Here is a 72089-nt window from a genome sequence, read left to right on the forward strand (position 1 = left end):
ATCCTTTGACCGTGTTCGACGATTCACGAACAATTATGTGTATATAGATATGTATATATAATATATAATATTAACTGAAAACATTAACAAAGTATTAGATATATGATACTTTACATGAACGTATTTGTTTCGATATATTTATTGACAGAATTAAGAGATAATATCAAATGATTGAATTATCAGATACATTATGATATAATTACGGGCCTATGTTATGAGGTCCACTGTGATTTAAGAAATCTATTCTTTTTGACCACTCATTACTTAACTAGTATGATAAAATAACGATATTTATATTTTATTTTATCAAATATATATAACGATTTAAATTAATATTTTATATATTTATACGCATATTATACGTACATAGTTTTATACTTTTACTATACTTTAACTTTACCTTTACTTTACTTTTACTTTACTTTAACTTTAATAATTCATACTTTAATAATTCACTTTAATAATTCATACTTTAATAATTTACTTTAATAATTCATACTTTAATAATTCACTTTAATAATTCACTTTAATAATTCATACTTTAATAATTCACTTTAATAATTCAAAAATCTATTATAAATAGAATTCAATAGGTTTTATTATTTCATAGAAACTTGAAAATATATTTCTCTAAACTCTCTCAATCGAATTACACATATATATTTTCTTTGTATTATTTCAAGATATTATTAGTATACATAAATTACTACGACGGAGTTATATTCAGACGATTTTAAAATAAGTTTTCAAACGGGATAGAGCTAAGGAAATTATGGGTTATAGCTATGGAGGTTATGGGTATTGATCGAGGGTATTGCTCGTGAGGTCAACCTAACGTTTATCATTTTCGTTTCGTCTACGTACTTTCCTGCAATATTGAATCTCAATATTGATACGTGAGCACTCATAACTTAACTTTTATATTTCAATAGTGTATCCCTGACTAGTGCTCGAGTATATAGGATTATGCATGCTTGTACATTCGATATTGTCCTTAGATAGGTTTGTTGAATCCTGAATTAGATACATATGCTACTGAGATAGGGTATATGATATGCATGTCATTGGAAAGCTAGCGAAAAATTAAGAACTTTTCATTTAGATATCGAATGGTTTCGATGAACGGATTAGAAGTTATAGTCAACTGAATTTTAGTATTATTGTTAAAATGATTATTATTACTATCGTCGTTATTATTTTAATAGAAATATCATTGTTATTATAAAATATCATTATTACTATTATGTTAGTATTATCATTTTATCATAATAACATTTTTAGTAAATATAAATATTGTTATTTTTTTTATAGAATAATAATAATTATTATTACAAAATAATACAACTTTTACTTATTATTATTATGATCAATATTATTTTATCAAATAAATAGGGGATACAAAGATATTTTTCACCACGCGTAATATAATTACATTAATAATACTTACCACTATAGTTTTACGATATTAAGTGAACTTTATAAATTTTACTACTTAAGATATATAAAAGTATATTTTATCATATATAAACGTTAATATAAATTTTTATTAATAAATGACTTTTATTATTATAAAATCTAATAAATATATTTAAATATATAAAATGACTATAGTTAAGTTATATAATAAACACGTATAAATTTTAGAAGTCATTTTGGGTTAAGTTGACTTTTGTTGACTTTTGCATATTAGTCTCGAGCATTAGGATTGTGGTACACTATGACTTGACCAAAAATTGTTAGACAAATATTGACCAACATATAAATATATATAATTAATATAGGTTCGTGAATCCGAGGCCAACCTTGCACTTGTTAAATGACGTTATATGTATTTTTACTACGAAATACAGTATGGTGAGTTTCATTTGCTCCCTTTTTAATTGCTTTTGCAATATATATTTTTGGGCTGAGAATACATGCGATGTTTTATAAATGTTTTACGAAATAGGCACAAGTACTAAAACTAATTCTATGTGGGTTTAAACCAGAAATATACCCTTAGCTTGGTAACATTAAACTACTTGTCTATGTACGGTAGGCGCGAATCCTAAAGATAGATCTATTGGGCCTGACAAACCCCGTCCTGACTATGGGATGCTTTAGTACTTCGAGGTTATTTTAAACACACCTGATCTGGTGTACTTCAGAGGGTAAAACATGAACGTTAAGGCTTGTTACCGGGTGCCTACAACTTATAGAATACTTTTATACACTCGCGTGTACGGATATTTATAGAAACTGAAATCTTGTGGTCTATTACTATTACGGAAATGATTGATTATGATAAACTAATGAACTCACCAACCTTTTGGTTGACACTTTAAAGCATGTTTATTCTCAGGTATTAAAGAAATCTTCCGCTGTGCATTAGCTCATTTTAAGGATATTACTTGGAGTCATTCATGACATACTTTGAAAGACGTTGCATTCGAGTCGTTGAGTTCATTAAGATTAATATTAAGTCAATTATAGTTGAATGTAATATGAAATGGTATGCATGCCGTCAATTTTTTATGTTAAGAAAGTTTGTCTTTTAAAAACGAATGCAATGTTTGTAAAACGTATCATATAGAGGTCAAATACCTCGCGATGTAATCAACTATTGTGAATCGTTTATAATGTATATGAACGGGTCCTTTCAGTTGGTATCAGAGCGGTGGTCTTAGCGAACCAGGTCTTGCATTAGTGTGTCGAACTGATAGTTGTTAAGATGCATCAGTGAGTCTGGACTTCGACCGTGTCTGCATGTCAAAAGTTTTGCTTATCATTTTTAGTCTGAAATCATCTACTTACCACCCTTAGGAAATTACCTGCTTATCATTCTTAAGTCTAGACGCGTTTTCTTACATTTATTGCATAATATTGTATAGATGAATTCTTATCTTAGCATATCTGTTACTGTGAACTTTGACTGACATCTTTCAAAGATTCCTCCGTAATTTATGGGATTTTGGTATTATATATACATATGTAAATTATGTATTGAAGAATACCAAATCTAAATTCTACAATCTATTTCATACAAAAAATTCTTTCCCTGATCATACAAGATGGATCCCTCAACCAGTTTGAGTTCCTCGGATTCCGACAACTATGCCGATATGGATTTCCACATGAGCTCCGAAAGCAGCGTGACCGGAATGGATCAACCAATTAGCCATCATCTATTCTGGATGAATTGGGGATGAGTTTGTAATCTACTTAACCATTGGAGACAAGAAGAAGGTGATCCCTTTCATCCACCACATTGCCCTCTTGGCAATGAACCTGAAGCACTTACTGGCGAACCTGTCCGAAACACCATTTTCTCTCTCATTTCCAGAGTATCTCGTCATGATTATATACTACACCAAATTCTAGATCTTATTTATCCGCTCGTCCGAACCGACAATCACCCCGGTGTAATAGAAGAAGTCAACGAGCTTCGCGCTCGGGTAGTAGCTTTGGAGAATATGGTGCAAAGGTTACAAACACCAGCAGCAGCACCAGTAGCATAACCAGTACCACCATCAACAACATCAACAGTACCATTACCACCACCAACAACAACCGCATCGCAAACCTCAACTTCACAATCTGTCCCACGAGCATCGACGTCATACGCCATGTAGATACCAAGGAATACCACAACGATTAAGTATTGATTCATAACTTCATTGGGGAAACATTCTACGGCGATTATGTAATTTCTAAAGTTTAGAAATTATCTATCCTAGCCTTAACCATAAATCAAATGAGTTTAATTTAATATTAACTCATTAAATCTATATTACATCTGAAGAAATATACACATATATATTTCCATAAAGACTGTAATAAAATTTTTTTGTACAAAATATTAATTGTGAATTTTTTTTTAACGGGTAGGTAATACCCGAGAGATATATAAATTCACAATTAATATGTTACATTCTTCGAATCTGATTCAGCAAGTCATCTATTATACTCCTTACTTTCACAACAATATACATTCTTTTATAGAAATCAAAACAACCATACTCATTCAAAATCTAATTACATATTCTGATTTTAAAATCTCAGAATTCGATTCAAGATATAACCGAAATCACCACTCTTAGATTCCTACATCTTTCAAAACTATACTTTGACTTCAAAACTGTCCTAGAACCTCATTTCTATTCATGGAACTCACAAAAATATTTGTATCATTCAAAATCTTAGAACATCATATGTATATTAACAATTACAATATGTGTTCAAACACTTCGAAATTCCTAAAGACATGCGAGATGATTATCCAACCACACATTACCCACTGTCATGCACCTGAAAAGCTCTCGAAACCAAAGTTATAGTTTAACATGTATCCATGTCAGATCCTTTGATATTTATTACCAAATATAATTTTTCAATCTCTTTCCAAAATAGACAGTTTTGTCACAGCTCCAGCAAATCACCTTCATTTGTTTATACGAATAAACCCTTCATCATGGTTACCGGGGAACCTTTCATATCTCGTCACATTAGCAGTAAACTTATCAACAACTTCATTAACCTTCGACTTAAGCCTCTCTGAAAATCCACTATACTTATTCATTAAAACCCCATCATGTACTCACCTACATCCTTTAACAATAATTGTCACACCAACTACTGGGAATTAGCAATCAGTATTTTGAATTTCGCGACAATTTTACGTTAAAAGTTATATGTATACATATAACGTCTATCTCCTAGACTTACATACTTCGAATGTGAATTTTCTGAAAAACATCCCAAAATATGAACTAGTTCTCTGAAATTGGAAAAATGCTGATGAAGCAGTAAAAACTGTAAACGACTTTAACAGTCAAAAGTTTGATGATAAAGAATAGTATGGTGGTAAAGCTGAGAAAAAGAGAAGGTTTGAAACTAGAAAATGGATTGAGCAGACCATGAAGGAGGCTGTGGACAAATCACAAAGACTAAACCTGCCTTCAAAGGATCCAAATATTTCAGTGTCTACTGAAATCGTTAGCAAACACCTTACTTCTTATTCTATACCTTCACAGATAAATCTTCTTCATCATCCATCTATGTTAAGAATTCTAAGATATTATCGTATCTTTTATTATAAATATCTTCGATATTCCTGAAGATATTTTCACAACTATTCTTATCCAAAATCTTTTATCTCTTCGCAATATCTGCGTTACAACATAAAAAGAAACTGTGTTAGTTTCTAAATTCTGAAGAAAAAAAAAATTCGAATTTAAAATAGGAATGTTTTTAAAGCAGTGTTGGGAACTGAAACATGAGTTAGTATAATATAATGACACTTGATCAACGTGATTATATTACAGTAAGTCATGCTGAGTTTCTAATAGAACGTGATGATTCATAGAACATACCGTCATCATGTACTATTTACACGACTCTTACATTCTACCCAATTTCCAAACATATTAAGAACATATCATCTTGATAGCTCTATATTTTCAGATATTCTGGTAAGTTGCCAAATTAAGATCGTGCCATTATGATTTTCTTCTTGGAACATTAACTACGTTCATCCAAAAATTCATATCTACGAATTCTGGACCATTATCCGCTTGACTTAAGGCTGGGAAGAGAAAATGAAAGCATGAAGCTCCGAAATATAATGGAGAATATAAATCCCGATAACAACCTCGAAATTACAAACCGTGTATATCAATGTGTATAGCAATATAAAGACACGGGAGAATGAAAAAACAATAACCCCAAGGTAATGGTAGAAGAAAATAACTTCCTCCGGTGGTAGATAAAAAAGAAGAATGACAGATATGAAAGTTAAGAGTATATCAAGAATCAATACTGGATGAAGCATATTAACGAATGCTTTAAAGTATGAATTGGGGAGAAAGACTAGAAGGTGTGAGCTGTGGAAATAAAGAAACGAAGGGGGTGGATTTATAGTAAAATATTAGACAGAGAAATCGAGACAGATTATCGCATTTAATCAAAGAAGGTCATGATTTTCTTAATCGCCGAAGAACCAAATCTTATTGCAAAGATTTTCTATAAATCCAATGAATTCTGGAAATCAATCATAACTATGTCATCGGTTAAAATAAATATACGTTTACTCATTTCACTCTCTTGCGATAGCTTCACTTATACTCTTCGCGTAATCAAATTGTTTTATCTATATTACTCAATGATGATAAAACTCTATTTATCAACTCATATTCGTCATGAAAACATTTTTATAGTTAGCCATGACGACCTCGATCAAATTTCAGGACGAAATTTCTTTAACGGGTAGGTACTGTGACGACCCGAAAATTTCCGACCAAATTTAAACTTAACCTTTATATGTTTCCGACACGATAAGCAGAATTTGTAATGTTGAATCTCAAAAAGTTTGGAACTACATTCATGTAATCAATTATCCTTTGACCGTGTTCGACGATTCACGAACAATTATGTGTATATAGATATGTATATATAATATATAATATTAACTGAAAACATTAACAAAGTATTAGATATATGATACTTTACATGAACATATTTGTTTCGATATATTTATTGACAGAATTAAGAGATAATATCAAATGATTGAATTATCAGATACATTATGATATGATTACGGGCCTATGTTATGAGGTCCACTGTGATTTAAGAAATCTATTCTTTTTGACCACTCATTACTTAACTAGTATGATAAAATAACGATATTTATATTTTATTTTATCAAATATATATAACGATTTAAATTAATATTATATATATTTATACGCATATTATACGTACATAGTTTTATACTTTTACTATACTTTAACTTTACCTTTACTTTACTTTTACTTTACTTTAACTTTAATAATTCATACTTTAATAATTCACTTTAATAATTCATACTTTAATAATTTACTTTAATAATTCATACTTTAATAATTCACTTTAATAATTCACTTTAATAATTCATACTTTAATAATTCACTTTAATAATTCAAAAATCTATTATAAATAGAATTCAATAGGTTTTATTATTTCATAGAAACTTGAAAATATATTTCTCTAAACTCTCTCAATCGAATTACACATATATATTTTCTTTGTATTATTTCAAGATATTATTAGTATACATAAATTACTACGACGGAGTTATATTCAGACGATTTTAAAATAAGTTTTTAAACGGGATAGAGCTAAGGAAATTATGGGTTATAGCTATGGAGGTTATGGGTATTGATCGAGGGTATTGCTCGTGAGGTCAACCTAACGTTTATCATTTTCGTTTCGTCTACGTACTTTCCTGCAATATTGAATCTCAATATTGATACGTGAGCACTCATAATTTAACTTTTATATTTCAATAGTGTATCCCTGACTAGTGCTCGAGTATATAGGATTATGCATGCTTGTACATTCGATATTGTCCTTAGATAGGTTTGTTGAATCCTGAATTAGATACATATGCTACTGAGATAGGGTATATGATATGCATGTCATTGGAAAGCTAGCGAAAAATTAAGAACTTTTCATTTAGATATCGAATGGTTTCGATGAACGGATTAGAAGTTATAGTCAACTGAATTTTAGTATTATTGTTAAAATGATTATTATTACTATCGTCGTTATTATTTTAATAGAAATATCATTGTTATTATAAAATATCATTATTACTATTATGTTAGTATTATCATTTTATCATAATAACATTTTTAGTAAATATAAATATTGTTATTTTTTTATAGAATAATAATAATTATTATTACAAAATAATACAACTTTTACTTATTATTATTATGATCAATATTATTTTATCAAATAAATAGGGGATACAAAGATATTTTTCACCACGCGTAATATAATTACATTAATAATACTTACCACTATAGTTTTACGATATTAAGTGAACTTTATAAATTTTACTACTTAAGATATATAAAAGTATATTTTATCATATATAAACGTTAATATAAATTTTTATTAATAAATGACTTTTATTATTATAAAATCTAATAAATATATTTAAATATATAAAATGACTATAGTTAAGTTATATAATAAACACGTATAAATTTTAGAAGTCATTTTGGGTTAAGTTGACTTTTGTTGACTTTTGCATATTAGTCTCGAGCATTAGGATTGTGGTACACTATGACTTGACCAAAAATTGTTAGAAAAATATTGACCAACATATAAATATATATAATTAATATAGGTTCGTGAATCCGAGGCCAACCTTGCACTTGTTAAATGACGTTATATGTATTTTTACTACGAAATACAGTATGGTGAGTTTCATTTGCTCCCTTTTTAATTGCTTTTGCAATATATATTTTTGGGCTGAGAATACATGCGATGTTTTATAAATGTTTTACGAAATAGGCACAAGTACTAAAACTAATTCTATGTGGGTTTAAACCAGAAATATACCCTTAGCTTGGTAACATTAAACTACTTGTCTATGTACGGTAGGCGCGAATCCTAAAGATAGATCTATTGGGCCTGACAAACCCCATCCTGACGATGGGATGCTTTAGTACTTCGAGGTTATTTTAAACACACCTGATCTGGTGTACTTCAGAGGGTAAAACATGAACGTTAAGGCTTGTTACCGGGTGCCTACAACTTATAGAATACTTTTATACACTCGCGAGTGTACGGATATTTATAGAAACTGAAATCTTGTGGTCTATTACTATTACGGAAATGATTGATTATGATAAACTAATGAACTCACCAACCTTTTGGTTGACACTTTAAAGCATGTTTATTCTCAGGTATTAAAGAAATCTTCCGCTGTGCATTAGCTCATTTTAAGGATATTACTTGGAGTCATTCATGACATACTTTGAAAGACGTTGCATTCGAGTCGTTGAGTTCATCAAGATTAATATTAAGTCAATTATAGTTGAATGTAATATGAAATGGTATGCATGCCGTCAATTTTTGATGTAAAGAAAGTTTGTCTTTTAAAAACGAATGCAATGTTTGTAAAACGTATCATATAGAGGTCAAATACCTCGAGATGTAATCAACTATTGTGAATCGTTTATAATGTATATGAATGCGTCCTTTCACTTAATCTCAGTGACATCATCATTTCTTGGGGTTAAAATTGCGCGTTCACGCAAATAATCTTCGTCGGTTTGTTTTAGGCCGAACTCCGGGAAAATAGCATCAACAATGGATTCAATTGGGCTAGGGGCTGGGGTTAGAAGGAACTCCTATGGAATTTCAATCCATGTTGGTTCGTCCTCACCTTCTTTTGCATGCGCAGGTAGGTTACCATCTCCTATATCTAGGACCCATTTGTTGAACAATTGCTTGCGAGTGTCAATCGTGCCATCACTGGTGTATTCATTCACTCTCATTATCCGTGATAGCGTATGAATTTGACAGAATTTCCATAGGTCAGATCGGTTGATGCAAGCTTGTACTACCTCTTGTCTTTTGCCTTTTGGTATCACGGGTAAAATCTGGCGAAAGTCTCCCCCAAGTAAAATAGGCATACCTCCAAAGAGTTTGCGTCTATTTTCTTCGGCTTTAGCGCCTAGAATATCTCGCAGTGTTTTGTTCAACGCTTCAAAAGCGTACCGCTGAGTCATTGGAGCTTCATCCCATATTATCAGTCTAGCCTCATGGAGTAGTGCCGCCAAATGTGTGTTTTATTTTATACCGCATGTGCTATTTTCCAACAATTCAAGGGGGATCACAAATCTGCTGTGTGCAGTCCTGCCACCTGGTAATAGCAAGGAAGCTATTCCTGTATTTTATAACTGTTATGTTGTGGACGTTTGAAGTATGCAGCAGGTAATGCAAAGATATGTATAGGAAGTAAAAAAAATAATATGGTAACTGATTAGGTAGAGTATGAATACCTGATGAAGCAACGGTAAGTACAATCATTCGTTCTGACCTTAACTTGGTAAGGATGGTGTTGTATAAGAAAGTTTTCCCCGTGCCCCCTGGCCCGTAGACAAAAAACAGGCCACCTGCTTGTGCATTTACGGCTCCAATAACGCTTTGATATACTTTAAGCTGATCAGGGTTCAAAGAGTTGTAAAGGCTATCATGGACGGTTTTTAACTCTTGTATGTTGTAGTTTAGCTCTTCTCGGATTAAACGGTTGTCTAGATGGATTATCAGGGATGGATCTGGTTGGGGCAGGTCTGGAAAATCTGATAATGCCTTGCCGTTTTTGTTTAAAAGCATTTGTATTTCTGCCAAGCAATAATTTTGAATCTGTGCCTCTGTGAGAATCATATCTGGATACCTTAATTGTATTCGTTTTTTATGCAGGATGTCATCCGATAATGCTTCCCAGCTAGTTTCCCATAGTTTGAGTGGTTGGCTAACATTACAAAAAAGTAACATCGTGACAAACAAATCACGAAGTTGAGCCCCTGACGCTCATAGTCTTGCCTCTGTTATTGCTTCTGCCCATTCTTTGTCGTAGTTGATCAGCCCGTATGCGAAGAAGGTGTCTTTAAAGGTGTTGTACACTGTGCCATCGAGTGTGCGAAGTTCCTCAAAAGAGCGGGGCCCTTTAACTACGTTTAACAGCATTCTCAGATAGTACCTTTCTCCAGAGGCAGGGTGTGAATACACGATACAGCCTATGCAACCCCGTTGTTTTCTTGGTTCCCATGTTTTTGTAGTCTGATTCCAAACATAATGTGTAGGTATCTTCACGTATGTCAGTTTTCGTGCATTTGGGTCACGCTTGTTAAGCTCAAACCATTGGGTGAACATCGTTTCTTTGATTCTTTCCATATGCAGTAGTGCAGGGAGGCTCTCCGAATCGTGGAGTGTGATTGTGTGATGGTTTGGTAGATGATAGGATAACTTCAACACTGATGGTTGTGAAAATTGGATGTCGAATGAAAACATCCGCCAGACAGCCTCACATGGAGATATATAACGACAATCCAAGTAATTCTTGATTTCGTCTACCTCAATTACTGTTTCAACGGATGAGTCACCAGTTCGTGTAAGATTCTCCTGGATAACGATGGTTACTCTGTCTGGCCCTTTGTTTAAGTATTTAAATAAGTACTTTATTGCCCTAGATCTGTTGCACCACTCGACATTTATATGGGCATTGTATTTGAGGAGTAGAAACCGATTGTAAGGGACGACGAAACTGTTGTCAAGTGTCGCCTTTCCTTTAATGACTTTCATTCCATTGTTGTGGCATCTATAGTTAGCGTATCCATCTTCAGCTATCGTTTTCTCCCCGTAATATGGTTTGGGGAAATGTTTTGAACACTTCCGATCAAATATGCAAGGTGCATCCATATTATTTCCACCATATGGTCCATGTAACATGTATCCAGTGACCATTTTATAGTCGGCTGGATCTTCTATTTGAGAGGGTATTTCCACGGAAATGAGCTCATCAATATCGGATGGTGATTTACATTTATATTCATGTGTTAACCATATGAGCATATGAACATGAGGTAAACCACGTTTTTGGAATTCGATGATGTATATACCTGGGGAAAAAATATTGATTTTATAATGGTAATATATAGGGAAATGTTAGGATGAATGGATACAATTCGCATACAACGCTAAAAGTAAGTAAATAAAAAATAAAAAATAATTAGGGGGGATAAAAGTTACCTGCTTGGCATTTTCCAAATATGTGTGCTTTCATTATATCGCGCATGAGTTTATCAAGCTTTTATTTAAATAGCCTTGCGAAGATATCGGGGCGGTCGGGCACTTTTTGGCCCTCGATATAGCAGAGCATGCCATCTATTTCTGGCCATCTAGGGTTGGAGGTGAAGGTGATGAACAAATCGAGGTTGTCATATTTCCGAGATAAAGCCATAGCATCTTGATAGTTTTGGATCATATAACGTGGGCTGCCTGTATGCGAAGATGGTAAAACTATTCTTTTTCCAATTGATGAAGCTCTCGTATCTCCTCGTGTAACAGTGTCACAAATGTTATTATATACGTCGATACGCAGGTAATTTTGGTGAGCGCGGACCCATTTTAATCTTTGTTCTTCGACTGCTGTAAAAGCATCCACTAAATATTGTTGGAATAACCGCCCACCTCTAAGGAGGGTGGTGCCCTCATTTTCTCGTTGTTGAATCCTGTAGCAATAGAATTCTCTCATTGTTACATAACCTCGGTTAGTCTGCCTTCTGCCAGTATTATTATGGTATGGTATTTGTTCATGGTAACCAGTTTCTCCATATGGGAATAGAAAAGGATATTGCAATGCCATGTAGAGCATGTGAAGTTCAGATATTCTTTTTGGCTTGTTGTTTTTTTTTTTGCTAACAATGATATCCCGGGTCAAAGAACAGTGGCCTAAATCACCTGTTACCAAAGCAGCAACTTCAGCGACATTAGGTGTGTTATATTGGCGCGAGTTGGTATGGTTACCGATGAGTCAGAGTTGAAAGTATGTTGTTGTGTTGTTGACGCACCAATCCCTGGCCATTCGAAATACTTGAGCAACAGCGCTAAATTCATCCAGAATATTAATGATGTTTGTTGTGATTGTTTGGTCTGGAAGGTCTTTGGAATGAGGATCTAGAAAAGCTGACATGCGATTCCTGGATTCATTATCGGTGTCATAAACGTATAGTTGTGCATATTTTGGTCGGCTGCCTTCTTGGGGTAATAAAGAACCCATTGTATGGTACGCCTGCCCACTTATTCGAAATGTGTATGGCCCTCTTCCACGGTTGATGGAGTGGTCAATTTTAGCACCAAATGATGTGAAGCAAAACATGCCATTGTAAATTCTGATTTGTTCCCTGAATTTTGCGGTTGTCGGGTCAGTGTAGTCTAGGATTTTTTCAACAACGGAGGAGGGTCTCTGAGTTGAGGTAATAGCACTTTACTATTTTGACAAAAAAGTGAGAAGGTTGGTCTGTTTGTTTGCTTCTGCTTGTCACTCCTTTCTTGATACCACATTGTTGCATTGCAATTTGAACATTTGTGTGAGGGTGGACCTTGATCATGGTAAGCCACATGAGCGCCTGAAAATTTCATACAATAATGTCAGAAGTAAGTTGTAATGGTTTGCGTATAATATGGTTAGGTAAAAATAGAAGGAAGGGACCTGATAAGCTTGATGCCCTTTTCATAAAGAGTTTTTTCCCCCGATAGGCTAGGCTGAACAACCTGGTGAAATGCACGCGTCACTGTCAGTGACCAGTTGACTAAAGTAACGAAAACTAAATGTCTGGGAAAAATGTATACAGTAGTAGCATTGGGTAACATCAATTTGCCCCATGCCCCAGTCAAGGTGGCGTTAACTAACGAATAGCCGGGTTTAGTGAAACAGGAGTCAACATGAATAAGCACGTAATTAATTAAAAACCACACGTAGATTTATACCTGTGGTGTCTGCCTGGCCTAGCTGCACCATAAAAGATGATGGACTGCTATTAATTGACAAAGGCTGATCAGAGGCTGTAGGGACTTGGGCATGGAGTAGGGTTTCCTTTTTTTTGGCCATCGAGACTCGTGGTGTAACAGGAGCTTGATTTGATTAGAAGCGTATGTGATTAAGGAAACTTGTTAGCATTGAACTGGGTAAAAACAATACTACACCATGTATCTGGCTTTTTTTTAATTTTTTTTATTTTTTTATTTATTTAGGGTTTTTTTTTTCTTTTAACAGGTTTCAACCTAACGGCCACTTACCCACGTTCGATGCCGTAGTTGGAGTGTTGAGTTTAAGGCCGACTAAAGTCTGCAAGTGATCATTCAGTGGCCTCGTTACTGATTGAATAATGAGTGAATTATGGAGGAGGCTGGTCAGGGATACATCGGAGCCATTCGTACTTGGTAACCCTGTAGGATGTTAAATAATAAGTACCGAGTGACAATATGTTTTATTGTACAGCAAATTTAACTTTACATTTACTGGCGTATCTGGTTGATCTCTTATAGTTCTAGGGAGTTGAGCTACCTCAACATTTACTATCACCCCTGGTAGCGCCCTTGTAGGGTCAGTAATTTCACAATATGACGAACGTTTTCCGTCTTGCATAAGATTTGTTGTTGAATGAATTCTTACTGAGTTGTGAAATTAGTTGGATAGGGGAGAGACTACATTCACATTAAAAAAAAATTTCTCAGTGTTAATCAAAGGTGGAAATCTGCATAGAAGGTTGCCTTGCCTGATACTCGAGACTTTTTATTCTTAATTGGCGGAATGAGTGTTAGTATAGAAGGTTGCCTTACCTAAGGACCGTGGTACGGAGCTTGCTAGACCAAAGTGTCCCCTGGTTGGCTGTGGCTTATCCTGATGAAACCATTGGGGATTTAACATCCTAGCATAAGTCCTGCTGTATATTTTATCGTCTGCCAATCACAGGGATGATATTTAAAAAATGTCAGCATTTATTTAAGATGGTAAACCTAATCTATATTTTCCTCGGATATATGCGTATAATAATAAGCATGTGTACCCCAATCAACAATGATGCATTGTAATTATATAAAAAAATGTAATGTTATTGCACCATTCCCGGTGTGTAGGGTTCGAACTGAAATAGTAAAAGGCAAGTTAGAAAACAGTGTGTTACCTGGACGGGTTCGAGTATCAGGATTTATGGGGTAGCATGGTCCAGCGTTGATGGTCAGGTTCTTCAAAATTTGTACCCCATTCGTTATTTAATTTAAGACCACAATATGAAAGTGTTTTCCCATCACGTGTTGTTGATGTTGAGGTGTACACTGATAAGGGGCCATTCAGGAAATCTGAGAAATGCAGGTAATTTAAGTGGTCTGCAAATTACGGGGGGCGATAGCATAACTTGTCAGTAAGTTTTTACTATTTTAAAAACGGGGTAATTACCTGCTGAATTTGGGGTGCTCTTAATGGGGCGGTTGTTAACACCCATCTTCTGCACGGTTACTGTTCCTGGCAGAGTTAAACGACATTTAGGAAACGATTGATGCTAATATGAGAAGAGGAATAAATTTATTAATAAATATAACGAAGATCTACATAACACATATATATTAACCTAAGGTTTACTACTATGTATTACTTTATTTATTTTCAATATAAAAATAACCAAAAAAGAGCAGTTGTTTGATCTGTAATGTAAAACAACCACTTTGATATGTTACCCAGCCAATTTATTTATGTTACTACAAAAAGATGAAAACTGGAAATTTAAATACATACCATGATATATATATATATATATATATATATATATATATATATATATATATATATATATATATATATATATATATATATATATATATAGGTCCCTATATATACAGGTGTATAAAATTGGGGATGTATAAGAGCTGTGGTAACCACCACTGCTGCTGTAATTTGCAGTAAACTGTCCGTAACCGCAGGTGGGTGAAACAGAAACAGAATCATCAATTCGAAACTGGGGTAATTACCTGATGAATCTGGCGTGTTCTTCATGGGGCGGTTGCTAACACGCATTTTCTGCACGCTTACTGTTCGTGGCAGGTTAAACACATATATATACATATAAACACATATATACATATATATACATATATATATATATACACACACACACATATATATATACATCTACATACATAAATGTGTGTGTATATATATATACAGGTCCCTATATATATATAGCTATATAAATATATGAATAGGCTATAGCCATCCAAAGGAATTGTAGGGTAATGGGTAATCGGAACTTGTAGGCTCAAGCAGCGGTTGCAATTTCCAACAACAGTAAGGGGACTAGCATTTAATCAAACAGGAGGATGTCTTATTGAGCGGAACCCTAAAAGGAGCCGCAAAGTGGCAAGGATTGCGAACCAGCGAAAACCGCTGCACATTAGCAGGTGCACACTGGTGGGAGTACCTCAAGGAAACACACATCAGAACAGTAAAAGAAGCGGGAACGACCACCGCTGTTCGAAGTTGCAGTAACAGGGTCATAACCACGGGGTGGGTGGGGGGTGTAAAACAGAAACAGAATCATGGATTGGAAACCGTGGGAAGTACCTGATGAGTTTGGCGTGTTCTTGATGGGGCGGTTGTTAACACACTGCTTCTTCATGCTAACTGTTCCTGGCAGCATTATACGACTTTGAGGAAATAGTGTCTGCTAATATAACAGGAGAAATATTATGTACGTGGCTGCTTACTTGTTGGTGCACCAGAATTGCTTCGGGTCAAAGTAGGACTGGGCTGAGCTCCTGCAGTGACATTTAGGTTAGTTCTGTTTAGGGAAGTGGCAAAACATGCGGCGCGGGTAATATAAGATTGGTGGAGGGAAACGTATGTGCCTGGTTCATTGCAGAGTGTGTCATTTATTAGGAGGCCACAAAAGGTGTGTGTTTTCCCGTTATTTGTAGTCGTTGTTGATGAGTAAATTGATATAGGACCATTTAGGAAATCCGAGAGCTGCATGCACATGGAACTATCTGCCAATTATAGGGGTCAAACAGTTTTCTATGTATTACAAATGAGAGGGTTACAGGTCAAAGCTAATATATAATACCTTTGGAAATGTTGGTAGAGGTACCAGGAGTTCTAGAGGAAGCCATGTGAGATGAATCAGCCCCATGATGTCCAAACTATACTTATAGGCACCCTAAAGGCAATAGGGTTGAGGGACTCTTCATATGCATTGGGCTTTTAGGCTGCACAACCAATTAAATATTAGAGGGGTTTCTCAATACTTGAGGTTTTGGAATATTAAAAGTTGTAAAACACGGACACACACACACACACACACACACACACACACACACATATATATATATATATATATATATATATATATATATATATATATATATATATATATATATATATATATATATATATATATATATATATATATATATATATATATATATATGTATATACATACAACAGGAAAATGTTACACACAACAGGACCAGGAAATATTAAATTTTTAACTGGCTATATTACCTAATCAAAACATACCTGCTAAATTTTGAGCTTTTGATCGTCCCTTCATAAATGAAACTGAAATTGAATTTACCAACAATCATGACAATTGTTTTCATGTGTGGACATTAAATAAATATATATATCAAAAAATATAATACTTAAATGATTACGTACACGTTGTCTCATCCAGTGTTCAACACTTACACCATGCTGACCTTCAACATAAGCCTGTCCACCTAACTTTGCAGGCTACAACCGAATTGCAGTTTTCAGTTTCTCAGGCCATTTCATAATTTTGTTGTTCCTGAACAAAGTCAAATTTCCAGATACAGGATGCAAAGTTAAGATTGTTACGCATAGCAGGCCTTGGCAATGGAAGCCCTTGATTAAGGTAAGCGAACTTCCTGTCATCTTTCATCTTGTTGCAGATGTGCAGATGGAATATTAAGCACGCTAAGTACATGCACACTATAATATTAAATTATTAATTATTAATATAACCAAGGGGAATTGCCATTCAATGGTGAAGGAAGAACATGTGGGTAGTGAAACTGACTAAATTGTGAATAAATGGGATCCACCAAATCACCCATATACATACAAATGGCAACAATAAATTGGGATCAACATATATCTATCAGAGTATTAATGGGGTCAATCATTAGTCCAAGGGTTTGAAATGCATGCTTTATTTAGGTAACACTAAAATACAAACCCTAAATCAATTAGTCAGTGTCATATGTAGATATATGCAGATACAGATTACCTAAAACACACAAAAGGTTATGACACATTGACACTTAATGATCTTGATTCTGGGTGGTTCCTGTGACTGTCTCCAATATCATGGTAATAAGTGTTTTAAGTGTGTTTTAATACACCATTTATTAACTGGCTGCTTTCAAGTACAATGGGCTGGTGAAACCAAGGACTAAAAGGTACCCAAAGAAACCAAACTGAAGTGGGAAAACAATAGTGAGGGGGTATTTTTTTTTAAAAGAGCTGGCAAAGAATATCATTAAATAAAGCTGGGCGTTGGATGAGCTTATTAGACATTGTTGTAATACATCAGACGCCCATATTATTTGTTGATAGTTCCACTGTTAACATCAATCATTAAAATTTAACTATAGCTAAAGGAAAAAGGGGGAATCGTGTTGTTTAAAACTTTAAGCATAACGGATGTTATTGCAATTACCAGTTTAACCCACATTTTACTATCGTTGCTTTTTAATAATAAAAAAAGTAAAATACAAAAAAAAAAAAATTACTTTAACAATACTTTTACAGAGTCAAATTCAACATTTAGTTTAGCAAATGACAGTAATTATTTGACTGTTGTTGACTATTAACACAGATTTAGCCAAAGTAAAATATCTTAACAAACTTGACTTTTTGTTTCGCTTTCTTTGACTTCTATAACAATGTGTATACCAAAGTCTTAAAGGAAAAAGGGGAAATCGTGTATCCTACCACAGTCTACATAGCCCCATTCAGGTACAGTCAGAGGAAAAAAAAATTATTCAGCCTGCCTGATCCTTAGAAAAGATAATTTTGACTGTTGTTGACTATTAACACAGATTTAGCCAAAGTAAAATATCTTAACAAACTTCACTTTTTGTTGCGCTTTCTTTGACTTCTATAACAATGTATATACCAAAGTCTTAAAGGAAAAAGGGAGAATCATGTACCCTACAGTAGCCTACATAGCCCCATTCAGGGACGATCAGGGGAAAAAAAATATTCAGCCTGCCTGATCCTTAGAAGAGATAATTTTTCCAGCACTTGCAAATGCTATGCAATTTTAGTTAAATTCTTTAAACACCCAGAAAAGGGACGGCGCGAAGGTAATCAGAATTAACATACTTTATGCATAGTTTTGTGTGAAATTGTAGCAGTAGCAGACCATAGACCATATTACGCATGTTGCTATAATTTGACACTATCTATTTTTTATCTGACTGCTTTTGACCGTTGACAAATTTGTTACCAATTTCTTGTTAAATGGTATCGTTTGACCTTGGTTGACTAAACATACATTTTAAGTTATATTTCTTGTAATTCGACATACGTTAACTATTATTTGACTGTTGTTGACTATTAACACAGATTTAGCCAAAGTTAAATAATTTAGGAAACTTGACTTTTTGTTTGGCTTTTTTTGACTTCTATAACAATGCATATATCAAAGTCTTGTTAAATGACAGAGGTTGACTTCAGTTTACTAAACACACACATATGTTAAGTAACAGTAACTGGCTAATGCTGACTTTGAGTACTGCTTTGTTTTCCACTGTTAACATCAATCTTTAAAATTCAATGATAGCTAAAGGGAAAAGGGGGAATCGTACACCCTACCGCAGCCTACATAGCCCCATCCAGGTATAGCCAGGGAAAAAAAAAATTCAGACTGCCTGATCTGTAGAAAATGTAATAATGATTACAATCAGAAGTTATGAGAAAAGGGACGGCACGAATGGGGATATCAACTGGGATCGAGGTTGACATGCTGCTAACACATCAGCAACACGTGGGATACAAAGTGAATTGCAACAACCAATGAAACACTCGGGAAAAAGCCTTTAAAAAGGGAAAGCACAATTTATATTATTATTATTAATTAGCGTAGCTACAAACGCTGAACAGAAAAATGACAAAAAGGCCTAACAGTGCCCGAAATTCCAAAACATCACACAACAGGTGGTTTTATTTATTTATATACATAGGCACTTGTAGTTGGCGTGGCGCAAAGGCTGGTGTAGTTACTCGGTTCCGGGGCTTGGTGTGGTATCCTCAGAGTCAGAGCTTTCAACAACAAACCTAAAGAAAGAGGAAAATAGTGAGTGAGAAAATTAGTTGGAGGGTACGTGTATATATATATATATATATATATATATATATATATATATATATATATATATATATATATATATATATATATATATATATATATATATATATATATGTATATATATGTACATAAATATGTGTATATGTATATGGATACAGAGGGAGGGGTAAGAAAGGGGCACATGCATAGATATGTAGAGAGTAGGATGAACATTATTTGCGACGGTTTGGGCGGTCTGATTCCTTGGCGGGAGTAGTGACGGCTAATTCCCGTTTTTTCCCTGTGGGTGTAGAGACATATGGGTCGACGGTTGGAGGCTGGGCTTTATTGCATGTGACAGGAAGTACGCTCGCTTTGGGGGTGGAATTCAACACGCGCAGACAGTTGAAGCTTTCATGTGACCCGTGCTCATAGTGTGTTCCCACTTTCAACAGAAGAGTCTGAGTTGTGTTGATGAGGTTCGCTATCGGGTTAGGTAAGACGTGGCTCGGGGAGTCCTAATCAAAAGAGAAAATGGGAATACATGAGAAAGCAATGTTAATGGTTTATGCAAACCTAGGGGGCAAGCCTGCTGGACACGTTTAAACTGATATTAGAGTACTAAGTTAAGAAAACAGAGGGTAAGTTAAGAAATAACCTCATCAACCTCTGCTACCAGAGATTTAGCAGTTGCTTTCACCAACTTTTCTGCCGTTTCGTCAAACAAAACGACAACAGCCTCGCTTGTCCCGTCCGTCACTTCGAGTTGGATTTTGAACCTGGTGGGAAGAGTAACAATACTGTGACGACCCGAAAATTTCCGACCAAATTTAAACCTAACCTTTATATGTTTCCGACACGATAAGCAGAATTTGTAATGTTGAATCTCAAAAAGTTTGGAACTACATTCATGTAATCAATTACCCTTTGACCGTGTTCGACGATTCACGAACAATTATGTGTATATAGATATGCATATATAATATATAATATTAACTGAAAACATTAACAAAGTATTAGATATATGATACTTTACATGAACGTATTTGTTTCGATATATTTATCGAAATAATTAAGAGATAATATCAAATGATTGAATTATCAGATACATTATGATATGATTACGAGCCAATGTTATGAGGTCTACTGTGATTTAAGAAATCTATTCTTTTTGACAATATTCGGAAAATGGTAAAGTGATATATAAGTAAGAACGTGGAGTGTAAATAACTTAGATGTTGGATATCGACAAGTTAAGTAACTCCACATTTTTCATTAAGATGATTTCATACGTCTATTAAACCTTTGGACTTTATCCCATGCTTCACTAACAGACTGTAATTTAAAAACTTGAAACCTATTATGAATATATATAATTCTACTTTTCTAAAATATTTTATGATATAACGATTTAAATTAATATTAAATATATTTATACGCGTATTATACGTACATAGTTTTATACTTTTACTATACTTTAACTTTACCTTTACTTTACTTTTACTTTACTTTAACTTTAATAATTCACTTTAATAATTCATACTTTAATAATTCACTTTAATAATTCACTTTAATAATTCATACTTTAATAATTCACTTTAATAATTCATACTTTAATAATTCACTTTAATAATTCAAAAATCTATTATAAATAGAATTCAATAGGTTTCATTATTTCATAGAAACTTGAAAATATATTTCTCTAAACTCTCTCAATCGAATTACATATATATATTTACTTAGTATTATTTCAAGATATTATTAGTATACATAAAATACTACGACGGAGTTATATTCAGACGATTTCAAAATAAGTTTTCAAACGGGATAGAGCTAAGGAAATTATGGGTTATAGCTATGGAGGTTATGGGTATTGTTCGAGGGTATTGCTCGTGAGGTCAACCTAACGTTTATCATTTTCGTTGCATCTACGTACTTTCCTGCAATATTGAATCACAATATTGATACGAGAACATTCATATCTTATCTTTTATATATTAATAGTGTATCCCTGACTAGTGCTCGAGTATATATGATTATGGATGTTTGTATGCTTAGTTTCGTCGTTAAATAGTTTATGATAAATCTCGAATTTGATACATATGCTACTGAGATAACGTATATGATATGCATGTCGTTGAAAAGCTAAAGAAAAATTAATAACTTTTCATTTAGAAATCGTGTGGGTTCGATGAACGGGGTCAACTGAATTATTATTATTTTTAATATTATTATTAAAACGATTATTATAATTGTTATCAGTTGATGTTATTACTAAAATTATCTTTATTACTAAAAATTAATATTTTTATTGAAACTATCATTCTATTATTTTTATCATTATTATTATTATCAATATTATTTTATAAAATAAATATGCGTACAAAGATATTTTTACCACACGTAATATAATTACATTAATAATACATACCACTATATTTTTTATGATATTAAGTGAATTTTATAAATTTTATTACTTGAGATATATAAAAGTATATTTTTATCATATATGAATTTAAATATAAATTTTTATTTATTAATAAATGACTTGTATTATTTAGTATAATAAGATCTGATAAATATATTTAAATATATAAAACGACTATATATAAGTTATATAATAAACATGTATAGATTTTGGAAGTCATTTTGGGTCAAGTTGACTTTTATTGACTTTTGCATGTCGGTCTCGAGCATTAGGATTGTGATACACTACGACTTGACCTAAATTGTTAGACAGATATTGACCAACATATAAATATATATACTTAATATAGGTTCGTGAATCCGAGACAAACCCTGCACTTGTTCAGTGCCGTCATATACATAATTGCTACGAAATACAGTATTGTGAGTTTCATTACTCCCTTTTTATATATATTTTTGGGCTGAGAATACATGCACTATTTTATAACTGTTTTACGAAATGGACACAAGTACTAAAAACGTATTCTACGTTGAGTTGTACCACTTTGCATATTTTTCCCTAATAGCTTGGTAACTACCATTTACATGCGGTATTGTAAACGCAAATCCTGTTGATAGATCTATCGGGCCTGACAACCCCAACCGGACTGGATGACCAGTATTCAACGGTTGCACAGTACTTCATTTCAGTGACTACACTTGGTACAGTGTAGTGAGATTTCATAATAAAGGGAATATGCGACGTTGATTAAATGTTAAGTATGGTTACCAAGTGCTCAACCACTTAGAATATTTTTATTAAAACGTTTATGTATATGAAATCTTGTGGTCTATTACTATTACGGAAATGGTTGATTATGATAAACTAATGAACTCACCAACCTTTTGGTTGACACTTTAAAGCATGTTTATTCTCATGTATTAAAGAAATCTTCCGCTGTGCATTAGCTCATTTTAAGGATATTACTTGGAGTCATTCATGACATACTTTGAAAGACGTTGCATTCGAGTCGTTGAGTTCATCAAGATTAATATTAAGTCAATTATAGTTGGATGTAATATGAAATGGTATGCATGCCGTCAATTTTAGATGTAAAGAAAGTTTGTCTTTTAAAAATAAATGCAATGTTTGTAAAACGTATCATATAGAGGTCAAATACCTCGCGATGTAATCAACTATTGTGAATCATTTATAATGTATATGAACGGGTCCTTTCAGTTGGTATCAGAGCAGTGGTCTTAGCGAACCAGGTCTTGCATTAGTGTGTCTAACTGATAGTTGTTAAGATGCATTAGTGAGTCTGGACTTCGACCGTGTCTGCATGTCAAAAAGTTTGATTATCAATTATAGTTGGAAATCATCTACTTATCATCCTTAGGAAATTACCTGCTTATCATCTTAAGTCTAGACGCGTTTTCTTGCATTTATTGAATAATAGTGTATAGACGGATTCTTATTTTAGCACATCTATTACTGTGAACTTTGGCTGACATCTTTTCAAAGATTCTCCGTAATTTACGGAATTTTGGTATTATATATACATATGCAAATTATGTAATTGAAGAATACCAAATCTAAATTCTACAATCTATTTCATACCAAAAATTCTTTCCCTGATCCTACGAGATGGATCCCTCAACTAGTTCGAATTCCTCAGATTCCGACAGCTATTCCGATATGGATATCTACCTGAGCACCGAAAGTAGCATCACCGGAATGGATCAACCAATTTCCCATCATCTATTTTGGATGAATTAGGGTTGGGTCTGTAGTCAACTCAACCATTGGAGACAAGAAGAAGGTAATCCCTTCCATCCACCACATTGCCCTCTTGGCGATGAATCTGAAGCACTTACCGGCGAACCTGTTCGAGACACTATTTTCTCACTCATTGCTAGAGTATCTCGCCATGATTATATACTATCCCATATTGTGAATCTTATTCATCCACTCGTTCCAACCGCCAATCATCCCGGTGTACTAGCAGAAATTAACGAACTTCGCGCCCGAGTAGTGGATTTGGAACACATGGTGCAAGGATTACAAACACCATCAGTAGCACCAGCAGCATAACCAATACCGCCAGTAACATCCACATCGCAAGCCTCAATACCACAAGCTTCAGCAGCATCACCAGCAGTTACCGGCATTATCATCAGCATTAACAATATCGTCAGCACCACCATCACCGTCAGTACTGTCAGCATCATCAGCACTAGCAGCACCTATAACATCACAAGTTCCGTCAGTTCAAGAATCGCCGTGGACATCATCATTGATCAACAACGAGTATTTTGTATCAACGAGTTATGAAGTATTAACTCATTCTTCTGAAGAAATTATATATATATATATATTTTATATATATGAATGCTGAAACTATAAAAATCTTTCGTACTAAGCTATTGAATATGAATTGAAAAAGGGTAGATACTACTCAATTAAATTCATATTACTAATAAGCTATGATGTACATCCTTCGTTAACAACCTAACCATCGTAACTACAATCTTTGATTCAATTAAATGAATTCGGTTTCATAATAAACCAAGTGTATCATTCAATAACATGTTTGATTTTACACTTTCATCTTCAATGTACTCGAAACTTACTGGAAAACAACATTCGTATCTTGTGAAGTTAGCATGAGTTCTATGAGCATCAGCATAATTTACTAAGGAAATATCTATAAGAATAAATATTGAAGTATTGATTACATTAGTGAAATACTCCTCGAAGATTATGTAATCTCTAATGTTTTAGAGATTATTCTTTACTAATCCAAGCCGAAAATCAAATGAGCTTAATATGATATTAACTCATTAAATCTGTATTACATCTGAAGAAAATATACATACATATATTTTCATAAAGACTGTAATGAAAAATTCTTGTTCAAAATATTATTTGTGACATTTTTTTTAACGGGTAGGTAATACCCGAGAGATATATAAATGCACAATTAATATATTACATTCTTCGATTCTAATTCAGTAAATCATCAACTATACTCCCTATTTTCACAACAGTATACCTTCTTTTATAAGAAATCAAAACAACCATACTCATTCAAATTCAATCACCTATTCTAATTTTTGAAATCTCAGAATGCAACTCGAGATATAAGCAAAACCATCACTCTTATATCCTTATATTTTTTCAAAGCTATACTTTGACTTCAAAACTGTGATAGAACATCACTTTTAATTGTAACACTCAAAAGGATACGAGAATCAATCGAGATTTACGACGAATTTATCCTTTGGATATTGACAATGACAAGCTGCATTTAAAACGCTTCAAAATTTCGGAAGACACTTTAAATAAGGAACAATCGAGATGATGATCCAATCACACATTACCCGAAGTCTTGTACCTGAAAAACTCTCAAACCCAAAGTCATAGTTTAACACGTACCCGTGTTGAATTCTTTAGCATTTATTAGCAAAAACAACCTTACGATTCTTTTCAAAGTAGCCAGTTTTGTCACAGCTCCAACAAGTCAACTTCGACTTTTCAGTAAAACTAATTTTATTATAACTTCGATAGATACGCTGCCCTTTCACCATCGTTACTGGGGAACCTTTCATATCTCACCACATTAGCAGTAAACTTATCAACAACTTCATTAACCTTCGACTTAAACCTCTCCGAAAAGTCACTATACTTATTCATTGAAACTCCATCTCTTACTCATCTGCATCTTGCAACAAGAATTGCTATACCAATTACTGAAAATCAGCAATCAGTATTTTGAAATCTCGCAGCGTTTCTACTTCAATAGTAATATATACATATAACGTCTATCTCCTAAACTTACACACTTCGAATGTAAAGTTTCTGAAAAACATCTCAAACTGTGAATTAGTTCTCGAAATGCTAATGAAGCAGCAGAAACTGTAAACGACTTTAATAGTCAAAAGTTTGATGACAAAGAATAATGTGTTGGTAAAGCCCAGAAAAAGAGAAGAGTTGGTACTGAACAATGGATTGAGCAGACCGTGAAGGAGACCAAGGATAAATACAAGGACCAAAGTCTGTATTTAAAGAATCTTGATGATTCTGTTTCTGACGAAGTCATTAACGAATACCTTGCTCCTGACTCTAAAACTTTGCGGACCTTATTCTTCATCATCATCTTATCTTAAATATTATAAGATATCTTCGTATCTCTCATTATACATATTCTCCATATTTCTGGAGATATTTTCACAACTATTCTTATCTGAGATCATTTATCTCTCCATAATATCTGCAACATAAAAGAAATTGTGTTGGTTTCTAAATTCTGAAAAAAATTCAAATATGAATGTTTTGAAGTAGTGACGGGAACTGAAGCATGAGTTAGTATAATATAATGACACTTGATCAACGTGATTATATTACAGTAATTCATGCTGAGTTTCTAATGGAACGTGATGATTCACAGAACATACCGTCATCATGTGCCATTTACACGACTCTTACATACTACCAAATCTCCAAACATATTAAGAACATATCTTCTTGATAGTTCTATCTTTTCAGATATTCTGGTAATTTGCCAAATCAAGATCGTACCATTACGATTTCCTTCTTAGAAGATTAACTATGTTCATCCAAAACTTCATGCCTACTAATTCTGGACCATTATTCGCTTGACTTAAAGTCGGGAAGAGACAACAAAAGTATGAAACTCCGAAATGTAAGGGAGAATATAAAGTCCAATAATAACACATAAATTACAAACCGTGTATATCAATGTTTATCGCAACATAAAGACACGGGAGAATTAAAAACACTATAACCCTAAGGGCGAAGTAGAAGAAAACAGATTCCTCCGGTGGAAGTTGGAAAAGGAGAATGATTGTTGCGATAGTAAGGATAAGGACAAGGATTAGAACTGGATTAAGCATTTTCGTAATCTTTTGAAATTGAAATTGAGTATAGAAGTGGTAAAAACTAATGGAATGGAAAAGGTAAATATATAAGGGAAATATCAGACGTAGTAATCGGGACAGATCATCGTATTTAATTAAAGAGATCCAAATTTCCTTAAATCTCGAAGAAAAAGATCTTATAGATTTCCAAGATTTTTTTTTTTGAATCCCTTGAATTCCGAAATTCAACCATGACTACGTCAAAAATTATGACGAAACTTATTTTCCTCATTCCACTATTTTGTGATAGCTTCACTCATACGCTTCGAGTAATCGGATCATTTTATCCATATTACTCTATGGTAATAAAATCCTATCTATCAACACATATCCGTCATGAAAACTTTTTTATGGTTAGCCATGACGACCTCGATCAAATTTCGGGACGAAATTTCTTTAACGGGTAGGTACTGTGACGACCCGAAAATTTCTGACCAAATTTAAACCTAACCTTTATATGTTTCCGACACGATAAGCAGAATTTGTAATGTTGAATCTCAAAAAGTTTGGAACTACATTCATGTAATCAATTACCCTTTGACCGTGTTCGACGATTCACGAACAATTATGTGTATATAGATATGTATATATAATATATAATATTAACTGAAAACATTAACAAAGTATTAGATATATGATACTTTACATGAACGTATTTGTTTCGATATATTTATCGACAAAATTAAGAGATAATATCAAATGACTGAATTATCAGATACATTATGATATAATTACGAGCCAATGTTATGAGGTCCACTGTGATTTAAGAAATCTATTCTTTTTGACAAATTTCGGAAAATGGTAAAGTGATCTATAAGTAAGAATGTGGAGTGTAAATAACTTAGATGTTGGATATCGACAAGTTAAGTAACTCGACATTTTTCATTAAGATGATTTCATACGTCTATTATACCTTTGGACTTTATCCCATGCTTCACCAACAGACTGTAATTTAAAAACTTGAAACCTATTATGAATATATATAATTCTACTTTTCTAAAATATTTTATGATATAACGATTTAAATTAATATTAAATATATTTATACGCGTATTATATGTACACAGTTTTATACTTTTACTATAATTTAACTTTACCTTTACTTTACTTTTACTTTACTTTAACTTTAATAATTCACTTTAATAATTCATACTTTAATAATTTACTTTAATAATTCATACTTTAATAATTCACTTTAATAATTCATACTTTAATAATTCACTTTAATAATTCATACTTTAATAATTCACTTTAATATATCAAAAATATATTATAAATAGAATTCAATAGGTTTCATTATTTCATAGAAACTTGAAAATATATTTCTCTAAACTCTCTCAATCGAATTACATATATATATTTACTTAGTATTATTTTAAGATATTATTAGTATACATAAAATACTACGACGGAGTTATATTCAGATGATTTCAAAATAAGTTTTCAAATGGGATAGAGCTAAGGAAATTATGGGTTATAGCTATGGAGGTTATGGGTATTGTTCGAGGGTATTGCTCGTGAGGTCAACCTAACGTTTATCATTTTCGTTGCGTCTACGTACTTTCCTGCAATATTGAATCACAATATTGATACGTGAGCATTCATATCTTATCTTTTATATATTAATAGTGTATCCCTGACTAGTGCTCGAGTATATATGATTATGCATGTTTGTATGCTTAGTTTCGTCGTTAAATAGTTTATGATAAATCCCGAATTTGATACATATGCTACTGAGATAACGTATATGATATGCATGTCATTGAAAAGCTAAAGAAAAATTAATAACTTTTCATTTAGAAATCGTGTGGGTTCGATGAACGGATTAAAAGATATGGTCAACTGAATTATTATTATTTTTAATATTATTATTAAAACGATTATTATAATTGTTATCAGTTGATGTTATTACTAAAATTATCTTTATTACTAAAAATTAATATTTTTATTGAAACTATCATTTTATTATTTTTATCATTATTATTATTATCAATATTATTTTATCAAATAAATATGCGTACAAAGATATTTTTACCACACGTAATATAATTACATTAATAATACATACCACTATATTTTTATGATATTAAGTGAATTTTATAAATTTTATTACTTGAGATATATAAAAGTATATTTTTATCATATATGAATTTAAATATAAATTTTTATTTTTTAATAAATGACTTGTATTATTTAGTATAATAAGATCTGATGCATATATTTAAATTTATAAAATGACTATATATAAGTTATATAATAAGCATGTATAGATTTTGGAAGTCATTTTGGGTTAAGTTGACTTTTGTTGACTTTTGCATGTCGGTCTCGAGCATTAGGATTGTGATACACTACGACTTGACCTAAATTGTTAGACAGATATTGACCAACATATAAATATATATACTTAATATAGGTTCGTGAATCCGAGACAAATCCTGCACCTGTTCAGTGCCGTCATATACATAATTGCTACGAAATACAGTATTGTGAGTTTCATTACTCCCTTTTTATATATATTTTTGGGCTGAGAATACATGCACTGTTTTATAACTGTTTTACAAAATGGACACAAGTAATAAAAACATATTCTACGTTGAGTTGTACCACTTTGCATATTTTTCCCTAATAGCTTGGTAACTACCATTTACATGCGGTATTGTAAACGCGAATCCTGTTGATAGATCTATCGGGCCTGACAACCCCAACCGGACTGGACGACCAATATTCAACGGTTGCACAGTACTTCATTTCAGTGACTACACTTGGTACTGAAGGTTTTTCGTATGCCCGAGAGACATATTGAATTAACGTGGCTAATATGTTTTGATCCAAGTCGGGTCATACCCAATAACAAGCTTACCAGCACATTATTCGTATTTGATCTTAACGATTGGATCATTGATCAAATACACGACACTTGAATTTTAAAGAAAATCGTTTTCTGAAAGATTACTTGATGTGTATATATAAATTATGGAATAATTTATATAACAAGAGTTTAAATTATTTATGGGTTAAATAATTGATTTTGTTATGTTACATTTTATAAAGTTTGGTTTTATAAAATAAATGTACATAACATATATATACATATGGAAGTATTATGTATAGTTTTATAAAATGTATTTTTTTATAAAACTTATTTAATAATACTTGAAAGGGAAGTGGCATAGGGAATGAGATACACATGCTTTAGGCTTGGAATCTTTCACCCATACTTTCTCAATTCCATATGTAAGCATCTTGACTCTAGTAGGAATACATACATGCAATTATACTTGAAAAAACTGCACAAAAACACTCCCATTCAGCTGCTGATAGCCGTGGGGTTTGGAGAGGGAGAAAAGGTTCTTCATTTGGTTTTTGCAAGCTCATTCAAGTGTCAAACAAAATCCTAACTAATAGCAAGGGTGTTGGTGCATAGTTTGGGGTATAACTACTTGAGGTCTCATTGTTTTGGAACTCCATTCATCATCATCTTCATCATCATCTATCAACAAGCTAGGAGAAGGTATAAACACTTTTCTTACTTATAGTTTGTAAGTATGTTTCACAACTTGATCCTAATTGGGATTTAACTTTAATTGGTTAAAGGTATACAAGTTCTAAAATGGTAATTAACATGCTTCCGCTTTGATTTAAATCTAAATATAGTTTAAGTGTTTTCGAACATCATAGTGCATATGACATGATAACGCAATTGAAGGAGATGTTCCTTCAACAAGCACGTGTCGAGCGCTTCGAAACGGTTCGAGCGCTACATGCATGTCGTATGGATGACACCCAATCCGTCTCCTCCTATGTCCTCAAAATGAAAAGCCTCATTGATCGCGCAAACCGTCTTAACCTCAACATTTCCAATGAGCTAGCCACCGATCTTATCCTAAACTCCTTGTCAAAGAGGTTTGACCAATTTGTAATTAATTACAATATGAATGGGATGGATAAGACCATCGGTGAGCTTCATGGCATGTTAAGGACGGCCGAAACAAGCATGGGTAAAAGGGCTTCACCCGTGCTAATGATCAATGATGGCGGGTCAAAAGATAACAACACCTCTAAGCCTAAGGCGGCTAAGAGAAAAGGACCCGCCTATCAAGGCAAGGGAAAGGTGAAGATGGTTACCCCAACCAAGAACAAGAACAAAAAGCAAAAGGTTGCGAAAAGGGCAAACCCCAAGGAAGACCCATGTTTCGGTTGCGGTGAGATGGGTCATTGGAAACGAAACTGTCCGGTCTACCTTAAGGAGTTGAAGGAAAAGAGGGATGCGGGGCAATCCTTAGGTAATATATATATGGTATATATAGAGCTTAGTATTACTTCTTCTAATACATAGGTATTAGACACTGGATGTGGAACTCACATTTGCAATTCTTTGCAGGGGTTCAAAAGAAGTAACAAGCAAACGGGAACATCAAGTCTCTTCATGGGGAATGGAGCTAAAGTGCAAGTGAAAGCTCAAGGAGACTTTGTGTTAAAACTTCCAAGTAGCATGGAACTTATTTTGAATGATGTTTTGTATGCACCCGACTTGTGTCGAAACATTATTTCTGTTTCCCGTTTGAAACAATATGGTTTTAATGTTAATTTTATTAATGATGATATCCATGTTTGTTTAGATAATGTATTCTATTTCAAGGCTTCGCCTTCAAATGGAATTTATGAATTGGTTCATGATGACACATCATCTAGTAGCTCAATGTACCATACAAGCACCAAGAAACTCAAAAGGGATTTGAGTGATTCCTACTTATGGCATTGTCGCGTTGGTCACATAAGCAAGAACCGAATGCATACACTTCAAAAGAATGGACTTTTAAAATCAAATGAGATGGACTCGTTTGATGTATGTGAATCTTGTTTACAAGGCAAAATGACTAAAGCACCTTTCAAAGGGACCTATGAAAGGGCTAAAGACTTATTGGGATTAATACATTCGGATGTGTGTGGTCCCTTTAAGCCCATGACTAGGAATGGTGAAAGATACTTTGTTACATTCATTGATGACTTCAGTCGTTTCGGATATGTCTACTTGTTAAGGCATAAGGATGAAACTTTTGAAGCATTCAAAGAATATCAAAACGAAGTACAAAATCAACTCAACAAGACAATCAAGGTACTGCGTACCGATAGAGGGGGTGAATACCTAAGCGATGCCTTCCAAGATCATCTTAGAAGTTGTGGGTTTATCTCACAACTCACTCCTCCTGGAACACCCCAACTGAATGGAGTTTCCGAAAGGAGGAACCGAACCCTAATGGATATGGTTCGATCTATGATGGCTAGAAGCTCGTTACCTCTATCATTTTGGGGTTATTGTCTATGCTCCACGGCTCGTATTTTAAATATGGCCCCAACCAAGAAAGTGGAACGAACACCTCATGAGATGTGGTTTGGAAAACCTCCATCTCTATCATACTTAAAGGTATGGGGATGTGAAGCTTACCCTAAGTGTTACGTCCCTAATAAGTTGAATGCTCGATCCATGAAGTGTATCTTCATAGGATATCCCAAGAATGATATGGGATATTATTTCTATGATCCATCCGAGCAGAATGTATTTGTTGCTCGGAAGGCGGAATTCCTTGAAACTAAGTTCCTAATGGAAGGAAATAGTGAAAGGAAGATAGATCTTGAGGAGGTTCAAGATCAAGTAGATGATACACAATTGGTTGACACTAGCACTCAACATGAAAATGTTGAGAATGATCAAATGGATGATCAAAATACACAAGACGTTCGCAGATCTGGTAGGATTAGTAATCCTCCTGAGAGATATGGGTTTCTCATGGATGGTTGCTATGTGGTTGATTTGGATGAACCAATAAACTACCAAGATGCTTTATCAAGGATCGATAAAGATAAATGGCAGGAAGCCATGAACGCTGAGATGCAATCCATGTATGACAACCAAGTTTGGGAACTTGTTACACAACCTGCTGGCTCAAGGCTAGTTGATTGTAAATGGCTTTTCAAAATGAAAACCGACATACATGGAAACTTGGATACATATAAAGCTAGACTTGTAGCAAAAGGTTTCACTCAAACTCAAGGGGTTGACTATGATGAAACTTTTTTGCCTGTGGCAATGCTAAAGTCTATTAGGATATTACTTGCCATTGCTGCTCATTATGATTATGAAATATGGCAAATGGATGTCAAGACCGCTTTCCTAAATGGACATCTTGAGGAAGATGTCTATATGGTTCAGCCTGAAGGTTTTGTTGATCCGAAATATCCTAAAAAGGTATGCAAGTTAAAGAAGTCAATCTACGGATTGAAACAAACATCTAGAATGTGGAATCATCGATTTAATGAGGAGGCCAAGAAATTTGGCTTCATTAAAAATGGTGATGAAGCTTGTGTATATAAGAAAGCTAGTGGGAGCACTATCATGTTCCTTGTACTATATGTGGATGATATATTGTTATTTGGAAATGATATTCCGGCAATGCAAGGTGTTAAAACTTGGCTAAGTAAATGCTTCTCCATTAAGGATCTTGGAGAAGCACAATACATTTTGGGGATTGGGATCTACAGGAATAGATCCAAGAAACTGATAGGTTTAAATCAAAGTGCATACATTGAAAAGATCTTGAAAAGGTTCAAGATGGAGAACTCTAAGAAAGGTTTGGTACCTATTCAAAAGGGAACACTTCTCAGTTCATCTCAGTGCCCCACCACGAAAGATGAACAGGAGAGAATGAAGAAAGTCCCATATGCTTCTGCCATTGGGTCAATCATGTATGCAATGATATGCACTAGACCGGATGTGTCATGCGCTCTTAGCCTGACAAGTAGATACCAGAATAACCCAGGAAACGGTCATTGGATTGCTGTTAAAAGTATATTGAAATACCTTAGGAGGACTAAGGATATGTTTCTGATATATGGGTCTGGTGAGGAGGAACTCGCTATAAAAGGTTACGTGGATGCGAGTTTCCAAACTGATTGTGATGATTCTCGATCACAATCCGGTTATGTCTTCACATTAAATGGAGGTGCGGTCTCTTGGAAGAGTTCAAAACAGGATGTTGTTGCTCTATCCACTACAGAGTCAGAGTACATCGCCGCATCATTAGTAGCTCAGGAAGCTGCATGGATGAAGAAATTCATCGACAACTTAGGAGTAGTCCCTTCCATTCAGGACCCTCTTGAGATCTTTTGTGACAACGAGGGTGCGATTGCTCAAATCAAGGAACCTCGTGCTCATCAAAAGACCCGTCACATTGAGCAGAGATTCAACTACATAAGGGATGAAGTTGAAAAGGGAAAGATATGTATTCGCAAAGTTCACACAGATCTTAATATAGCGGATCCTCTCACGAAGCTCTTACATGGATCAAAACATGCAGGACATGTTTGTGCATTAGGGCTTCGATATTCTAGTGATTGGTCATGATCTGTTTTAAGTATTGTAACGGAACGAAATTGTTCAAACTCATTAATATAATTATGGTTTAATTTATTTTGAGTTAAGTTCCTATTTTGCATATTTTATCCATGAATAAGCAATTATTCTAAATTCCGTAGTTGATCACATTTGTGGGAACAAGTGTGAGGTTTAGACTATTATGAACTTGGATTGGTATACATTCACGGACTGAATGTGGGGCAAGGTTGCAACCAAGGTTCATAGATATTTGTGGGATACAAATATTGGAAGACCCGCCCTCAAGATTTACTAAATGGAGCCTTTGTGGTTGATCACATGTAGTCTTGAGTAAAGGCGAATATCATTGTATCCTCTGACCTGAGATACATATTGGGTTCGGATATTTACCAAGTATTGTGCCTTGATTCATTCCTTCGCTATTCTGAAACATGGTAGTTCATAAGGAAGAGCTCAGGTATAATGCAAGGTATATATCTAGGACGTATGTAGTCAAGATGGAATTTGTCCCTCTTATTCGTTGAGAGTCAGATGTTTAAGGCCTGAAAAGTTAAATCTAGAAGAGAGTGATCACTCTATATCTCTTGGATTTAACATGACATCTAGGATGAAAGGATATAATGAAAAGATTCACCTATTCATATTCGAGATGGGAACTCGAAAGGGATGATGTTATTGAATGGCACAAAGTCATAACATATTGGGGGTGATGGACGGTCGTTAGGTGGTATCCATCACTTGCATTAATTTCTTATGTTTCTCGTGCAAGTGGGAGATTGAAGGTTTTTCGTATGCCCGAGAGACATATTGAATTAACGTGGCTAATATGTTTTGATCCAAGTCGGGTCATACCCAATAACAAGCTTACCAGCACATTATTCGTATTTAATCTTAACGATTGGATCATTGATCAAATACACGACACTTGAATTTTAAAGAAAATCGTTTTCTGAAAGATTACTTGATGTGTATATATAAATTATGGAATAATTTATATAACAAGAGTTTAAATTATTTATGGGTTAAATAATTGATTTTGTTATGTTACATTTTATAAAGTTTGGTTTTATAAAATAAATGTACATAACATATATATACATATGGAAGTATTATGTATAGTTTTATAAAATGTATTTTTTTTATAAAACTTATTTAATAATACTTGAAAGGGAAGTGGCATAGGGAATGAGATACACATGCTTTAGGCTTGGAATCTTTCACCCATACTTTCTCAATTCCATATGTAAGCATCTTGACTCTTGTAGGAATACATACATGCAATTATACTTGAAAAAACTGCACAAAAACACTCCCATTCAGCTGCTGATAGCCGTGGGGTTTGGAGAGGGAGAAAAGGTTCTTCATTTGGTTTTTGCAAGCTCATTCAAGTGTCAAACAAAATCCTAACTAATAGCAAGGGTGTTGGTGCATAGTTTGGGGTATAACTACTTGAGGTCTCATTGTTTTGGAACTCCATTCATCATCATCTTCATCATCATCTATCAACAAGCTAGGAGAAGGTATAAACACTTTTCTTACTTGTAGTTTGTAAGTATGTTTCACAACTTGATCCTAATTGGGATTTAACTTTAATTGGTTAAAGGTATACAAGTTCTAAAATGGTAATTAACATGCTTCCGTTTTGATTTAAATCTAAATATAGTTTAAGTGTTTTGAACTTGTTAAATCCCAACAGGTACAGTGTAGTGAGATTTCATAATAAAGGGAATATGCGACGTTGATTAAATGTTAAGTATGGTTACCAAGTGCTCAACCACTTAGAATATTTTTATTAAAACGTTTATGTATATGAAATCTTGTGGTCTATTACTATTACGGAAATGGTTGATTATGATAAACTAATGAACTCACCAACCTTTTGGTTGACACTTTAAAGCATGTTTATTCTCAGGTATTAAAGAAATCTTCCGATGTGCATTAGCTCATTTTAAGGATATTACTTGGAGTCATTAATGACATACTTTGAAAGACGTTACATTCGAGTCGTTGAGTTCATCAAGATTAATATTAAGTCAATTATAGTTGGATGTAATATGAAATGGTATGCATGCCGTCAATTTTAGATGTAAAGAAAGTTTGTCTTTTAAAAACGAATGCAATGTTTGTAAAACGTATCATATAGAGGTAAAATACCCCACGATGTAATCAACTATTGTGAATCATTTATAATGTATATGAACAGGTCCTTTCAAATACAGTGGTCAGTTTTGTGCACGGGGCAAACATATGGTGCAAAAGTAACAGGTCCTATTTTAGTCTGTGGTCAATTCATTACTTTGTATTTGGGTATAGCACATCCGCGGCACATGACTCGCACCAATAGTGGCCATCCTGCCTTGTAATACCTTTCTTAGCTTGGCAAATGTTGCAACTCACGTAATACCAGCCATTTTTGGTACGGACATTCGCTACATGGACAGTGCACTTGAAGATCTCAACCTGAGTGCAATAGTGGGGTTAACATTTTACCATCTTCAACAATTACGTATTTGTGTTATTCAAGGTTCAGGATGATACCTTTGTAGTCGATGACTCGGAACCTTTTCCTTTGCGAGATGACCTGAGCAAATCAGTGAGGGTTCCTTCAGTTTGTGCCGAAGCGGGGATCTCTATTGCACAATACTCGAGGTTACCGCATAAGTCCTTACCACTGGTGCACAATTGATACTTGCAAATTAGTATAAACGTAGTAAACGACCCATACATGTAAAATGTGTAAATAGTTGTAGTGCAAATCGAAGTTTGTTAATGAATTCTGCCAAGGTGGGAATTGTAGGGTCTTCCACAACCAAAGTGGACGATGTACTGGAGACAGTCAGCGTACCTGAAAAAGTGCGGGTGACAAAAAATGTGCATTACTAACAAAGTGGCTGTAAATAACCTGGAGTGTTGCCCTTGCATACCTAGGTAATTATACTTCACGGTCACTGATGATATAATAATGCACCGAGGATCCGGATGGAAGGATTTCTTCTGGACGAAATAGCGGCCTAGTTTTCCCCATAAAGTAACCTGTATTTTGCGCCCATTGTTTCATACATGTAACGCGGGTGTCAGAGGGGAAAAAAATTGTTACTGGCGCATAAATAAATGGAGGTTGCATAATGTGCTGAGTAAAGTCGACAGAATTTTGTGTTAAAGTCGATAACTGTGTAAGTTTTGGCATTAGTAGCCCAAAATATGCGTGTGAGGGATTTCGGCCGACAGTACTATTTTTGTTCAACTAAAGCCCGTTAACTTTATAAGTGTCATTAGTAGTTAAAAATGTACGTGTGAGTGAAAAATAAAATAAAACATACGGTGTAGTAAATAAATGCAGAAAGAATGCAACTGAAGATATGGTTCTCCGATGTCCTAGGTTTTGATAGTAACCTCATGATTCATTCTAATTATACAGATTTCAACTTGGCAATAACAGGCAAAAAATTAAACGGAATATCATAGTCTGATACTCTGATTATGTATGGCGCGGCACAACCTGTATGTCAATTATAGTTTGTATGTGGGTTTTTTCCCTAAGTTTTTTTTTTTTACTTTTAAACTTTAACTGTATATAACTGGAACATTAAGTGAATAATTATTGGAGTCAATAATCAATCTCTGTATTTTACAGTTTGTTTGCATGTGTGCGTTTTTTTTGGGTAAAAGTAGTTCTTTAACTATAAAATATATATCTGTGTGCTATTTTAGCAATTTAAAAACTGTTTTAAATCGCTTTATTTTCACCTCAGCAGCTTTAACGACTCAACTTTTTTATAAAAAAGGCTCCAGTAATTTAATTGTCTAGATCCACCAGTGCATGGTAGTTGAGATTTAATCAAGCTTAACAACGTGAATATTGTTTTCACCAGACCTATTCTCTTTAAATAATACTAATAAACTTTTACTTAGTACCCGACTACCCGTGTATCCAAGCCACAAACTATAATTAGAGTATAGCAGTGTATCTAAAATTTAAACCTCGTTTTTGAGTCTAAATGAAATATATATATATATATATATATATATATATATATATATATATATATATATATATATATATATATATATATATATATATATATATATATATACATATATAAGGTACTGTAAACGAATAGGTTAGTAGGTATCACCTATCATCAGCCAAATCGAAATCCAGGGTAGTAGCACCCGACTTTTGGTCTACGGGAGAGCCAACATTCACAGCATACCCGACCACATCAAAAAAACAAACAATAAGCACGATATATAAGATTGTGTGTAGTTGCAAATTACATTTATATATGGGCGATATAAATGGATATGAAAACAGACCAACTAAATATTTGCCATTTGTAGGTGTCAGAGCTTCAAATGCGACACAATTGAATGGATGGCGGATGAAACCAGCAGTGTCATTAGTGGGCTGTTTTCGCAGGCACATAGAACCTTGTAATTGAATCATCACCTGGTTGTCATTGAGCAGCCGATAGTCTGGTTTGTTTGGAACAACATCAAAATCAGATAGGAAATAAACAGCACCCTCTTTTAGCCTATGAATAAAACAGTGAGCGATATTATTCTTTGCTGCAAGTTGTATTACATTCCCCTGTGACGGTTCATAAAAAACAAATTAGTGACGATGCTGGAGAAACACAAACAACATAAAGACACATCTATGATTTCACATGAAAGTATTCGTACCTTCTCATCTGAAGCTATAAAGTCTGTGGTCAGATACTTGCCGTACGCGATGTGGGTGTCCCAGGCTCTGCAGATCATAACCCTGACAGTTGCTTGTTTTCCTTCTTCAAGTTGGTCTAAGAATACGTACAAAGTTTCATCAACAACTTGTGAGCCACCAATGTTATCCGTTTCCGCCATTTATGATTTGCAGATTGCCTGAAAATTAAGGATTGCTTTAAGGAATGAGTAGTTGATTAAGGCTATGGATTAATTTATAGGGATCTCAGACTTCTCATAACTGAAGGCATGGTGACCATCAGGAATAGGCATACGGAAGATGAACAAATGATGAGTTACATGACAATTAATGGTATATCCATCTCATGAATACTAAAATGGTTTTAAACCGATCATTCTCATGTTCGATTGTCGCCTGCCACCACATTAAATGCCACCACGGTTTAATAATCTGGTCATGGACATCTTATAAAAAACGCACCACCATCAAATTAAACCGGAGTAATGCCGCCGCCATAGGCGGTCTGAGGTATACAGATGAGTATTGTTAATCTGAAGGGACAGAAGCTAACATAATTTTGGTTGTGGATATGTGAAGGGACGGTGAGCCCTAATTTTGTTTTTTAAGTCGACACTGTTGGGCGGGCAAGAAGATTGGTACCTTTTTTTTTTCATCCGAGATATAAAAGGAAAAAGGGATAACTATACCTAAAAAAACTAAAGAGGAAAAAAGGCATAAATAATACAAAAAAAAAATTTGGTACCTTTTTTTTTTTTCATCCGAGATATAAAAGGAAAAAGGGATAACTATACCTAAAAAAACTAAAGAGGAAAAAAGGCATAAATAATACAAAAAAAAAAAAAAAAAACTTATGGTTATTCTTATTGTTAAACAATATTAAAAATGGGTAACTTTTATGTGATAAATAGCATCAATAAAGAGCAATGTATATTTATATAAATCAATATTTACTATGACCTATTTAATATTTCAATACTCAATGGTAAATAACATAAATATAAACCAATATTTACTATGACCTATTTAATATTTCAATACTCAATGGTAAATAACATAAATAAAAAGTAACTTTCATGAGGTAAATGGTATAAATAAAGGGTAATGTATATGGAGTAAAGAATATTTATTAGGGCTATTTAAGTTTTCTAGACTCAATTTATATATATATATATATATATATATATATATATATATATATATATATATATATATATATATATATATATATATATATATTCTTATAATTAAGTATTATTATCATTATTATTAATAACAAAAGTATCATTATTAGTATTTTTATTATTAAACTTATTATCATTAATATCATTCGTAGTAAATTGATTATTTTATAGTTACTATTATTATCAGTATCATTATTTTTAAATCTATCATTTTATTAAAAATTAGCATTTTCATTTAGAGTAACATTTTACTAAAACTATCTTTTTATTATCAATAAAAACTATCACTATTATTATTAGAATAATCATTATCACTATTATTTTAGTAACCTTATTTTCACTACAATTATTATTAAAGTTAATAACATTAATACTAATATCATTATTTTTATGATTATTATTACTAATACTAAAATATTTTAATTTACCTTTTTTTAACATTAAATACTTATTTCAAATATTGAAAACAAATATATATTAAGTTTTAATACATGATATGATACGTCTAAACATCCAAAAATATGATATTTATAATAAATGACATATCATATACTTTAAATATGATATATATTAATTTAAAATATATAAAATGAATATAGCTAATTAAGTAATTAATTATTAATATAAGAAGTATATTAATAATATTAATATATATAAACTGGTTAATTGTCATTATATATTTGAATATATATACTTGATATAGGTTCGTAAATCCGAGGACAACTCTGTACTTGCTCAGTGCCATCATATGTATATTAACTACAAACTATCGTATCGTATCGTGAGTTTCATTTGCTCCATTTTTATCTATATTTTTGGGCTGAGAATACATGTACTATTTTTATAAATGATAGACAAAAGTGCAAACTATAATGCGACCAACATGAGTACTTTTATTGTGTTGATATGTAACATGTTATTGTGTTCATATGAAACATGCAAAACCCTGCTTTGTAATATCATTAATTGCTAGATAATGAAGAGGCAAATGGAATTATTATAAATAGTGCTATTGGGAGTAACGTCCCGCACTGTTGACCTCAGGTCAATTGGTGGTATAATAATGATCTCGACAATTATATATGTATTGTCTCGGGGTAAAATCGTTTAGTTTTGATATTATACGCTCATGGCATACTTTTGATATACATGATATATCGTCTTTTATTATATTAAATCTTGTGATCTATTACTAAAATCATTATTTTTGACAATCCTATGAACTCACTCAACCTCATGTTGACTTTTTAAAGCATGTTTATTCTCAGGTACTTAAATATTACTTCCGCTGTATATCTGCTGCTTTGATGATGATTGCTTGCTATGTTTGGAGTCTTCATTACATATCATATCAATTAAAGACATTTAATGCTCTAAATACAATGTAATCTATTTATCTTCCGCTGCAAAACTCAATAAAACGTCTCATATAGAGTCGTTCTCGTTTATACAACTGTGATTTGATATAATTAGTCACAAATACCCCAGGCCCTATTTGGGGGTGTGACAGTTTGGTATCAGAGCAGTTTATTGTAGAGAACCAGGATTGCATTTTATGTGTGCCTTATACAATTAGGTACCTTAGCAATGTAGGACTACAACTTTCCTTGACCATAGTACCATTAATTGTTGCCTTTAATTGTTAAATGCTACACTATACCTTAGAAACTATGCTTATTATATTCTTTAATCTTCCTTAGAATGACAAGCCAATCTAAGAACTCTGCTCACTCTCCTAAGTACTATCCAATTCAAATGCGACATAATTCTCGACATTCCTTTGTTATCTATCATGGTTTTGTGTATTACATATGTATTACATGAAATGTTAACCATGATTCTTGAAATCTCTATTATTCATATTCATTACTTTCAAAATCTTTGCTTTCTCGTTATTTTTGATCATTGAATTTTCTTGACGGGTGGCGTATACGAAACTCTAGAATGGAAGGGTTTGGATTACTGACTTAAAGAATCCTATAGCTCAAACCCCTAGACCTGAAGAGGCCATCACGAATTGAAAGTCTTTAATCGAAAGATTATCTGATTACATACTTAGCAATTCTTATCTCGACACGTCATATTGCCATTATTACATAAATGGAGTATAGAAAAATCATATCTTATCATATCTATCCCAATAGACTTTGTTTAACACTTTTCCTAAATTTCCTCAGTAAATTACGGAAATCTTTTTGCTATATATACGTATTCAAAGAGACGAATATATCATTCAATATTCAACACCCATTTCATACCAAACCCTATTCCAAACACATGATATGGATTTCTCACCTGATTCCTTAAGTTCCTCTAGCCCCGAAGATAGCGTGACGGGAGCACACCCACCGATCAATTACCGTGATTTATTCAGAAAATGGGGATGGGTTCGCGAAATACTCACCCTATGGAGAAATGAAGAAGTTACTCCTTATCACGAGCCAAACTTACCACCAAACGTCGGAGTACTCGATCCGCTTACCGGCAAACATGTTCGCAATACCGTTTACACTCTTTTTGCAAGGATTTTACGCCTCGAAGGTCGACTCGATGTAGCCCAAGACAGTATTCGTCCTCTACTCTCGAATTCTAACCAGATAGGGTTATTAGAAGAAGTTAGAAGATTTTAAACTAAATATCAAGAATTGACAAACCTTACGGAGGAATGGGTAGAACAAATCCATAGACTCGAGCGTAAAGTAGAAACCCTGGAGGAAACAGTGCACGATTTGGAAGCTAGGCTCACATCTACTACCCAAGTACCACAAGCAATACCAACAACAACCGCAACACCACCAGCAGTATTGTCAACATCACCAGCACCGACGGCACTACCTGTAACGACCTTGGATTTTCTGACTTTATTTATTAATATTTATTATTAATACTTGCGCTTTATTAAATGTATTTTTATACATTTACTTGTTACCGTATTTGACTTTACATGTCCCGACTTGTCTATGTGACACACGTACTTTTCACGAATAATATTTTCGAATATTATTTACATTCATGATTAATTAATATTGATCATTTTTAATTAACTAATGTAACTAGTTAATCACTTGGGCTTTGTTTATTTAATTTGTTACTTACTTGGACTTGGGCTTTTATTAATGTACATGGACTTGGAAGCCTACCCTACTTTCTTAATGGACTAGTTAGCCCAACATTATGCTAATGACTCATTAAGGTTAAGAACTAGATTAATTAAGTTAAGTATGAAGAGACTTGTCACAAGCATGCTTGCACCAAGCTCCCATGCATTTAACTTTATTACCATTTTAAGCTTACACCTCATTCCAATTCTTGAAAGTTGCAAATTTGACTTCCCCTTTGGCCTTCAAAACCGTGAGCTTCCATGGGTGGGGAGGGAGTTCATTTCTTTTTTTTTATACTTATATTGCTAGTTACTACTTCATTTACACACACATACATACACTACTTTATTTTTCTCTCAACTTTCTCTTTAAAATTGTAAGTAACATGTTTATTTTCTTTCTTCTTTTTTCTTTAAAAATCATCAAGTTCATCATCATTCTTCTTGTTTAGTTACTTGTTGTTATTTGTTGTTGTTAAAGATCAAGTTTTCTAACTTGTATCTTCATATAATCTTGGTTACTTCCATCTTTTGTTTGATGAAGAACCAAGAACAAGAACCTAAACTTGTTAGTTTATGGTTCTATATTTAAATGTTTTCAAGATTTAAAGTTCATAAGTTTCATAATCATACTTGTGTTCATGTTTTGTAGACTTAAATCCTAAGATCCAAACTTTGATTTGAATCTTCCTAAATATGAAACAAACATGAACATAATACTTGTACTTTAGTTTAATTCTTTCTTTTGTAAGTACTTTAAAGTTGTGATGTTGTTAATTTGATCAAGTATTACTAGTTAATCTTGATCTCATATTTCTTGAAACTAAAAGTTAACTTTGTAAGTTCAAGAACATGAAAGTATAACTTTCTAGTTATAACTTCATACACTTGTGTTGGATCTAAGTTTCTATAGCTTATGGTCTTCTAATTTTGTTGTAAATAAAAGCTTATAAGCTTTCATACATTTTACAAGTTGAAAATCTAAGTTTCATAACTTATGGTTTCGTTAAAGTGAAGATCCAAGTTCTATAACTTAGGATCTAACTTAAGAACACTAGATCTAGAATTTCTAGTCTAGGATCTTTAAGATCTAGCTAAGATCTTGTTTATTTAGTTTACTTTCAAGTTTGTAGCTTAATATTACTATTAAAACTCATGTATGTGTCGGATCTAAGATCTTGATGTAACTTTGGTTCATCAACCTTCATACAACTCTTAAGTGAGTTGTGCTACATATCTTAGACTTACACTAGTGTTATGATGGTCAAAACTTGGTAAAGATGATGCAAACCCATCAACGAGTTGTACACTTGAAGCTATACGCATCAAGGATGAGAACCGTGATGAGCATCAAGCACCAAGAACCCATCGGAACACCTTTCTTACTGTTTTCTGGGTCTGATCAGATCACCTGGGCTGCTGGAAAGTTTATTTTCAGCTAGTTTGGTTCGAGTATATGATTTTCCGTTTAGACCTCGTCTTAATCCGAGTTACGGTTTAGGATCTATGGCCCTCTGAAAGTCACTACACCTATTAACATTGTGCTGAAATTTCTGACCTACTCGCACTTAAACCGTCACCACGGTTAAACGAAGAAGAGTTTGGTTCTGGAAATTGGTCAGTACCTAGGGGACTCATATACAGAGCCATGGCTACTGGTCTCACCTCATTTCAGTTTGTATAGAGGTCGTGGTGACCGAACGAAGTCAGCCTTTATTTCAAACCCTAGTCTTGACTTAAAAATTACTTTACACTTTTTGTTTAATGATGAATGATGGTGGTACTTAAGACCTAATTTACATAATTTTAAACCTTTGGGAAGGATTTACTGACTTAGTAACTTTTGACTTAGGTTGAGGACCTTTCGGACCAACTACTTGCTTACTATTCTCGCGTATCGACTTTTACTACTTTTCACTGTGAGTTATAGCATCCCTTTTTACTTAAACCATTTTGAGAATTGAGAATACATGCGCGTTTTATGTTTTACATACCAGGCATGAGTACTTAAACTTTACATATGTGTGGGTTATACAACGGCATAAACTTTCCCCTTAGCTCGGTAACGTTTAGTCATTGGTCTTTGAACCGGTGAACGCGAATCTTAGATATGGATAAATAGGGTTTGACATCCCCACTCGGGCTAGTAGCGCTAGCATTTAACGGGTGTTTAATACTTCATAAACATACGCACTCGCCAAGTGTACTTTTAGGGGGTGTTATTTACGTTAAGTTAGTTACCAAGTGCCCACGATTATACATATACTTTTCATACTGTTTTGAAATACTGAAATCTCGTGGCCTACCTTACATTACTGTATACTTAAACTATAGCTCACCAACCTTTGTGTTGACGTTTTTAAGCATGTTTTTCTCAGGTGCTTAAGGTTTGATTGCTTCCACTGTAGTTGCCATGCTTTGTAGACTCCCGTTGTGCTTATTAGAGATGTCTTCGCATGAAACGTTTAATTTGCATTCAAACTTTACTACTTTTGAACAATGAATTTGTAACGACCTATGGGTCACGTACTATTATTATCGCCTTCTATTCGTAGAGGCACATTATCGTATGTTAAACATTTGATGTTGGTTATGACGTCACCTTTTCTTATGAATGCAAACTTATTTTAAAACAGCATATAATGTTTGACCTTGTAATGATCCTGTTGTTGATGATCCGTATACGATGGTTTTGTACGGGGCGTCACATTTGGTATCAGAGCATTGGTTGTAGGGAATTAGGTTGCATTAGTGAGTCTAGACCGGACCAAGTAGGATTCACTAATAGGACTAATCTACAACTTGGTAGTTTACTTGTTTATGCGAAACTTGCTGCATGCTGCTGCTTACTTTTACTGCTATATGCCGTATACTGTTACTTGCTTTCAATACTGCATGCTATTATCTGCTTTTGATTGCATGATACTTGTCGTTATTGCCATGCTACTTACCGATATAGATGATCTAGACTGTCATAGTTACTTTGCCTAATACGTGCTTGCTTTATGACTTACTGACATGGAAAAAGTTATTTTTTCTTGTTCAGATGTCGGATATCCTGCCCGTTATCATTTTGGAGAGCGACTCAGACTCATCCGCCACCTCGCCTATCATTGTTGCCGATTCACAGATCCTGTCCTCCTTACCCTCCAGCAACACTGGCACTTCGTCCTCTGGAGCCAGTAGCCATGCACCCGACCCAGTGATCATCTCAGACAGACATGAGGATCCACCGGAGATTCTAGCTCCACTCATCCCAGGACCCTCGGAGCCACAGCACCATTCTGGTGATGCTGTGATTCCTGGGGAATATGGGGACGTTCCATTCCATAATGAGCATAATCATTGGGCTAGACGCCTTCCTGATGGATGTGTTGTGCCAATTCCACCCGGCAGATACCGACTGATGACTACTTGTGACGATCGCTCCAAATCCATATGGACGAACACGTCATTCATCGATTTCATTGCGAGGTATTTGACCTCTATATGATACGTTTTATAAACATTGCATTCTTTTGAAAAGGCAAACCAAATATGAATATTTAAATCAAAGGTTTTCGATATCTGATGATTTCTACGTATAGACAATCACTGTAAATAATAGTTTACAACAGTACTTCCGTTGACAATGCAGTCAAAATAAGATACATGGTGATGATTTGGTGAATGCAACGTTTTCTTGAAAAATATGCCATGTAAGACTCCATGCACATAGCTTGTCTATCATATAAGCAAACAGCGGAAGACTTCTAGGAAACCTGAGAATAAACATGCTAACAAGTGTCAACACAAAGGTTGGTGAGTTCATAGTTTGTATGTTTCGCATAATCTGTATATAAAGGTGGATCACAAGATTTTAGTTGTTTCATCCAGAAACGTTTATCAAAATATTCTACGAGATTGAGCACCCTGGTAACTAAGCTTTAACGTTTTAATAAGTACCCCTATTTTAAAATACATGCAACCAACATGTACAATACACGCAAACCAATGTGTACTAAACTCAAATAGCATACGTCTGTTTTATAGTTCAGGCTAGGGTTTCTATACCTGGAACAGACGGGGATGTCAAGCCCTATGGATCCATATACTACTACTCGCGCCCACCAGTTCTTATAACTGGCAGTTACTAGTTACCAATGCTAAGGGATTTTCGGTTCAAACTCAGTGTAGAATTTAGTATGTACTTGTATCCATTGCGTTTAAAATTAAGTACATGTATTCTCAGCCCAAAAATATATTGCAAAAGCAATTAAAAAGGGATCAATGAAACTCACGCATATAAATATTGTATATCGGTTAATAAAGCATTTGCATGTATTCTCAGCCCAAAAATGTAGAGAGTAAAAGGGATCTTATGAAACTCACCTTAGCATCATATAAAGTCGTTCACCAAAATGTGATCGAAACACGGATTACCAAATAACCGTAGATTTCAACGTATCAATATTGAGATTCAATATTGTAGGAAAGTACGTAGACGCAACGGAGATGATAAACACTAGGTTTGATTCACAAATATACCCACGAACATTACTCATAATCTCTTTGGCAATAACCCATAATTTCCTTAGCTCTATCCCGCTTGAAAACCATTTTGAAAATGACACGCTCATGACCTCGTCGTAGTATTTTATGTGTAATACTAATTAATAATAATACTACTACTACTACTACTAATAATAATAATAATAATAATAATAATAATAATAATAATAATAATAATAATAATAATAATAATAATAATAATAATAATAATAATAATAATAATAATAATAATAATAATAATACGGAGTAGGAATGAAATCAGAAGCACAAAACATCGGCTTTTATAGATGTGGCCTGGACCAGACTGCCATGCGATCGCATGGCTTCCTAGGCCAAATCCCATGCGATTGCATGGGTGGGTTTTCCAGCTCACATTGTTTTTGTAATCTAGCTTGTCGACATAATAAATAAATATAAATATAATATATATAATTTATATAATTAATTATATATTATATTAAATTTATGTGCATAGTTGACTTGTAATTTTTGTTCCAATAAGTCTTACGTCGTCACTCAACTTATGTCCTGGTTCCAGTTTTTCGAACGCCCTTTCGTACGCTGAGAAAACTAGTACTTTTCGTTTCGTGACTCGTACCTTTGTCAAAATATGAACTTAATCATTGATAACTATGTCACTCTAAGTGTAGCTTTAATCAATTAAGTGTTTTGGTTATTTGCTTCTATAAATCATCGTCTCGTAGTATATACATATACATATATATATTTTATTTATTTATTTTGAAATAGTGTTTTACTGTAGCACAGCACTGTAGCAAAGTCAATTTCAATGTAGCAAATAGTGATTTTCGAAAACACTGTAGCATTTTGGGTACTGTAGCAATTTGAAAATACTGTAGCAAATTAGTGTTTTACTTGTTCATCTTAAACGTTTTAGTTCAATTATCTAAATATCAATCGAATTAACAAACAAATGTTACTATCATTTACTAATTAACTTGAAATTATATATATGTATATATCTTTTTAATATACATAAATCAGTTTTTAAAAACACATTGGAAGTTATTTATAAATAAATTTTAATAATAAATATTTCAACTTATCATATATATTCAAATAGATATTTAAACCAATAAGTTTAATGTACGGTAACAAACAATTAATACATTGTTACCATTTCAAGTTATAGTATATATATATCTATTTACGTATAATTGTTCGCGAATCATTGAAAACAACCGAAAGGTATTTGAATATATGAAAGTAGTTCAAAAATTTTTAGATTCAGTTTTACAGACTTTGCTTATCGCATCAGAAATGTTAATCATACAAAGATTAAGTTTAAATTTGATCAGAAATTTTTGGGTCATCACAGTACCTACCCGTTAAAGAAATTTCGTCCCGAAATTTGAGTGAGGTCGTCATGACTAACAATAAAAATGTTTTCATGACGTATATGTGTTGATAAATAGAGTTTTATCACCGTTGAATAATATGGATACAACAATTCGATTATTCGAAGCGTATGAGAGAAGTTATCGTAAAAGAGTGAAATGAAGAATAGAGATTCATCTTAACTCTTGACATATTAACGATTGATTTCCGTAATTTAAGGAATAGAAAATCTTCATAATCTAAATAAGATTTGATTCTTCGAAATTTAAGGAAATTAAGATTTCTTTTGATTAAATGCGTAATTTGCCTCGATTGCTATGTTTGATATTTCGCTATAAATTGACCTCTTCCGTTTCATTATTTTCATCACTCTTACATCTTCTTTCTCATTTCCTATTTTCAAAAGATTGTGAAAAATGCTTCATCCAGTTCTGATTCTTGATATACTCCTAACTTTCATATCTGTCATTCTTCTTTTTCATCTACCACCAGAGGAAGTTATTTTCTTCTACTATTACCTTGGGGTTATATTGTTTTTCATTCTCCCGTGTCTTTATATTGCTTTACGCATTGATATACACGGTTTGTAATTTCGGGGTTGTTATCGGGCTTTATGTTCTCCATTATATTTCGGAGCTTCATGCTTTCGTTTTCTCTTCCCGACCTTAAGTCAAGCGAATAATGGTCCAGAATTCGTAGGTATGAATTTCAGAATAAACATAATTAATGTTCTAAGAAAGAAACGGTAATGGCACAATCTGACTTGTCAAATTACCAGAATATCCGGAAAAGACCGAATCATCAAGAAATATATTTTCTTGATATATTTAGAGATTATATAGAATGAAAGAGTTATGTAACATGGTTTATGATGAGGGTGTGATCTGTGAACCTTTATCACGTTCCATTAGAAACTCATCATGACTTACTGTAATATAATCACGTTGATCAAGTGTCATTATATTATACTAACTCATGCTTCAGTTCCCAACATTACTTCAATACATCCATTTTTTTTTGAATTTTTCAGATTTTAGAAACTAAAATAGTTTCTTTTATGATGTAACACAGATAGCGCGAAGAGGTAATGATTTCAGATAAGAATGGTTTCGAAAAATATCTTCAGAAATATGGAGGATATTTATAATGAGAGATACGATGATATCTTAGAATATTTAAGATAAGATGATGATGAAGAATATTGTCCGCAAAGGTTTTAGAGTAAGGAGCAAGGTATTCGCTAATGATTTCAGTAGACTCTGAATCATTTGGATTCTTTGAAGGTAGATTTAGTCTTTGTGATTTGTCCACAGCCTCCTTCATGGTCTGCTCAATCCGTTTTTCAATTCCAAACCTTCTCTTTTTCTCTGCTTTTCCACCATACTATTCTTTATCATCAAACTTTTGACTGTTAAGGTCGTTTACAGTTTTTGCTGCTTCATCAACATTTTTCCAAAATTCGGAGAACTAGTTTCGTAGTTTGGGGTGTTTTCCGGAAACTTTACATTCGAAGTATGTAAGGCCAGGAGGTAGACGTTATATGTACACATATAACTGTTGGCGTAGACGTGCTACAAGATTTCAAGATACTGATTGCTAATTCCCGATAGTTGGTATAGCAATTGCCGTTACAAGATGTGGATGAGTACATGATACAGTTTCAATGAGTATAAGGATTTTTCAGAAGGTCAAAGATCAATGAAGTTGTTGGTAAATTTACTGCTAATGTGGTGGAACATGAAAGGTTCCCCAGTAACGAAAACGTATATGCCAAAATTACAAGTCTGAAAGGTCGTCGTTGACTGGTTGAATGGTTGATAATACTGGATACTTTGAAAAGGAATTGCAAGGTTAACTTTGGTAAAAACAATACCAAAGGATCTTTCACAGTTTTGAAGTCAAAGTATAGCTTTGAAAGATGTAGAGATCTAAGAATGATTTCACCGGTTCAGAGTTATGACTTGAATTCTGATCCGTTAATATCAGAATATGTAATTGAATTTGTATGAAAACGATTGTATATCGCTGTGAGCATAGTTAATAATTTTTGAATCAAAGTTGAAAAATGTACAATATAACATATTAATTGTGAACTTATATATTTCCCGAGTATTACCTACCCGTTAAAGATTTCACAATTAATACTTTGTACAAAAGAATTTTTATTACCGTTTTTATGAAAATATATGTATGTATATTTTCTTCAGATGTAATACAGATTTAATGAGTTAATATCATATTAAGCTCATTTGATTTTCGGCTTGAATTAGAAATGAATAATCTCTAAAATATTAAAGATTACATAATCTTTGCGGAGTATTTCGCTAATGAAATCAATACTTCATTATTTATTCTTATTGATATTCCTTGGTGAAGGGTGTTGATATTCGTGGAATTCTTGCAAACTTCGCAAGGTGCAAATGATGTTTTCTAGAAAGTTTCGAGTGCATCGAAGATGAAAGTGTAAAATCAACCATATTATTGAATAATACACTTGGTTTATTATGAAACGGAATTTTTTGGATTGAAAGAGAGATTGTAGTTAACGAAGGTTAAGTTGTTAACGAAGGATGTACATCATAGCATATTAGTAATATGAATTTAACCGAGTAGTATTTACCCTTTTTCAATTCATACTTAATAGCTTAGTACGAAAAGATTTATGATGGTTTTAAAATATATATAAGATATACATATAAATTCTTCAGAGGGAATGAGTTAATATTTCATAACTCGTTGATACAAATATACGCGTTGTTGACTTGTAATAATATCCACGGTGCTTTCTTGAACTGGCAGAACTTGTGATGTTAGAGGTGCTGATGATTCTAATGATGTTGACAGCACTAACTGTGCTGGCGAGGCTAAGGATACTATTAATGCTGTTGGTAAAACAAGTCTAGCTTGTACCTTACGCATCATTCTTGTCAGGGTTTCTATTCTTCCTTCTATTTATCTGATTTACGGTTAGAACTAGGATAAATAATCTCTAAGATTTTAGAGATTACATAATCACCGTAGAATATTTCTTCGATGAAGTTATGAATCAGTACTTCTTCATTTATTGTTGTTGGCACTCCTTGGTATCTACGGTGCGTATGATGTTGATATCTGAAGTACAGTTTTTTTTAGATGTGATGTGGGATGCGGATGTGGTTGTTGGTGGTGGTAATGGTACTGTTGTTGTTGATGATGGTGGTACTGGTTATGCTGCTGGTGCTGCTGCTGGTGTTTGTAACCTTCGCACCATATTCTCCAAAGCCACTACCCGAGCGCGAAGCTCGTTGACTTCTTCTATTATACCGGGATGATCGGTGGTTCGGACGAGCGGACGAATAAGATTTAGAATGTGAGATAGTATATAATCATGACTAGATACTCTGGAAATGAGAGAGAAAATGGTATTACGAACAGGTTCGCCGGTAAGTGCTTCAGGTTCTTCGCCAAGAGGGCAATGTGGTAGATGGAAGGGATCGCCTTCTTCTTGTCTCCAATGACTAAGTAAGCTACGAACCCATCCCTAATTCATCCAGAATAGATGATGGCTAATTGGTTGATCCATTCCGGTTACACTGTCTTCGGAGTTCAGGTGAATATCCATATCGGAATAGCTGTCAGAATTCAAGGAATTTGAACTAGATACGGGATCCATCTTGTATAATTAGGGAGATGATTTTTTTTTTATGAATTAGATTATAGAATTTAGTTTGGTATTCTTCAATACATAATTTACATATGTATATATAATACCAAATTCCATAAATCACGGAGAAATTTTCGGAAGATGTCAGGAAAAGTTTACAGTAACAGATACGCTAAGATATGAATTTTGTCAATACACTATTTAGGCAATCATTGCAGTAAAATGTGTCTAGACTAGGAATGATAAGCAGGTAATTTTCGACACAAATGATAAGCAAAACTTTTGACATGCAGACACCGTCGAAGTCCAGACTTACTAATGCATCCTAACAACTATCAGTTAGACACACTCATGCAAGACCTGGTTCGCTAGGACCAACGCTCTGATACCAACTGCGACGATCACTCCAAATCCATATGGACGAACACGTCATTCATCGATTTCATTGCGAGGTATTTGACCTCTATATGATACGTTTTATAAACATTGCATTCTTTTGAAAAGGCAAACCAAATATGAATATTTAAATCAAAGGTTTTCGATATCTGATGATTTCTACGTATAGACAATCACTGTAAATAATAGTTTACAACAGTACTTCCGTTGACAATGCAGTCAAAATAAGATACATGGTGATGATTTGGTGAATGCAACGTTTTCTTGAAAAATATGCCATGTAAGACTCCATGCACATAGCTTGTCTATCATATAAGCAAATAGCAGAAAACTTCTAGGAAACCTGAGAATAAACATGCTAACAAGTGTCAACACAAAGGTTGGTGAGTTCATAGTTTGTATGTTTCGCATAATCTGTATATAAAGGTGGATCACAAGATTTCAGTTGTTTCATCCAGAAACGTTTATCAAAATATTCTACGAGATTGAGCACCCTGGTAACTAAGCTTTAACGTTTTAATAAGTACCCCTGTTTTAAAATACATGCAACCAACATGTACAATACACGCAAACCAACGTGTACTAAACTCAAATAGCATACGTCTGTTTTGTAGTTCAGGCTAGGGTTTCTATACCTGGAACAGACGGGGATGTCAAGCCCTATGGATCCATATACTACTACTCGCGCCCACCAGTTCTTATAACTGGCAGTTACTAGTTACCAAAGCTAAGGGATTTTCGGTTCAAACTCAGTGTAGAATTTAGTATGTACTTGTATCCATTGCGTTTAAAATAAAGTACATGTATTCTCAGCCCAAAAATATATTGCAAAAGCAATTAAAAAGGGATCAATGAAACTCACGCATATAAATATTGTATATCGGTTAATAAAGCATTTGCATGTATTCTCAGCCCAAAAATGTAGAGAGTAAAAGGGATCTTATGAAACTCACCTTAGCATCATATAAAGTCGTTCACCAAAATGTGATCGAAACACGGATTACCAAATAACCGTAGATTTCAACGTATCAATATTGAGATTCAATATTGTAGGAAAGTACGTAGACGCAACAGAGATGATAAACACTAGGTTTGATTCACAAATATACCCCCGAACATTACCCATAATCTCTTTGGCAATAACCCATAATTTCCTTAGCTCTATCCCGCTTGAAAACCATTTTGAAAATGACACGCTCATGACCTCGTCGTAGTATTTTATGTGTAATACTAATTAATAATAATAATACTAATAATAATAATAATAATAATAATAATAATAATAATAATAATAATAATAATAATAATAATAATAATATAATTAAGATGTGGCCTGGACCAGACTGCCATGCGATCGCATGGCTTCCTAGGCCAAATCCCATGCGATCGCATGGGTGGGTTTTCCAGCTCACATTGTTTTTGTAATCTAGCTTGTCGACATAATAAATAAATATAAATATAATATATATAATTTATATAAATAATTATATATTATATTAAATTTATGTGCATAGTTGACTTGTAATTTTTGTTCCAATAAGTTGTACGTCGTCACTCAACTTATGTCCTGGTTCCGGTTTTTCGAACGCCCTTTCGTACGCTGAGAAAACTAGTACTTTTCGTTTCGTGACTCGTACCTTTGTCAAAATATGAACTTAATCATTGATAACTATGTCACTCTAAGTGTAGCTTTAATCAATTAAGTGTTTTGGTTATTTGCTTCTATAAATCATTGCCTCGTAGTATATACATATACATATATATATTTTATTTATTTATTTACTGTAGCAATTCACTGTAGCAAAGTCAATTTCAATGTAGCAAATAGTGATTTTCGAAAACACTGTAGCATTTTGGGTACTGTAGCAATTTGAAAATACTGTAGCAAATTAGTGTTTTACTTGTTCATCTTAAACGTTTTAGTTCAATTATCTAAATATCAATCGAATTAACAAACAAATGTTACTATCATTTACTAAATAACTTGAAATTATATATATGTATATATCTTTTTAATATACATAAATCAGTTTTTAAATACACATTGGAAGTTATTTATAAATAAATTTTAATAATAAATATTTCAACTTATCATATATATTCAAATAGATATTTAAACCAATAAGTTTAATGTACGGTAACAAACAATTAATACATTGTTACCATTTCAAGTTATAGTATATATATATCTATTTACATATAATTGTTCGCGAATCTTTGAAAACAACCGAAAGGTATTTGAATATATGAAAGTAGTTCAAAAATTTTTAGATTCAGTTTTACAGACTTTGCTTATCGCATCAGAAATGTTAATCATACAAAGATTAAGTTTAAATTTGATCAGAAATTTCTGGGTCATCACACTACTGGTCGAGCACATCCACCTTTCGATGATTCCGACGACTCATCATCTGACGACTCATCATCCGATGACTCTAGCGACGATGATTCCGACGAGGACCCTGAGGAGGCACCCGTGCAGCCACCCTCTACCCCCACCGAAGAAGCGGTATCGTTTCGACGGTACCGTTATTCCAGGGGTTAACGGAAGTAGATCGTTCGTTAATGCACGTGGACTGAAGGTTAGAGTTACCGCCCGTAAACGGCTTGTGCCGTATCCTGCTGATCCATTCATACGTAAGGCTCCCCGTTACGCAGCATCTACTTTTGGTGCTGGACCGTCTGCACCACCAGCTCCACCAGCATCATCTGCACCACTGGCACCACCTGCACCATCAGCACCGCCTGCTCCACCAGCCTCTCCCACTGTCGAGGAACTGAAGAGGGAGGTGGATATCCTCCGTGCTCGGGTAACTGAGCTCGAGGACCAGGTGTCCCACATGATGGACATCCTTTACCCACCGTCACCATAGGGCTTTTGTATTAGGTTTCTTTATGTAATCCCGTTTGTAGTTTCATGTTTCACTCATGTATTGTACGAATCTTATGCGAAGGTATGCAAATTTTATTAATGAATGGAACTTAGTGTTGTTTAATACTTGTACGGTGTTCTATTTACGTTATAGTGTGATGATTTTGTGGTATCTAAATCTATTTGCGTTACTTAATTAGCATGTGTTGTGTTGATTCCATGTTGGTTACCATATACTGTATTATTATATCTGAATACTAGATTTTGACTTGAGTCAAAAATTTTGTTTAGAACATCAATGGGCAACAGAAGATCAACGCCCACAGTAGCACAAATCGAAGAAATGATCACTGAACGAGTAGCCACAGCTTTAGTGGAAATGAACCCCCAAGCTCCACCAGTTAACCAGCCCATTCGTAATGGGTGTACTTATAAGAAATTCCAAAGCTGCAAGCCCCACAACTTTAGTGGTACTGAGGGGCCAGTTGGTCTCACTAGGTGGTTTGAGAAATTAGAATCCGTGTTCCGTGTAAGTAACTGCTCAGAGATGAACAAAACCAAGTATGCCTCATGTACGCTGTCAGACGACGCACTAACCTGGTGGAACACACTTGCCCAAGCTAAGGGTATTGATGAGGCGTATGCTACCCTGTGGGAGGAATTTAAGGGGTTATGATCGAAGAGTACTGCCCCAGAACGGAGATACAGAAGATGGAAACTAAGTTTTGGGGACTGAAAGTGGTAGGAAACGATCTTGATGGCTACAACCGTAGGTATCTGGAATTAGCTCTGATGTGTCCAACGATGGTTACCCCAGAGTTTAAGCGAATGGAAAGGTACTTGTGGGGACTTCCTAAGAGCATTAAGGGAAATGTTACCTCTTCAAAACCAGCTGATGTCCCGGAAGCAATACGCATGGCGCACACCTTAATGAACCAAATTATCAGCGATGAACCGGAAAAGGCAAAATCCGAATCGGGGGTTAGCAGTGAGAAGCGTAAGTGGGACAACAACAAGGGGAGAGCCTATGATCAAACCCCCGCTAAGAGGCACAACGATGGAAGGAACCCCAACCTGAATACTAGCTCAAACTCTAACTACAAGGGTAGTCTGCTGCAGTGCAAGAGATGCTACAAGCATCACACCGGGTACTGCAACGTGGTCTGTGAAAAATGTAAAAGGACTGGGCATATTGGCAAAAACTGCAAGATCACCACCCTGAATGTGAAGACAAACCCTACTGGACCGAGAAAGTGCTATGAATGCGGACAGACGGGCTACTTCAGAAATGAGTGTCCCAACAAGCAAAAGGACGGCGGACCACCGCGTGGCAGAGCTTTCAACGTAAACGCAAGGGATGCCCATGAGAACCCTGACTTGGTTACAGGTATATTCACTATCAACAATCTATTAGCTTCTGTCCTATTTGATACTGGTGCCGATAGAAGTTATGTATGTAGACACTTTTGCTCGAAGATAAATTGGTCGTTAGTTCCTTTAAAAGAGAGTATGCTTGTTAAGGTAGCCAATGGAAAACTTGAGAAAGTTGACCAAGTTAGCCGAGGAGCAATTATCAACATAGCTGGTGTGGATTTCGAGATTGACTTGATACCCATTAAGTTGGGAAGCTTTGATGTTATTGTCGGTATGGACTGGTTGACCAAGATAAGGGCTGACATTATCTGTGGAGATAAAGCTCTTCGTATACCATACGGAGACAGTGAGCCACTGATTATTTACGGAGAGAGATGTAGCTCGAAACTGAATCTCATTAGTTGCATGAAAGCGCAAAAGATCATGAAGAAAGGACGTCTTGCTGTTCTAGCACATGTGAAAACGTTAGAAACTGAGGTGAAGAGTGTGAATGACGTATGAATTGTGAACGAATTTTCCGATGTCTTTCCGGAAGAATTTCCTGGATTACCGCCACCAAGAGCAGTGGAGTGTCAGATCGATTTAGTGCCAGGAGCTGCACCTGTAGCTCGCGCACCTTATCGACTCGCACTTTCCGAAATGCAAGAGTTGCAGAGTCTGCTACAAGAACTGCTAGACCGTGGATTTATCCAACCAAGTTTCTCGCCTTGGGGCGCACCCGTTTTGTTTGTGAAGAAGAAGGACGGATCCTTCCGCATGTGTATCGACTACCGTGAACTCAACAAATTGACGATCAAGAATCGGTATCCTCTTTCCCGAATTGACGATCTTTTTGATCAACTACAAGGATCAAGCATTTACTCTAAGATCTATTAGCGATCCGGTTATCACCAGTTGAGGGTGAAAGAGAGCGATGTGATGAAGACTGCATTCAGAACTCGTTATGGTCATTATGAGTTTCTCGTGATGCCATTCGGTTTAACCAACGCACCTGCCGTATTCATGGACCTCATGAATCGTGTCTGCAAGCCATACCTGGATAAGTTCGTTATTGTCTTCATAGATGATATCCTCATCTACTCCAAAAGTGAAGAAGAACATGAACAACATCTTCTTCTAGTGTTGGAACTCTTGAGACAAGAGCAACTTTACGCCAAATTCTCCAAGTGTGAATTTTGGTTGAAGGAAGTCCAATTTCTGGGTCACGTTGTGAGTGATCAAGGTATCAAAGTTGATCCAGCAAAGATTGAAGCTATCAGCAAGTGGGAAACCCCCACTACTCTGACTCATATCCGCCAATTTTTGGGCCTCGCCGGTTACTACCGAAGATTTATTGAAGGTTTCTCTCTGATTGCGCGTCCTTTGACCGCGCTGACTCACAAAGGGAAGAAGTTCATTTGGGAACCCGAACAGGAATCTGCATTTCAAACCTTGAAAAAGAAGTTAACCACCGCACCTATCTTATCACTTCCTGAAGGCAGTGACGATTTCGTCGTTTATTGTGATGCTTCAAAAAGTGGTTTTGATTGTGTACTGATGCAACGAACAAAGGTTATCGCTTACGCCTCCCGACAACTGAAGATTCAGAAATGAAATTACACTACGCACGATCTCGAAGTTAGAGCCGTTGTCTTTGCATTAAAACTGTGGAGACACTACCTTTATGGAACAAAGAGCACTATTTTCACCGATCATAAAAGCCTCCAACACATCTTCGATCAGAAACAACTGAATATGAGACAGCGTTGGTGGATCGAGACGCTGAATGACTGCGATTGTGAACTTCGTTATCACCCTGGCAAGGCCAATGTTGTAGCTGACGCTTTGAGCCAAAAGAAAAGGATGGCACCTCTTCGTGTTCGAGCACTGAACATCACCATTCATTCGAACCTTAATATCCAGATTCGAGCAGCCCAAGATGAGGCTCTCAAGGAGGAGAATATATCTCATGAACACTTGAACATTCTCGTTTCACGATTTGAAGTTAAGGAGACTGGACTCCGATGCTATGCCGGAAGAATTTGGGTCCCTCGTTATGGAGACCTACGTAACCTTATACTAGATGAAGCCCAGAAGTCGAGATATTCGATTCATCCCGGAGCGGGCAAAATGTACCACGATCTCAAGGAACAGTATTGGTGGCCGAACCTTAAGAAGGATGTTGCAACTTATGTTAGAAAGTGTTTGACTTGCTCGAAAGTTAAGGCCGAACATCAGAGGCCTTCTGGGTTACTTCAGCAACCATAAATCCCGCAATGGAAGTGGGAAAGGATAACAATGGATTTCATTACGAAGTTACAGAAAAAGGTGGGCGGATACGATACCATCTGGGTTATCGTTGACCGTCTTACCAAATCTGCACACTTCTTAGCCATGAAGGAAACGGATACGATGGAGAGACCCGCACAACTATACATAAAAGAGGTTATATCTCGTCATGGTGTGCCCTTATCGATCATCTCCAGTCGCGATCCCCATTTTGCTTCCAGATTTTGGCGTTCTTTGCAAGAAGCCTTGGGGACTCATCTCGACATGAGCACTGTGTATCACCGATGGGCAAAGCGAACGCACAATTCAGACTTTGGAGGACATGTTGCGTGCATGTGTCATTGATTTCAGAAAGGCTTGGGAAAGGCATTTGCCGCTAAACGAATTCTCTTACAACAACAGTTATCATTCGAGTATTAATGCCGCACCTTTTGAAGTGTTGTATGGCCGCAAGTGCAGATCTCCTATTTTTTGGGCCGAAGTAGGCGAAACGCAAATCACCGGACCCGAGATAGTCCATGAAACAACTGAGAAGATTGTCCAAATTCAAGCGAGACTCAAGACGGCCCGTGATTGCCAAAAGAGTTATGCCGACCTTAAACGCAAGGACTTCGAATTCAACGTGGATGACCGTGTAATTTTGAAGGTTGCACCTTGGAAGGGTGTGATCCGTTTTGGAAAATGTGGGAAGTTAAACCCGTGATACATTGGTCCTTTTGAAATCTTGGAGCGTGTTGGACCCGTTGCTTACTGTTTGGATCTTCCAACTCAATTGAGCTCAGTTCATCCCACCTTTCATGTATCAAATTTGAAGAAGTGTCTTGCTGAACCGGAACATGTCATACCATTGGAGGAACTTACAATTGATGATAAACTCCGCTTCGTGGAAGAGCCTGTCAAAATTATGGACCGTGAGGTCAAAACTTTGAAACACAACAAGATTCCGATCGTCCGAGTCCGATGGAATGCCAAATGAGGACCTGAGTTTACCTGGGAGTGAGAGGATCAAATGATGCAGAAGTATCCTCACCTTTTCCCAGCTCCTCCATCTACCTCAGCTTAAAATTTCGGGACGAAATTTTCTTTAACAGGTGGGTAATGTAACGACCCTGGATTTTCCGACATTATTTATTAATATTTATTATTAATACTTGCGCTTTTTAAATGTATTTTTATACATTTACTTGTTATCGTATTTGACTTTACATGTCCCAACTTGTCTATGTGACACACGTACTTTTCACGAATAATATTTTCGAATATTATTTACATTCATGATTAATTAATATTGATCATTTTTAATTAACTAATGTAACTAGTTAATTACTTGGGCTTTGTTTATTTAATTTGTTACTTACTTGGACTTGGGCTTTTATTAATGTACATGGACTTGGAAGCCCACCCTACTTTCTTAATGGACTAGTTAGCCCAACATTATGCTAATGACTCATTAAGGTTAAGAACAAGATTAATTAAGTTAAGTATGAAGAGACTTGTCACAAGCATGCTTGCACCAAGCTCCCATGCATTTAACTTTATTACCATTTTAAGCTTACACCTCATTCCAATTCTTAGATGTTGCAAATTTGACTTACCCTTTGGCCTTCAAAACCGTGAGCTTCCATGGGTGGGGAGGGAGTTCATTTCTTTTTTTTTTTTTTTTGATACTTATATTGCTAGTTACTACTTCATTTACACACACATACATACACTACTTTATTTTTCTCTCAACTTTCTCTCTAAAATTGTAAGTAACATGTTTATTTTCTTTCTTCTTTTTTCTTTAAAAATCATCAAGTTCATCATCATTCTTCTTGTTTAGTTACTTGTTGTTGTTTGTTGTTGTTAAAGATCAAGTTTTCTAACTTGTATCTTCATATAATCTTGGTTACTTCCATCTTTTGTTTGATGAAGAACCAAGAACAAGAACCTAAACTTGTTAGTTTATGGTTCTACATTTAAATGTTTTCAAGATTTAAAGTTCATAAGTTTCATAATCATACTTGTGTTCATGTTTTGTAGACTTAAATCCTAAGATCCAAACTTTGATTTGAATCTTCTTAAGTATGAAACAAACATGAACATAATACTTGTACTTCAGTTTAATTCTTTCTTTTGTAAGTACTTTAAAGTTGTGATGTTGTTAATTTGATCAAGTATTACTAGTTAATCTTGATCTCATATTTCTTGAAACTAAAAGTTAACTTTGTAAGTTCAAGAACATGGAAGTATAACTTTCTAGTTATAACTTCATACACTTGTGTTGGATCTAAGTTTCTATAGCTTATGGTCTTCTAATTTTGTTGTAAATAAAAGCTTATAAGCTTACATACATTTTACAAGTCGAAAATCTAAGTTTCATAACTTATGGTTTCGTTAAAGTGAAGATCCAAGTTCTATAACTTAGGATCTAACTTAAGAACACTAGATATAGCTAAGATCTAAGTTCTACAACTTAAGATCTTGTTTATTTAGTTTACTTTCAAGTTTATAGCTTAATATTACTATTAAAACTCATGTATGTGTCGGATCTAAGATCTTGATGTAACTTTGGTTCATCAACCTTCATACAACTCTTAAGTGAGTTGTGTGATAATGCTAAAAACGAACATATATTTCATAGCATTATTCCTCAAGAAAGACAAGCTTTTAGTTGCAATTGTTCTATTTACAAGAGATATTCGTTTAAATAATAAAAGGTGAAGACAAAAGACAGATTCGACGAATTGAAGACGCAAACGACCAAAAAGCTCAAAAGTACAAAAGACAATCAAAAAGGTTCCAATTATTGATAAGAAACGTCTCGAAATCACAAGAGTACAAGATTCAAAACGCAAAGTACAAGATATTAAATTGTACGCGAGGACGTTCGAAAATCCGGAACCGGGACCAGAGTCAACTCTTAACGCTCGACGCAACGGACTAAAAATTACAAGTTAACTATATATATAAATATAATATAATATATAATTAATTATATTAATTATATATATATTATATATATATATTAAAAACCGTCGGCAGAGAAAACTCCAAGGACTGAGCTGTAATTTCTATCTCCGCGACTCGCGGAGTTTGAAGAGCATTTTGCCGCGAGTCGCGGAGCCCCAAAAATCAACTCTGGCTATAAAGCCAACCGAATTCTGATCAAAAAATTATTCTATTTTCTATCTCTCTCTCAATATATACGTAATATATATATATAATTTATATTTTAATTTTAATTTTAATTTTAAATCCTAATAATAAGGGTATGTTAGCGAATGTTGTAAGGGTGTAAGTCGAAATTCTGTCCGTGTAACGCTACGCTATTTTTAATCATTGTAAGTTATGTTCAACCTTTTTACATTAATGTCTCGTAGCTAAGTTATTATTATGCTTATTTAAAACGAAGTAATCATGATGTTGGGCTAATTACTAAAATTGGGTAATTGGGCTTTGTACCATAATTGGGGTTTGGACAAAAGAACGACACTTGTGGAAATTAGACTATAGGCTATTAATGGGCTTTATATTTGTTTAACTAAATGAAAGTTTGTTAATGTTAATATAAAGATTTACAATTGGGCGTCCCTATAATTTACCATATACACTCGATCGGACACGATGGGCGGGGTATTTATATGTACGAATAATCGTTCATTTAACCGGACACGGGAATGGATTAATCGCCACTAGAATAATTAAAACAGGGGTGAAATTACATTCAAGGGTAATTGGTGTAATTGTTAACAAAGTAGTAAAACCTTGGTTTACACGCAGTCGATAACCTGGTGTATTCATTAAACAAAGTATTAAAACCTTGTTACAATTCGAATCCCCAATTAGTTGGAATATTTAACTTCGGGTATAATAATAATTTGATGAGGACACTCGCACTTTATATTTATGACTGATGGACTGTTATGGACAAAAACCAGACGGACATATTAAATAATCCTGGACAAAGGACAATTAACCCATGGGCATAAAACTAAAATCAACACGTCGAACATCATGATTACGGAAGTTTAAATAAGCATAATTCTTTTATTTCATATTTAATTTCCTTTATTTTATATTTAATTGCACTTCTAATTATCGCACTTTTATTTATTGTTATTTAATCGCACTTTTAATTATCGTACTTTTTAATTATCGCAATTTTATTTTACCGCATTTTTATTATTCGCAATTTCATTATCGTTATTTACTTTAAGTTTTAATTTAAGTCTTGTATTTATTTTATATTTTACATTAGGTTTTAACTGCGACTAAAGTCTTAAAATCGACAAACCGGTCATTAAACGGTAAAAACCCCCCTTTATAATAATAATATTACTTATATATATGTTTGTATTTTTATAAAAGTAAACTAATATAGCGTTGAGCTTTGTTTAAAGATTTCCCTGTGGAACGAACCGGACTTACTAAAAACTACACTACTGTACGATTAGGTACACTGCCTATAAGTGTTGTAGCAAGGTTTAAGTATATCCATTCTATAAATAAATAAATATCTTGTGTAAAATTGTATCGTATTTAATAGTTTTTCCTAGTAATATATAAGCTATTTTGTATACTACCCCGCTGCACATCAAGTATTTTTGGCGCCGCTGCCGGGGAGCTATCTTAAAAGCCGGAAGCGCAACGCTAATATATAATAAAAAAAAAAGATTTTTAGTTACTTTTATTAAAAGTCGTTTTTGTAAAAATACGTTTTAATTATTCAAAAATATAAAAAGAAAAACAAAAATATAAGTATTTTTAAGATTTTGTTAAATATTTAAGTTTTATAAGTTTCTTTATTTTTATTTTAGTTTATAAAAATATAAGTTTAATTTTAATATCTTTTATTTATATAAAAATTAAAAACAGAAAAAAAAATAAATAAATAAAGAAAACGCGTAAAATTTCAAAGCTGTCAACTGAAATTCTGGAACCCCGCGACTCACGGGGTTTTCTTCATTAATTGCCGCGACTCGCGGAGCTTCTCTGACACGCGAACAGGAAACCCTAATCAAGCATTAATTACGGTAATTATTAATTATTATTATTTTACCCTAATTATTAATATTATTATTATTAGTTTTAGTTTTATTTTTACTTTTTATTTAATTTATGTATTTTGTTTAATTAGTTTTATTAAAATTGTAAAATTAATAGTTTTATTAAAAAAATAATATAAAAATAATATTTTTATAAAAATTGTACTTTTTATAACTTTTTGTATATTTTTATATTTTGTCCCTTTTTAGTCGTTGTAGCGTAATATTTGTATTTTTAGCTCATATTTAATTTTAAACTTAGTTTTTGCTATAGTTATTTTTACTCCTAGATTTTTAGGCTTTGCCGTAGAATTCCTTAAGTGCTTTTTCTTTAGACTAAGATTTAGGTGCTTTAGAATTTTGCGACGCCTTTTTAAGTTTTAGTTTCTTTTTAAGTTATTTCCACTTGGGATTTAGTTTTTCTTGTAAGCTTTAATATTTTTAGACACCTTTTACTATGTACCAATTATCATTCCAATTAGTAATTTCAATTTGCGATTATAATTTTAAGTTAGTTGTAGTAATAAGGTTAGGTTAGTTAAGTATTTTTAAGTTTTTATAAGTTTCTTTTATTTTTCCGTCACCTTTTATTTTTCAACCATTTTTTCTTTTTCGACCTTTTTCGACGAACTCTTTTTCTTTCTTATTTCTCGCTATTCTAGTTTTTAGGACATAGAATTTTTTCTACTTCTTATCTAAATTTCTCAAAATTACGAAAATTTATTTTAAGTGGTTAAATTGATAGACATCAAAATTTTCTGGTTCGTAGTAATAGTTGGATTTGTACGTGGACCGGGTTATTGGAGCCAAACAGTCCTCAATTATATTGAGACCAAACGAATCCTGCCCCTCTGCTGCATCTTTTGGCTATTCGAAACGTGGGCAAAATCAGAAAAGTCTATTGATTGGATAACTTATTGTAATTTTTCTTTCCTTTTTAAAACTAATAGGATATTCAGTGAATGCACCGAGCAAGACGTTCACCACCTTTTGTACGTTCACCACCTGTAACTCGATCAAGACATCGTTTAACAAATATAACCGCCGTTGATTTTTCTTTAGAATCGTCATCTAATCAACCAAGTACTTCAGTTCAAATTTCCGATAATCCATTTTTTGAACCCAACCTCACAATTGAGAATCCGGAGAATATTCAGGAACGGTTCGTAGATCCTGAACCATTAAACTTTCCTCCGGAGCCACCAATCATTCAAACAGAGATTGTTGAGGAACGAACCATTAAAACAGAATCATCTAGTGATACCGATTCAACAAATTCAATTATGGAGAATCTGGAACCTTTAAGTATGGAAGACCGAATGAGAGCTAAACGCACTGGCCAAGGTCACGCAATTACTCATCCAGACATTAATGCGCCAGATTATGAAATCAAAGGACAAATTCTACACATGGTGACTAATCAATGCCAATTTAGTGGTGCGCCGAAGGAAGATCCAAATGAACATCTACGTACCTTTAATAGGATCTGCACACTATTTAAAATCCGAGAAGTGGAGGATGAACAGATATATCTCATGTTATTTCCCTGGACTTTAAAGGGAGAAGCCAAAGATTGGTTGGAATCGTTACCTGAAGGGGCGATCGATACATGGGATGTTTTAATTGACAAATTTCTTAAACAATTCTTTCCTGCATCTAAAGCCGTAAGACTTCAAGCAGAAATTGTTACGTTCACACAAAAGCCAAATGAAACTCTATATGAGGCGTGGACAAGATATGGAAAGTTATTAAGAGGATGTCCGCAACATGGTTTAGACACCTGTCAAATAGTACAAATATTCTACCGAGGATGCGACATCACTACAAGAAAAGACATAGATATAGCAGCTGGTGGTTCTATTATGAAGAAAACCGAAACTGATGCTTACAAAATTATTGATAACACTGCTTCCCACTCACATGAGTGGCACCAAGAAAAAGACATCATTAGATCATCTAAAGCAGCTAGAGCCGATTCTAGCCATGACTTAGATTCCATTTCGGCAAAGATAGATGCTTTCGAGAGACGAATGGAAAAGATGACTAAGGATATTCACTCAATACGAATTAGTTGTGAGCAGTGTGGAGGACCACATTTGACAAAAGATTGTCTCAGTATTGAATTAACAATGGAACAAAGAGAGAATATTTCATACATAAACCAAAGGCCTGGAAATAATTATCAGAATAATTATCAACCGCCAAGACCGATTTACAATCAAAACCAGAATTATAACCGAAATATTCCATACAATAACCAACAAGGTCCTAGCAATCAACAAGTATCCAATAATACTTACAATCAGCAAAGACCGAATTTTCAAAACAAACCACCACAACAAACCGATGATAAAAAGCCGAATTTAGAAGATATGATGACGAAGCTAGTTGAAACTCAAACACAGTTTTTCACATCTCAAAAACAAACCAATGAACAAAATGCTCAAGCATTTAGAAATCAACAAGCTTCTATTCAAAATCTGGAACAAGAAGTAAGTAACCTAGCAAGGTTAATAGGTGAAAGAAAACCGGGAAGTCTACCTAGTGATACAAATGCTAACCCCCGGAATGAAACAGCTAAAGCTATTACCACAAGAAGTGGTACAACACTTAAACCACCTGAAATACCAGTAACTTCTGATGAAACTATTCCTACTCCACAAGAACCACAACCTGATCAAGATAAGGAAAAAGAACCGGTAGTTGAAAAGGTTAATGAAAATAACACAGTTAAGGATAAACCTTATGTTAAACCATACCAACCACCACTTCCTTATCCGAGTAAAATGAAGAAAGAAAAACTTGAAGCCGAGCAATCCAAATTCTTGGATATGTTTAAACAGATAAATGTAAATCTTCCTTTCATTGATGTGATTTCAGGAATGCCAAGATATGCTAAATTCTTGAAAGATCTAATCTCGAATAGAAAGAAAATGGAAGAACTCTCGGCTGTTACTATGAATGCTAATTGTTCAGCAGTGCTGTTGAATAAGATACCAGAAAAACTATCTGATCCAGGAAGTTTCACAATTCCATATTTTCTGGGTAGTCTTAGTTCAATAGAAGCATTGGCAGACTTAGGTGCTAGTATAAATCTAATGCCGTATTCACTATACGCTAAACTAGACCTTGGAGAATTGAAACCAACCAGAATAAGCATACAACTAGCTGATAGATCAGTAAAATATCCTAGAGGGATAATGGAGAACATGCTAGTTAAAGTTGGTACTTTAGTATTTCCAGTAGATTTTGTTGTTTTGGACATGGAAGAAGATTCTCAAGTTCCTCTAATATTAGGAAGACCATTCTTAAACACGGCTAAAGCAATGATAGACGTGTTCGGTAAGAAACTGACCCTAAGTATAGAGGATGAGAGTGTTACCTTTTCAGTTGATAGAGCAATGCAACAACCACAATCTGCAGATGATACATGTTATTATATTCAAACTATAGATGCACATGCAGAATTATTAGAAGAATTTCCAGAATTACAAGGAACAGGAGAATGTTCTTTAGGAGAAGGTAATGAACCAATTGATGAAGCTGAAATGTTAGCTACACTTATAGCTAATGGATATGAACCAACAACAGAAGAAATTCAAATGCTAAAAGAAGAAGACAGATATCGATATAAATCATCGATAGAAGAACCTCCGAAATTAGAGTTAAAGCCACTTCCAAACCATTTGGAATACGCTTATTTACATGGTGAATCTGAATTACCTGTAATAATATCGTCTTCTCTTACTGAAAATGAGAAATCACAACTCATTTCTGTGTTGAAAGCTCATAAACCAGCCATTGCATGGAAGATTCATGATATTAAAGGAATAAGTCCTTCGTATTGCACACATAAAATCCTTATGGAAGAAGGTCATAAAACGTATGTGCAACGCCAACGAAGGCTAAATCCTAATATGCAAGATGTAGTTAAGAAAGAGATTATTAAACTGCTAGATGCAGGTTTGATATATCCAATCTCTGATAGTCCATGGGTAAGCCCAGTTCAATGCGTACCTAAGAAGGGTGGTATGACTGTCATTACAAATGAGAAAAATGAGCTTATTCCTACTAGGACTGTAACAGGATGGCGTGTATGTATTGATTATAGAAAATTAAATGACATCACCAGAAAAGATCACTTTCCCTTACCTTTCATAGATCAAATGTTGGAAAGATTAGCCGGAAATAGTTACTATTGTTTTCTAGATGGATTTTCCGGATATTTTCAAATTCCAATAGCACCCGAAGATCAAGAGAAAACCACATTCACGTGCCCTTATGGTACTTTTGCTTACAAACGCATGCCATTTGGACTTTGCAACGCCCCTGCAACCTTTCAAAGGTGTATGATGGCGATTTTTCACGACATGATAGAAGAATGCATGGAAGTTTTCATGGATGACTTTTCAGTCTTCGGTGATACATTTAAATCATGTCTAGTTAATCTGGAACGAATGCTAATTAGATGCGAAAAATCAAATCTAGTACTTAATTGGGAGAAATGCCATTTCATGGTTAAAGAAGGCATCGTTCTTGGACATAAAATTTCAAAAGAAGGAATTGAAGTGGATAGAGCTAAAGTAGATGTAATTGCTACACTTCCACATCCCACCAATGTTAGAGGAGTTAGGAGTTTTCTAGGGCATGTCGGTTTTTACCGACGTTTCATAAAAGATTTTTCTAAAATCACCACTCCTATGAATAAACTCCTAGAAAAGGATGCGCCATTCATCTTTTCAGATGAATGTATCAAATCTTTTAATATTCTTAAAGAAAAACTCACTAATGCACCGATCATGATAACGCCAAATTGGAATCTACCATTTGAACTAATGTGCGATGCAAGTGATTTTGCAATGGGAGCCGTTTTAGGACAAAGGATTGAAAAACGATTTCAACCTATATATTATGCTAGTAAGACATTACAAGGAGCACAAACGAACTATACAACTACGGAAAAAGAACTCCTTGCTATTGTCTTTGCTTTTGACAAATTTCGATCATATCTCGTTCTAGCAAAAACGGTGGTCTATACCGACCATTCTGCTCTTAGATACCTATTTTCAAAACAAGATGCTAAATCAAGATTAATACGTTGGATCTTACTCTTACAAGAGTTTGATATTGAAATCCGAGATAAAAGAGGAGCAGAAAATCTCGCCGCTGATCATCTTTCTCGTCTTGAAAATCCCGAATTAGAAGTTCTGAATGAATCGGCCATACAAGACAACTTTCCTGATGAATATCTATTTAAGATAGATTATAAAGAAATCCCATGGTTTGCAGACTATGCAAACTACTTAGTTTGTGGATTCCTTGAAAAAGGATTATCGTACCAAAGACGAAAGAAATTCTTCAGTGATATAAAACACTATTTCTGGGAAGATCCACATCTGTTTAAAAGTTGTCCCGATGGAATAATACGCCGATGTGTATTTGGAGATGAAGCTAGTAAAATTTTAAACCATTGTCACACAGGACCAACAGGAGGGCATTATGGGCCTCAACTAACAGCAAGAAAAGTTTATGAAGCTGGATTCTATTGGCCTACAATTTACAAAGACGCACACCTTCTTTGCAAATCCTGTGATGCTTGTCAAAGGGCCGGAAAAATAAGTCAACGTGATGAAATGCCACAAAATGTCATCCAAGTATGTGAAGTATTTGACATTTGGGGTATTGACTTTATGGGTCCATTTCCAAAATCTCATAATAATCTATATATACTCATAGCCATTTATTATGTATCTAAATGGGCGGAAGCACAAGCTCTCCCAACTAACGATGCACGAGTTGTAGTCAACTTTTTAAAACGTCTTTTTGCAAGGTTTGGAACACCGAAAGCTTTAATAAGTGATCGGGGTACTCATTTCTGTAATAATCAACTTGAGAAAGTTCTTAAAAGATATGGAGTAACTCATAAAATCTCCACCGCATATCATCCACAAACAAGTGGACAAGTTGAAAATACCAACCGAGCTTTAAAACGTATTCTAGAGAAAACCGTAGGATCAAATTCAAAGGAATGGTCCATTAAATTGGAGGATGCACTCTGGGCTTTTAGAACAGCCTACAAAACTCCAATTGGAACCACACCTTTTAGACTTGTTTATGGAAAAGCATGTCATCTTCCAGTAGAAATTGAACACAAAGCATTTTGGGCTTTGAAGACATGTAATCTTGATTTACATGAAGCCGGACGTCTACGATTAAGTCAACTAAACGAATTAGAAGAATTAAGACATGAAGCATACGAAAATTCGTTAATCTATAAAGAAAGAACGAAGAAATGGCATGATAAAAGAATCAGAAGTTCAAAGGAATTTAAAGAAGGAGACAGAGTTCTTCTTTTCAATTCACGATTCAAGCTATTTCCTGGAAAATTGAAATCAAGATGGTCTGGACCATTCATAGTCAAAAGAGTTTTCCCATACGGAACGATAGAATTAATAAATTCAAATGGGATTGAATTTAAAGTTAATGGTCACAGAGTTAAACATTACATACATGGTCCGATGGAAGTCGACAACGAAGTTAATCACAATTTCGACACCACAGCTAACTAAGTGTGGGGAGAATCAAGTCTTTAAAGGATAATATGTATTTCTGTTAGAGTTAGATTGTCTGTTTTCGTGTAGTTCTCGAAAATGAAACCCGAATGGTCTTTCCCTAGCAGACCCTAAAGAACTAGTCTTCTCCCCCCATTCTGAATTTTTATTTTTTTTAGGTTTTTACGAAATGAAGACTGCCTGTGAATTAAACCATGGTCTAATGCTACACGCTTTGATCACTAAAAGAAATAATGATATACTACCGAGTGAATTAGTATCAGTAATCAGAGAAAGAATGGACGGAGTTAGAAAAGAATCCAGATGCGAAGATAATAAGTTACAATTTGGTAAAGGAAAATCAAAATCCGCAGCGAAAAGAAGAGCACGACACCTAGAACGATGTCACAAATGCGGAAAATGGTCACATGGAGGTAAATGTTCAAATAATCAAACCTATTCAAATACCGAATTTGTTACGTTATGCAGAGACGGACCGTTCATATGTTTAGAAGAAAAGACACTGAATGCTCGGGGTTACGCCTATGCAGCCATGGAAAATCAATTAAACCGACTATCTTATGAATGGAATAGATCATATAACTAAGAAATCTATTCCACAGGTATGTCTGTACAG

The 72089-nt window shown here is 34.2% G+C and overlaps 3 protein-coding genes across 3 annotated transcripts; all 3 read right to left on the bottom strand.

The window, feature by feature from the left end:
- Positions 1 to 9161: 9161 nt before the first annotated feature.
- On the bottom strand, positions 9162 to 10311 carry LOC139900332 (uncharacterized). The gene is made up of 2 exons (XM_071883115.1): positions 9816 to 10311; positions 9162 to 9547 (listed from the first exon to the last, which is right to left on the bottom strand). The coding sequence occupies exons 1-2, from the start codon at positions 10309 to 10311 to the stop codon at positions 9162 to 9164; spliced, it is 882 nt and encodes a 293-aa protein (XP_071739216.1).
- Positions 10312 to 10347: 36 nt separating this feature from the next.
- Positions 10348 to 11599, bottom strand: LOC139900333 (uncharacterized). Its single transcript, XM_071883116.1, has 2 exons — positions 11566 to 11599; positions 10348 to 11435 (listed from the first exon to the last, which is right to left on the bottom strand). The coding sequence occupies exons 1-2, from the start codon at positions 11597 to 11599 to the stop codon at positions 10348 to 10350; spliced, it is 1122 nt and encodes a 373-aa protein (XP_071739217.1).
- Positions 11600 to 19915: 8316 nt separating this feature from the next.
- LOC139900336 (uncharacterized) lies at positions 19916 to 39288 on the bottom strand. Its single transcript, XM_071883117.1, has 6 exons — positions 39109 to 39288; positions 38559 to 39013; positions 36961 to 37093; positions 36827 to 36882; positions 20341 to 20461; positions 19916 to 20200 (listed from the first exon to the last, which is right to left on the bottom strand). Exons 1-6 carry the CDS (start codon positions 39286 to 39288, stop codon positions 19916 to 19918), a joined length of 1230 nt encoding a protein of 409 aa, XP_071739218.1.
- Positions 39289 to 72089: the final 32801 nt, after the last annotated feature.

This window comes from Rutidosis leptorrhynchoides, chromosome 3 (genome assembly GCF_046630445.1).
Source record: "Rutidosis leptorrhynchoides isolate AG116_Rl617_1_P2 chromosome 3, CSIRO_AGI_Rlap_v1, whole genome shotgun sequence".
NCBI lineage: Eukaryota > Viridiplantae > Streptophyta > Magnoliopsida > Asterales > Asteraceae > Rutidosis > Rutidosis leptorrhynchoides.

Coding starts and splice junctions, on each gene's coding strand:
- LOC139900332 (XM_071883115.1), bottom strand. CDS start 10,311: ATGTTACTTTTTTGTAATGTTAGCCAACCACTCAAACTATGGGAAACT. Junction 9,548..9,815: donor ACTTACCGTTGCTTCATCAG/GTATTCATACTC, acceptor TATGGGATGAAG/CTCCAATGACTCAGCGGTAC.
- LOC139900333 (XM_071883116.1), bottom strand. CDS start 11,599: ATGAAAGCACACATATTTGGAAAATGCCAAGCAG. Junction 11,436..11,565: donor ATTTGGAAAATGCCAAGCAG/GTAACTTTTATC, acceptor TTTTTTCCCCAG/GTATATACATCATCGAATTC.
- LOC139900336 (XM_071883117.1), bottom strand. CDS start 39,288: ATGGCGGAAACGGATAACATTGGTGGCTCACAAGTTGTTGATGAAACT. Junction 39,014..39,108: donor TTATAGCTTCAGATGAGAAG/GTACGAATACTT, acceptor GAACCGTCACAG/GGGAATGTAATACAACTTGC. Junction 20,201..20,340: donor TGGTAGCAGAGGTTGATGAG/GTTATTTCTTAA, acceptor TCTTTTGATTAG/GACTCCCCGAGCCACGTCTT.